Genomic DNA, 72,089 nt, shown 5'->3' with positions numbered 1-72,089 from the left:
ATGCTATGAATAAATCTTCTTCTTCTTCTTCTTCTTCTTCTTCTTCTTCTTCTTCTTCTTCTTCTTCTTCTTCTTCTTCTTCTTCTTCTTCTTCTTCTATTCTTTATGTTTAATTTATGAAAAGTTTGTATTTCATATATGTGATATCTGGGTGACTTATAGGCCCGATGGGCCGGGTGTAATTGTTTAAATTATTTATATTTGTATTGATTTGTAATGATGTATATATACATATGTCACTATAATAAAATAATTACTTATAGCTGTTGGATTGGCATTTAATTTATTGATAGACAATGATGTTGCCATTTATTTCAAGTGTAGGTGGCAAGTGAACTGAAGGTAAAAACGTCGGACAAAATTCAAGCTTGAACATTAACAAAGGGCGATAACTCTAAAAATATGAAAGCAAGAGTTACGGTTCTGTTGCACTGCACTAGCCCTTAATAAGATCCATCTAGCTACATGTATGAAGTATTAAGTTGATATCTCTTATATTCTTCCAAATATGCCCCGGACAAAACTTTGAGCATGAAAATTAACAAAGATCTATTACTGTAAAACAAGGAAAGCCAGAGTTACTGTTATTGTGCACTGCACTTGCCCTCCATGAGATCTTTCTACATATGAAGTTTCAAGTTGATAACTCTTATATTCTACAAGTTATGCCCCGGACAAAACTTTAACCATGAAAATTAACAAAGGGCAATAACTCTCAATATATGGAAGCAAGAGTAACAGTTCTTGTGCACTTCACTTGCCCTTAAAGTGATATATACATATGAAATGTCAAGTTGATACCACTAATAGTTTACGAGATATGCCCCGGACAAGTGAAAACGGGACGCGGACGCCAACAAAGGGCAATAACTTTAAAAATACGGAAGAAATGGTGACGGTTCTTGTGCACTGCACTTGCCTTTAATGAGATCTATCTAGCTATAAAGTTTCAAGTTGATACCTATTATATTCCTTAAGATATGCCACGGACAAAATTTTAAGCTTGAAAATTAGCAAAGGGCCATTTCTCTAAATCTAAGAAAGCAAGAGTTACTGTTTGTTGCGTTTTACTTGCCCTCCATGAGATCTATCTACATATGAAGTTTCTAGTTAATAACTCCAGGCGACACAAAAACAGTTAACATTTTTTAAGCTAAAACATAAACAATGTAATAAATTTTCTTACTAATATTTATATGACTAATTTAAATCTTAAACGAGCGATTGGCAAGTGTTTTGCTTTTCATAAAATCCTTTTGTCGAAACAACATTTCGCCGTAGTATTTATACTACTTACGACGACTGAATTCCGAAACTTTAATTTGATATGCAGTTTAGTACATGATAACACTTTTTCGCATGGAAAAATAGTCAAAACTACTATTTCGTGCAGGTTATAAATAGAAATGGTCTGCACCACTGGAACATCAAACCATGTTTCATTTTCAGGAACCGTTGACGATATAGAACAATGTCTAGACATATGTTTAATCCACCTAGTAGCTACTTTGGTGATTGTTCCACGCTTATTTAAGTGAAAGGCATCTGTATTGTGCAATTCCAATAATGCACTGTAGTAAAAGTTTTCTTATTATCTCATTTCGAGAAAGTAATAATCCTTGCATGTGGAAAGAGAAAATGAGTTACCTCGACCCTCTGATATTTGTTATTGGACCTTAAGTCTACAGTTGATTCGCAATATATTTATTCTTTTTGACCGTCAGTTAACGTCTGAATTACCTAAAAAGAACTGGCTCAGCATTTATAATGGGCAAATATCATTCATAGTTGTGCAAAAACCACATTAATTCAAGCAAAAGAGACGTGTTTTTTAGTGACTTAAAAATGTTCTCCGCTGATTGTCCTTGTATCGGCCAGTATTAAATTTACTTCTGCAGAAGAACATATAGCTTTTTCATTAGTATGTATTTAGAGGATAAATTAACATGCGATAAACACATATTTTGTTACATTGACATTAAACCATTATTTGTTTTACATTGAACTCCTGAATAGAAATAATGTTTTAGCATAGCGCTCCAATAAGAGATAAATTACTTTATGTGCGTTATATGTGTGGCCTTATTTCTATTTCTGGCATCATTCGTTGATCTGTGATGACCCACATTTATTTCCCAGAGTCTGTCATAAATCCAATTCATTCATTTGGCCTGCAAGAGTGACCAAATCGCGATTCTTGCCGTATGAATTTTGATTAAAAAATCAATGTCATACTCTGATTTATGAGAACTTGCCCAGTTGTCAAATATAGTAAACGGGTTCAATACAGGACGCTTTTCTTTTTAAATCACAGTTTTCCCATCACTGGAACATGATTACACCAATGGAGGAAACGTGATCGTCCTGACAATGGGTTCATGATTTGCCTCGACCCTTTAGCACCTGTTACTGGATATTAAAAGCCAATGTATGTATAAATTTGATTCGGGAAAGCGAGTCGGCGAATGACTTTCCTGTTATTTCAATATGTTCAGTATTTGTATCAGGCAAAGCACATTCTTTTTAGTTTGAAAGCCTAAGTGTATATTTTAAGAAGGACATTATTGAATGTAGAATACACTGATAGGGTATTTAGAAAATCGAAGAACATATTCCTAATTAAACGAACGCTCCTCGGAAATGATAACTATTCAATTTCTTGTGTAGATCATTGCATGATATCCTTATACATAATCATTTGAAAGGTCCACATTTCAGTCAAAAAATACATCAAAACAAATAACCTCTTGAATTAGAACATGTTAGTCATATAATATATCTGTTCCGTTCAAGTTAAACATACACAAACATGGAAAGCGATTTTTATTATTTAAGTCGAGAATCATATAAGCAAAAAGAAATAGCAATCCAGTTCCCCGATAAGTACAAGTACAATAAGCGTCATCACAAACACATGTTTTACAAACATAAAAATTGAGTGATTAAACTTACTAAATAATGTAATTATGGAAGATATTAATTACTGATTACAAGATTGCAACCGTGTATTTAGTAGCTAAATACGCAAAACTTTTAAATGGCTGGTGGTCGTTAAGGATTTACAGTGATCACCTATCGTCTCATAAGGTAAGGTTTTTTTCAAATTAAACACGGTATTCTTCATGATAACTATTGTTTTCGATATATATTCATCCTTTCCGGTAAATACAACAATTGTATCAATTGTAGTACTGCTAAATTTGGAGTGCATCTTTAAAAATGCAGATTTTGTTGATGATAACAACATACCATATTTCAACACTTAGCATATCAAAATACTTATTTTTGTATTGGAAAGTTTATATTATTTCTAAGCAGAGTGTGAATTATTCTCTCAGACAGATCAAAACATACAATTACATCAAATCACTCAATCGAAATAAATTTGAAAACTTGCTCGAAGCAAAAGCATTTTTTTCACATATCAGTTAGGCACAAAAAGGCACATAATAAGTCCACGTGCGTCATTCGCTATATGAACATGACGAAAGACCCGTTCACTATGTGACAGAGTACTCGGGAAAAACATCTTTTACAGTTCATGTCCCGAGGTGGCAATATCCCGAATGGGTTTACTAATAAAATTGTTTGTAAGACGAATGTTTATCGTCCTGCTGATTTGTATAGGCTTATCTAGAAAGTACAAATTTGTTTCAGAAAACAGTTTCTCTTGTGGGCTACAATGATACATATAATGATTGTGTTTTAGTATATAAGCTGCGTAAAACGGATTGATAAATAGATAAGAAGCCATAGAAATACTTAATTTTATGGTATTAATCACACTGTCCGGTTTAATACACACAGACTAACTTACCTAAACTTACACTGTACTTTCTTAAACACCTTTTCATCTCGTATGATTTATAGATTTTCATTTCTTTCAATTTTCATTCTGAGATAGCAGGCTACATCAAATAAAAAGATGAACTCATGCTGGGTACATTATAAAGAAAAATGATTCCTCAAGCAATATACATGGTGTATGTGCATTTTAACCCATTTTACATGTGTTAGTTCTAAAGAGTAGAGCTATTTAAGTAGTGTCCAGCATTTTTATGTGTTGTTTTGTTCTGTCCCAAAATCCGTTTTCATTTTTGGAAAGCGTTTTCTTTGTTTTCGTGTATGAATTTATTATATAATAAAAACAGTAGCCATGAAAAATAAAACTAACCGCGCAATACGCGCAATATGTACCGTGCAGCTTAAGTATGTTGGATGTTACATTTTTAGGCGAGTGACTGAATCGAATCGAAAAGAAATACGTTATCGCGTTCAAATGACCAACTGGATGTAAATAAAGATCACGTGGTCAACTATCGTAATACAGCCAAATGTTTTCGGCACATTGTTCTTGCTTCGATCTGTATGCAAGTAACAGGATAAATTTAACCCATGGACGTATTTCCTTACTTTATATCCTAGCTCAAACGATTTTTCTAAGGCATTCTTTTAGGCACTGAATGGTGATGGTTAATGCCCTATTTCAACATTCACCAACAGTATGAAATACTTCCTAAAACTCTGCTCAATGATACTTTGCTTATTCATGCAACGTTTCACATAATGAACTCGTACAGCACTAATGGAGCGTTAAAAAGCATGTCTGAACGGACACAAGACTATTTAAATGTTACCATTATGTACTGCTCTATCACGCAGGCTACACTTGTGTCATGGGTTCAAGCTTTACATCTTTCAACAAGTTCATTTGTCTTATGTATCAATAGATTTACATATATTGGGAACACAAAATATTGTCTACGAAATGAGTTAGTAATAAAAGTTAAATGGGATTTTTTGTTGTTGTTGCAATAACATTTAATTCAATATCATGTTGTATCGGTGTATAACCAAGCCAGAGGCGATGATTAAAAATAAACCATTACTCAAACAGGATAAAACAAAAAGCTACAATTACAAGTCAAACTGCTGTCTAGACAGCTGCATTTACAAATTTAACAAAACATCCGATAACAACATTTGGCTGGACGTGATCTTTGAATTCGTTATCTGTTATTTGATCAGGTAGGTCTTTTGGTTTACAATGACTGGTATATAAGTTTTTTTTTCATTACCTTATGTGTTTTATAAACACATTATTCTTGTACACGTGGAAATGAAATAGGACTTGTAGTTTTCTTTGAGCATTTTTTCAATTAAAGCTCAGATGATTTTTTAGCAAAAGTGTCGGCTATTCGCATTTCATATATGTTGGTATCGTCGGCGTCATTGGCTTATAGAAAACGTTTAGGCTGTTATAACCAAACGCCTGCTCATGGTATATTACACTATCTGCATATGTAAGGGAACGAGGTTTGTATTTGAGATTTTGAACAGTGGGCTTGTAATTATAGTTGTCATAGTATAATTTAATGAACGTTGTTTGGCATTTATTGTTTCTATATTGAGATTTGTTTTGAACTACTACAGAAGTGGATCAACAATTTCTAAAGATACTAGCTTTTTGAATATTTCCGCCTATATATCTAATCCTAAGACATGTCAATGTTTTCGAGGTATAAGGAAAAAAGGCATGGCATTACAAGTCATAACGTTTAATGAAATATACAACATGTTTCATAATTATAATTGAACAATTGTGGTTAACGGCAACGAATCATACAAATATACAACACTGCAACTTTCTTTTTTTGCTTGACGTTTATCGACGCCGGCGCACCACATCCTATATTCCTGGCAACACAAGTATATTTGTGGAAAGTCCAATCGAAGCTAGTTATGTTTTTAATAAAGAGATGCCAGCTATTATTTGATATTTAGAATGTTTCAATCCTTCCAAAACTGAGCCTTTGCGAAACTATGTTTTTCGCAAACAGAAACAACAAGCACAGCAATAAAAAAAAAACGTTTTGGGTCAAGTACCAGTAAATTAAGTAAAAACGCACAACACCTTGGAATAACACTATCGGACGATTTCAAATGAACGTTAAATATATCAGCTTCAGTGAGGAATGCATGGCAGCGGCAGAAGGAGTCCGATACATCACACACGACTTGGACCTTGATGTAGCACACTGTACTTGCGATTTATCTCAGTGTAACAACAAGTACCACTCTCCTGTACGGCGACAAGTACCACTCTCCTGTACGGCGACAAGCAACACTCTCCTGTATGGCGACAAGTACCACTCTTTGGAAGAAACAAGCCTCTCCTCACAAGAGTCCAGAATGCATTGCTTCAAACAAAAGGTTTAACGTGAAGTTATGAACGGATGTATGTTATATTACAGACTGCTGACGAATCATGTATGAAATCGCTTCTTATTAGTTGACGTTTATAAATTTCCTGCAGTTCAACATAAGTTAATTTATTAAGTACGGAAGGCCTTGAGTAATACGTTTTTATGCATGTTTCAGTTACTGAATCTTCTTTAGCATTGTTCCAACTAACCTTTACTTAATCTTTTTTGTTATTTTACCAACTTCTATGTGAATCATAACTGGTCAACTCCAAAATGGAAAGAAACTTATAGAATGACTGCAAATACTTGGATTCCGATCCAGTTAGAACCACTTTATATATTATATATGTGTACAATAGTTACATTAAGTGATTAAACATATACATGTACAAAATGTGTATAAGCTGAATCAATGTTATATTACATATCGGAATGGTTTTTAACTTGAACATTGCGGTAAGATGTGAAAATGGCCAGCTAGGAAAATAGCTAAACTGACTTCAAAAACCGCCGTGCAAACTTGCTTTCTCAAATGTGAGGTTGTTCTGGTTTACCATTTGTACTTAAAAACGTTGAACGAAGAAAAACGTTAAAAATATCCTCCACCATTCAACGTCAGCGCTGGTGTGTTATATTGCAGACATAAAGAAAGATGTTGTCTTACTAGCGAAAACAATTGAAATTAGGAAGACGGTGATAAAACCAATTTCTTTAGTTTTTGCACGATGTGTGCCTCCCATCTCCCCCCAAAAAACATAAAGGTCAAGTTTTGATTAATTTGTCTCAGATAATTTCTTGATTTGCTTTATGACAATAAATTAACAGTGCGTTGTTAAATACGAAGAACTTTAATATCACTTTCGGGTTTTGGTATTTTACCTCATCCGCCACATAATTAATTGTTTTGTTTCTTTGTGCAGAGACATAAATTTGATTTAAAACAAACCCACTCTATAATCACGTGAAATCAGAACCTTAAAGTAAACTGCAATAAGTGAAAGAGACACTCAATAGTTCAATAGAAGTTTTCGTTCTTATTTGAGCGCAAAATATACTTCAGATATCCGTTTCATGTAATATTAGTATGATGTAAATTTTAGATAGGATATAAGTAATTACCATGATTGATAGGATAAATACCTTCATATAAAACTATGTCGATCATATACTGTAATTATAAAGTAAAGTAAGAGTTCAGTCGGAATAAATGGCATGTCGATCATAGACACGGACAATATAGTACATAATAGTTTATTTTTAAATAATTGATCAAAAAGTACAAGGCAAATGTGGACTCGTCTTTTAACAGCATTCTGTACCTGGCCGTTGGTGGAAGTTTAATGTACATGAATGCACTGGAACATAAACTACACCAGAATGTAGTATTTTAGACAAAAATTAGCATAAATGTTGGATGTTTTGATACAACTTGTTTTCCTTTCTTTGGGGTAGGGCGAGGTAATGCTCAAAGTGATCAGCGTGCACATCCTCTACCGTCAAATTATTGACCTGCCTACGAAATATGTGTGGTAGAAAAAGAAACAAATACTATTTAAAACTACAGATGTTTTTCAGCCATTTATTGAAAATCACCCTGACTTCCTGTGAAACTCACGAAATTAACTGAATTAACTTAAGACTTTCATTGGTAATTATAACCTTAATCTAGTCATTGTAAAATTAGTCGAATAAAAAGGAGTATCCGGGAAACGATCGATAGAAACAGGAATGTGTGTCTACATGTTGTCGTGAAGAATCCCTAATTTGGGTCACCTCAGGTAAAACTTTTGGTAACTATGTCCAATTTTAAAAATTATTAACCCAATATCATAATTTATATTTATTCTACTTAAAGTCAACAAAACTTTGTCATAATACTTGTCTACATTAAGTCTTGAACTTTTGTGATTATGGATCATCTCTTGACAAAAAAGGTCTCGTACGTCAAAACTTATATTTTATCATATTATGAATTCATTTTATGTCATGAATTTTTCTTTTTCAGTTCTTTTTCTGCAGGATATCTTAACCACATTAAAGTACATTAGAAAATCGTTGGTCCGTTATTCCAGGGACTGGCAAAATACTTCGAGCCCCGCGAATATTGAGTCAAGCGGGAATGCTTACATAGAGTTTAAATAAATCGGTCCTTTACAATAAGTTCGAGCTAACGAGAAAGTCGAGCCAAGCGATATCGGGCCATCGGGTTGCGACTGTACAAAATATTAGAAAATTTCAAAATAAAGTCTCCATGTTTCATTACATTTTATAAATTTACATATATACAAACAAGTTCACAAACATGCACACACGTACACTTGCTTTCGCACTGGCACACACACTTGACACTAGACCCGTCAGCACCACAGTCAATAATGGAATTTTCATGATCTGTATATTTTGCTTCTCTGGTGTGTCATCTGCGGTCAACAGCTTGGTATCTGGTACTTATATTTTAGAAAAAGCTATAAGGATTTATAAGTTGTTCATTTTTTCTCACACAAAAGGAATAGTTTCTGTTGACCTTCAAAAAATTTGATCAGGTTATTTGTATGAACGATATGTCTGATAAGTATAGCTATGAGTAGTTTTACTTAAGAAATAGGTCAAATTTCTCAAATCTTAGATATGTAAAATTTCATCGTCAAATAAAAAATTAGTCTTTAATGCGGCGCTGCCGTATTGGCGTATAGTTGTTTTCTTTCCATTTTGTACTATTAAATTGTTAAATATTTGTTTTATCATAGTCTAAATAAATGTTTTCAATAACTCAGGTCCTGATGGTCAGATATACTGACTCCCTGCATTTAACCTCATCATATAGCACATGGCCTTTTGTTACTTATTAAGGGTTGAAAAACAATTGTATTGGACATAGCACGTGCTTAATCAAGCATTGCAATACTCTGTAATTTTGTGCATGGCTTTGATATTCCTTCCAAAATTCTAACCATGCGAACACTACTCATCCCGCTTGTTCCATCTAAAGATATTCTTGTTTTTCAGTGTAAAATTAAATGTTTGTTTAAAAAAACATTAGGCATTAATTGTGTCTGTGTGGTTCTCTTTAATCTATTTTTACACTGTTCATTAACATTGTCAGTACCTGGGGAATTTTTCAATTAGAATACATAATATTCTTATTCGAAAGGCTAGTCTATAATTTCAGCTTGCGTTTCAATGTGTCTAGCCCCAAGTAACGTATTGACAAAGACACAACTTCAAATAGTTCTAAACAAGCAATATTTTAAGTTGTGACGTCTTCAATGTGTTTGGCATGATTGAAATACACATGAACCATCTGAGACGTTTTCACCATGTATATATAATAACTAAATTCGTTTACTCGAAACAGGTAACAGTAAACACCATCAGTCCGAACATACAGACAGCTTTTGGAATACATACGACCAAACACCAAAAGATCATCTTCTACTAATTATATGTCAAATTTGTTTAAGTATCTATCAATGTGCCATTATCTTATTACAAATTTTAGCCGTTGTATGGGCTAACTTAGTATTCGTTTAGAGACATTTCCATCGGACTGGCATTTATGTTGATTATTAAGAATTTCTTCATGAACTGTGTTAGCATCATTTGGTATTAGGAACTATTTGGAAAAAAATTCATAATGAGTATTATAAATTCATTTTAATACTCATGTGAAAAACTACAGAAACAAGCCCAGTAGCCAAAAGTTCAAACATAAACCCCGTTTAACGCCAAAGATATAAAACAAAAATACTACTAATAATAAAAAAATACTTTTTTTTGTTGTTAAATATATCTTTCTCTTTTGGGTATCACAAAGCAAATTAAACAGTGTTACACAATGCATGTGTTTCATAATTATGTATGCGTGATTTATATACATAGTAGTTTAAATGTCCTGATTCTATCCCGATGCGACAACAAATGGGATTGGTGTCACGTTTAAGCGCATTTGTAATGGTGGGCCATAAAAAAAAAAACTGAAACGACCGAATACCTCATAGTCACTACGCCAACACTGTTTCTTCTACATTTTGTATAGCTGGGTTATTGTATCTTGTAACCTTAGCTTCAAGTGAGAAGGAAATAATGATGATAAGTTGTAAAGGAAAGCCATTCATTACAAAAGTTAAAAATGAGTGGCTCGAGTTGAAATGAGTTACGTAACTGTCGATGAATATCCGTCAAAATTAAGTAGTTCTGTTTTAAATCCTTTTTAGCAAAGTTTACCAAAAGCAAGGCACTTATGGCTGCGTGCGATCTCAAGGGCTTACGATTAATAGTTATATTGACATAAGTTTAGCAAAACAATGCAAAAAAACCTCTTCACTGATTGTTCGCCCTTTATTTAAATTTTCATGGTCGTTTTGCAGTCTTTCTTTTATATAATTCGTTTGTCATTATTATCAATATCATATAAATTGCTGATGTAAATGTACTTGGATTTTAACTCATTGGGCATAACCGTTGAATCCATAGCTTTATTTGATAACGCAAAGGCTCATGAAGTTGATTAACGAGTGTAGGCATTAACTTCTTGTAAGCATTCGAAAAATATATTTAGGACAGCTAGGTGCATATATATTACTCTTATACATTACAAAGATGAATGGTACTCTTGTTTGATCGTGGAATGTTGTATAAAAATGTGCATTAAAAATAATAATGAAAGAGGTGGTAATTCCGGGAAAAGTTGTTTAAAAACTTTGTCATTTGTTAAAACGAAAACAGTGTATCTATAATGGAAATAATCAAAGGAGGCATATGCTATAATGTTTATTAGCATATAACAACTTTCTGACGAGCCGTAAGACGTCTCGTTCGGATATTCAATACATATCCGAAAACACCGCGAAGTAATACACCTGTATTACACGGTAAACTCTTGTTTCGCCCACCTTTCCACGCGGTGACCACATTATTTATGATACAAATAATGTGATTCAGTTGCTATTTGTCCGTGTTATCTAAACATATTGTGCCTATCAGACATTAACCATGTGCGTTTAACATGGGTTTTGTTTCTTGGCATGTCCCCAAAGTAACAATTGTATAAAAGATCACACTTGTATTACACTTATCCGTACTAAGGGCACCGCGGTTACCCGTGTTCAGGCTGCCATATTATTCTTGTAGTCCGCCCTTTGATTACGAAAACAAATTCCACACGATTTTTATGGTTTTGCATCATACTTCACTTGGGCAACAGATAAATGATATGCTGCTTCTAACCTCTGATCTTCCTTACTGGACTTAATACTTATCCGCAATAGACGATTCTTTACAGCCAGGCGGCGTCTGTATTTCCTGAAACGGAACGGGTCGGCATTTCTAATGGACAAAGAGCATTCGTTAATGTCCAAAAACCCATAAATCAATCGAAAGAGAAGTTTAATGACCTTGTTATCTTAAACAAGCCTCTTTGATTGTACGTTGAAGCTGCTAGACATGAATGTATCATATAAGTAGGTTAATTTGAACAAATATTCTAAAACATCATGTTTAATGGATAATATTCTTGATGATGAATAATTTTCATCCAAACAAAATACATTTTCCGTCAATTTTTGAAATTCACATCAAACAATTGTAATGTTTCACATCTAATTCCTAAATATAAACACAATTTTAGCAGTTCATAAAAACAACAACAATATTGCTAATGTGTTATACGTCTATAACATCATCATCCTTTCACTTCCTTGCTCATCCATTACTTTCTGACATAAATCCCATTCATTCATCTGCCCAGCAAAAGTATGACACATCGCGATACTGCTCAAGTGAATCGCCTAGTATTAAGCTATGTTTGGCATGTACGGTTTTAATATATATTGTTGTCGTTACACCGATAACATTTTAAGTTGAACAGAAAAAGAAATAACAGCTCACTTGAACATGCTTAATTCGGGGTTACATGGAAACTCGACATTTGTTGTTTATATTTCCTGTTATGAAACAGTTCAGCATTTTCTGCACACTAAGGACATAGACATCAAATGCGTAGGCATCACGAGTTGCTTTTTCATTGCCCAGTAACCCCATTGTGATTGTGTTTCATCATTAAGTTGCTCCACGATGCTTGGTTTTTCAGTGCTCAGTAGCTTCATAGTGTTTGTCTAATGGCTTTGTTACCTCACGACGACTTTCATTTCATTTCGCAGTACCCCTTGGCCATTTTTCATTGTTTATTAGGTCCAAGATGGTTGTTTTGTCACTGTCCAGAAACACAGCGATGCTTGTTTTCTCATTGTCCAGTTACTTCAAGATGCTGCCCTTGTAAAATATTTGAGCGACAGACATTGACAGTAAGTTTACAATTAAGTATACACTTAAGGCTTCTTTCATGTATTTTTTTGAAAGAAAATGCCAACTCCTCCAAAATAAACAACAGCAGATCTTTTATTTGGTTGTCTGAAAACAAATCTTTCAGAAACAAATATTTGCAATTTTCACATCAAAGTTACTTTTTATACATGAAATTTATTTCGCATTAATGTGCGCAAGGTCTTCAGCCTTAATTCCTCTTATGCCATTATTTCAATTGCTAGGAATGAATATCATCTCGCAATACTGCCCATGAGAATTCAGGTCATGACATATCATCAAAGCATACACTGATAGCATTCTATAGAGGTTAACAAATGGTGGAGCCGGGCAGTTGCGTGATATATTTACCAGTTAACCATAATGGCTCGTAACGTCGTAGAGGGAAGTTTAATTAATATGCAACATCGTTATGATCGCTTTACTAACTATGTTTGTTTCCATTTAATAAACATGATCCTTTGCATTAAACTGTTCTCACTTAAATGGAATCTGTAAACAAAATACTGAATTCATTATTAAGAAGGGCAATATTTCTAACGTGTTGAATGGACCGTGACTAGGTTTATAAAAATCTACCAGCAAAATGACGCCCAAACAGAATCAGTTTAGAAAGAACTTGTGTACAATGACACGACAATGCGTGTATGTTAAAATCAAACTTGTGCAGACAAAATACGTTTCCATTCTTGTTTTAAAATGGTGTGATTTAAATGCCAAACAAAAGCGGAAATAAAGAGAAACTGACACGCACATTGATTTCTTGTGTACTTTTAGATATTTACTAGTTCTGTGTATTTTGACATTGACAAATACTTTAATGGGGCGATAGTTAACTTTGTTTAAGTTAATTTTTAATAATGTGATCATATTTTTAAATAAAACGATTGCAGCTGAAACAGATTTCTATAATCTGGTGAGAAAAACCTCATATCTAAACTATATTCATGAAACTTCAAGATCAATAAAGATTTTAAATTTAGCAACAGTGACCTTCACAACTTTATTGACTTTAATAAAGGTAATAGCAATCGACCCATTGTCGACACTATTTATATTTATTCAACATTTAGTTTAAAATGGTAACATTTAACATTGACTTTTTGTATCCATTTAGTATAAATATATTTAATAAAGACGGTCATAAGGGTTTACATTGGGTTGATATGGGGGTTTAAATGGTTTATTCGAGGTGTTTTCTGGATTTCACCTGATATTGCCGTCAAAGAACACTCTCAATCAAAACTGAGATTGCTTATGTCATACGTTCCAATGTTTTTTTTGTGTTCCTTAACGTTATTTAAGCCAACATGTATTCAGTATAGTACATATATCAGTATATACAGTTATATTTGAACTAATTGAACTTATTAAACTAATAACAGTAACCATTTGTTTCGACATCGAGCTAATGCTTTGTTTTTGTGGGTTAAATGCATTTTAACTTTAATGCAATGAACACATCATTCTGATAACACACTTCGAAATATATACAAAAATCATACAATGTTATATAACGATTTGTGATTGCAGTCCGGTTTAAAGCGAGAAAGTAAGCTGGAAAATATCGCACAATAACACTCGTGTTCTGAACACGTACATATTAATTATTTTAAATATGAAAACTTCCTACAATTGCATAATGTGAAACATAACAACAACAATTTCCCTATCAGCGTTTTTGCATACATATTATTGGATATGTAAATCGACAAAATAATGCCAATTTGTAATCACGCGCCTTTTGGGATTTATGAGACCGTTACATTGATAGTTTAACATGTACTAAAGTGTACGAGGGTTTGTTGTTTGTCTTGTAGATAATATAGATTATATATTTATAAAACATTCATATCGATCGGCGCAAAATGTATTATATCTAATAACTTTATTATCTTAATTATAGTATATAAGACTTAGAATGTACCTTCATTCACTTGATGTAAATTTCTTGAAAATACTTAGATATGACACATGCCCAAATGCCGTCATTTAAGGTCAATTAGTGCAATCATTGTTTAGTAAGTATATGTTTGTCCATCGATTCCATTATACATTTGCCAATTTCTCCTTCAATAATTAAAAACAGATATGGACAGCATGACCTATTTTAAAGGTATCCGTTCAATCAAAGGCGGTATTATGACAATATCTTCAAGTTGCTCGAAGTCATCAGAATTTTAACGACTAAGATAGAAGTCATTACGATATATTTATATTGATGATCTTGTACTAAAAATCAGATATAAAGTTCTTCAATGGTCGACGATCAAGTTGATGAACTATGGTCGCTGAGTTCAGATAGGCTTAAACATAAAGTGTTTCAAACGTTCTGAATATTACGGATCTCAAAGGTGGGGACGCTTTTTAAAATATTTACTTATTGTATTGTTGTCACTTCGGTTTCAATACTTACTGAGCGAGAGAAGTTGTCAACATTGAAAATACAATGGATACGACATTGACTTACCCAGCAGCAAAATAAAACCAACAACACGATCAACAGACTATGTTCAACATCATAATGCTACTGCCGAACAGACACTAAAGGAGAAATACGCAAAGTGAAACGAGAAAGACATCTAGCAAAAGGCCAGGCCAAGACAGTAGCAAATTAATTAAACACCTACCTTTCTAAAGGCAAACTTCTAAGGCATAACAGGCACTAAACGGAGGATATATAACATAACAGTATCAATACAATTACTGAAATATACTTATGTAATATTGATACACATGTTTTAAACTTTAGCAGAAAATTCAAGACTTATTGCTCGTTTTTACAACAATTCTGCTACAAAAAGCACTATATATGGCCAAACCCAAAGGTATAATGGTGTAGCAATTACGTCAAGACAAAACATACACATACATAAAAATAATAAACATTTTTTTCAGTTTTATTTATAGTAATATATTCATATATTAAAAGTATTAAACCTCCAATAAAAATATACGAAAATATAAGCACTAGTATTACTTTCAAGAGTTCTAGCTTTTCCTGTCTCATTCTACAGCACCATTTCACTATATTATATTGACTAAACATGGATAGAAATACATTAATTCGCAAACTTTACAATCTTAGATACAAAATGTATCCATTTCGATGCAAAGGGCATACTCATTTAAATAGTTCGAAACATAGAGAAAAAAGAAATAAAAAGGTTACGAACTTGAGCAAAACACCGGACACAAACTATATACGAGGGTCTGGAAATCGATGGTGTTGTAAGAGCTTCGAAATGACAATGTTGTCAACAGTAAGAGGGTTCAAACGTTCAAACATGTTGCCATCATTGACCATTTCATATCTGTCTTTTGGTGTCATTAAGTACAATCGTGGTCTCGGAGTAATTAACTTTTTATTTATCGTCTCAATGGTACGTTAGCCGATTTAATCTTTGCTGATTAAATACTGTATGAATGGCAAAGCCCTGGTCGGTATTATGGGCATCCGTTCAGAAAAAGAGGCATTATGGCCATATTCTCAATTTGCTGAATGGCAACGTTTTTGATAAGCGATGTTCTAGTCAACATTATTTTTCCGATACGACAGCAATCCATGTCTTCGTTATTTGAATTGCTCTTTATTAATGAGTTTGAATAAAACATCTGGCTCAAACGGTCGGTTGATTGTATTGATAAACAATGGTCGCTTAATTCATATGGACAGAAATTGCCTTTCAAAACAAAGTAAATTTCTTTCTAGAATGTCCAATATAACAGACAACATGACAAACATCATGCTTTAGTGCTGTAGCGTTTCTTAATGTATGAGGTTTGACTTTTATGCTAGCTGCTTTCAGTTCAATTTCTACATTTTAGTGATACTTGATCACCGTTCAGTGCAGTGAAGGGGCCGTAAACAGTTGCCCTGTATTTCGTGTGCTGGTCCTGTACAATTTAAAGGTACCGCTCAAAAAGATGCTAAGGAGCGTTGACAGGGATGCGTTTTAGCATAGAACAAATGCAAGACTACTTTTGGGTGTGTGCTGTTGTTCCATGTTTCTGGTTTGTGATTGTTTGTTTTTGTGTACTTTAGTATTTACTCTGAGCCATTAAACGGGGTCTAGTATAATGAAACTTTCTACTATTGAGCTTGTTTCTGTAGTTTTTTATATAAATATTGTGACTAATTAAAAATCAGCTATTGCTAATATCTCGTCATATTAGAAGAGTTTACATTGACGCCAGACCAATATTCATATCATATCATATTTTCGATGATGTTGATAAGTAGTGAACGAATTTCATTTTCCGAAAGCGGTTGTTGTTTTTTTTTAAACTGATAATTTATATTTCGATATTAAAACACGTTGTCTCTTACAATATTCTGTTTACAGTATTTTTCGCAAGAGATATGAGACGCATTAAAATAAATACTCAGTTTAAAAACAAAAACATGATAACTTATTAATTATCAATCAAACAATCAGTCAATCAATCAATCAATCAATGGAGGACCTACGTCATTTAACAAGTATAATGATACGTACAGAAATTAACAATATCCTCACCACGTGTCTAGTGACCATATATATATCAAAACAAAGTCAAACAACAATAGCCCGCGCGTTTATTTTCCAAACTTGATAGAGTAGTCACCACAACGTTCAAGCCAGAGTGATGGAATAATGTGTATAAATTATTTGAGCATATATACCAAGTGTTAAATCTTAAATTATGATCACCATCAAGCTATGCGAACGACGCCAACATGCACAATTAACACTGCCATTAAAATAGCCTAAAACAATGTATGGCAGTTTCGTAAATCCCGCCTCGTTATTCTTCAACATAAATTGATGAGTTTTGCAATTTTTATGTACTATTCTCATTAAATAGGAATTCTGAATGTCATCTTATTCAGTCAAAGGAATCACAGAGAAAATGATTTCCCCCGACTGTCTGTTCTTGCATACTGGATTATAAGACTAATCCGCAATAGATGATTATTCCCAGCCAGCCGAAGTTTGTTCTTCCTGAATGAGACGTTTCTGCATTTAACATTTATTCTTGTCGGAATTCTCACAAATCAATCGAAGGAGATGGTATTTTTAAAGGCCAGTATCAGTATTGAATCTATAATGAAAGAAGGCTAATTCAAACAGTTATTCTGCCTATGGACAATATTTATTACAAGGTATTACTGAAACACACGTTATATACGTAAATACTGTTTGTATATTCCACGCTAAACTATAACTTGTTTCGTGTTCAGTTCCGAAATGCACATAACGATTAAGCTTAAGGCTTGTTTTTTGCTATTCTGCTGCCTTTTAGGGGGGGGGGGGGGGGGCAATGACATATATCTTACAATTCAAGTGTATTTGTTACAGCACGTTTCCATACGACAAACAACGTTGATTAGTATGAACAACCATGATATTCTTATTATTTCCACATTTTTACGCAAGTATTTATTTGTACAACTAAATAAGTATCGCCAGATGGATGTAGAAATGTCTAGCTCATCCAATAACCCGTTCATGCAGAGAACAATAGCCTCGCTTACAATTACAACAGAGGACATAGTAATAAATTTGCTAACTAGCTGAAAGCAAAACAATAAGTATCGTATCTGGAGAAAGAAACTGTATATAAATAAATCCTCACTGAGCATTCGCTCCATGAATATTGCTAAAACAAACATTCTAGATTGTTTCTTTTTTAGAAACCCTCGTAATTTCTTTCAACAATTCATATCCCAAGGCGGTAATATCCTGAATGGGTTGTCCAATACAATAGTTGGTAAGATAAATGCTTTTTGTCTTGCTATTGGAATTCCAATGGGAGCCAATTATGCACCTTTACTTGCAGACCTCTTTTTATACTGCTATGAAAGTGAATATATGTTAAAATTATTTAAGTCTGGAGATCTAGCTCTTGTTGATAAATTCAATAGCACGTTAAGATATATTGATGATATTCTAAGTTTAGATAATCCTGTGTTTACAGATAACATTCATTCGATATACCCTTCACAATTGCAACTTAATATATCTAATACATCCGTTTTAAAAGCATCCTATTTAGATTTGCAACTAGAAGTAAAGGAAGATATATTGAGCTTCAATCTTTATGATAAACGTGATGATTTTAATTTTAAAATAATTAATTACCCTTCTTTAGATGTTGATGTTCCTATTTCACCATCGTATGGTGTTTTTATTGCACAGTTAATACGATTTGCTAGAATATGTACAGATGTAAAAAACATTCAACTCTCGCAGTAAACTTATGACGCAAAAACTTCTAAAACAGGGTTTCCGATATTTTGAATTAAGGAAAACTTTCTCTAAATTTGTTAATGGTCATTACAATCTCATATCAAAGTACAATAGTAGTCTTAAATCGCTCATTGCTGATAGTATTGCTCATCCCGATTTTTATGGTGATGTTTTAAAGAAAATTCGTAAAATTAAAATGTTTCCAGCTGGCAGTTGGACAGATAGACTTAATGAATTACTAGGATTTTATTTAAACCGTGGATATAAAGGCAATATTTTGAGCACTTGCCTTCTTGTATTTGACGATGAATACCTGAAACCAAAATATTGGGTTGAATATAGCATCCTTTCATAACTAAACTTTCAGTGCTTTGATTTTTATGAAGAATTTGCTAATTCATGTTATCTTTAAAACCGTTTTTGGCGGACACGTGTTGACTGACTCCGAGTGTTTTGGCTGTGACTTAAATTTCTTCAAATATTTTACGTTTTCAAATCATTTGGAAGGAGAGAATAGCATAATACTAGTCGCTTTTATTTTTAATAATGTTTTTCTTTATTTGTTCCCAGTTTTAGTACAATGATGCTTTTTACTATGAAACTCAATGATCACACAGTTTTAAACCTTCTAAGGCAGACTGTGTGTGAAGCTTTTGGTTTCTAACGATGACTGCATCGTATCTTTAAAAAGTATTTACATTAGGTGCTCTGAATTGTTTCCCTCCGTCTGCAGATAGAGTTGGGATCTCTAATCATTGAAGTACTTGGGGTTTACCATTTTGTTTTTTATTATTATTTTTTTTATTGATAAGTTTCCTCAAGTTAATGCATACTTTGATAAGATTTATCTTTAGCGTTTTATCTTTGTTAAGAATTGTTGGGATAAGAGTGAGGTTTGTGCACATAAACTGGTTTAAACCCTCCAGTAAATTTACATTTTACTGACCGTTCCAAGGCGGTACCTAACAATTCTTGATAAACATACCAATTATATAGTATTTATGCACTGTGCTGTTTGTAGAGTTGTGTGCTGTTCTATGTTTCTTGTTTGTGAATGCGTGTTCTATGTCTTTGACGTTGCCCATTGCCACTAAACCGGGTTTATGTTTAAACTTTTTGCTACTGAGCACGTTTCTGTAGCTTTTTGCATATATATCGAATAAGCTGGAAAATATATCACAATAACACTCTTGTTTTTAACATAGTAATTGTTTTTAATATAAGAACTTCCTTGCGTGATATGAAATATTTCTACAACACTTTACCTATCAGCGTTTCTTTATATACATATTAATAGATATGTAAATCATAAAAATGATGCCAATTTGTAAGCACGCGCCTGTTGGGATTTATGAGACAGTTACTTTGATAGTACTTTGTATTACTATGTACGAGTGTTTTTTTTTCCTCGTGAAGATAATATATCTTATATATTTATAATACTTTCATTCCGATCAGCGCAAAATGTCTTATATCTGTTAACTTTATTTTGTTAACTATAATTTATTAGACTAAGAATGTACCTTGTACCTCAATTCACTTGATGTAAATTTCTTGCAAAAGCTTAGATATGACAGATCCCCCATTGTCGTCAATTAAGGTCAATAAGTGCAATCGTGATCTTGTAGAAGTATATGTTAATCTATCGATTCAATTGTACCAATTTTCCAATTTCTCCTCTATTAATTAATAGCATAAATGAACGGCTTCTATATTATCTATTTTAAAGGTATCCATTCAATCAAAAGCGGTATTATGGCAATATCCTCAATTTGCTTAAAGTCATCAGAATTTCTACTACTTAAAGAGTAGTCATCTTGATATCTTACTATTGATGATCTTGTACTTAAAATCAGATAAAAAATACTTCAATGGTCGATAGATCATGTTGATTTACTATGATCGCTGAGTTCAGATTGGCTTAAATATATAAATATAAACAAAGTAGTTATTTTTTTCAGGAACATTGGGGACAATTGACAGAATGTATGTCATGCGTAAGTGTTTCAAACCCTCTGAATATTACGGATGATAAGGGGGTGCGCTTTTTAAAATACTTACGTATTCTATCGTTGTCACTTTGGTTTCAATAATTACTGACAGAGAAGTTGTCAACATTAAAAATACAATGGATACGACATTGACTTACCCAGTAGCAAAATCAAAGCAAAAACACGATAAACAGACTATGTACAATCACATTGTTACTGCCAAACAGACACTAACGGGGAGGCACGCAAAGTGAAACGACAGAAACATCAAGCAAATGCCCAGGCCAAGACAGTAACAAATCAAATAAACACCTACCTTTTTAAAGGCAAACTTCTCAGGCATAACAGGCGCTTAACGACATAATAACGTCAATAAACAGGCTGGAAGATATTTATGTAATATCGATACACATGTTTTAAACTTTAGCAGATTAATTAAAGAATTATTGCTCGTTTTTACAACCACAGTGCTTTATTTTTATAATTGTCCAATGAGATAGTAACCTATACCTAACCTATACCTTGTTTACACAAGAGCTTAACAGCAAATATCAAAATAGGGCATAAACAGATGTCAATTGAATTTCGTCTGTCAGATTGACAGTTATTTTCTGTATGACTTATTTTTTCATGCTTATGTTTTATCAAATCCTACTGTATATTACTGCGTATAACAAATTGCTGCATATATCTTTTCTTCTTAGCATGATTTTTTGCATTGGTAAAAATGCTTCACTTGAGACATTAAAATGGTAAAAATTGCATACAATTATTTTATAGAAGATATAAAGCAGCCAAGATGAGCACGCTTATTGTTAGACTTCCAGTCATCAGAAAATCATTAAAAAAAATGAATACAAAGACAAAAATCAATATAATAGCATCCACAAAAAGAGTTCAGAAACATAGACAGAAGTTAAAAAGGGATGAAGAACTACTCGAAAAGGAGAAGCTGAAAAAAGAAGCAAATCAAAAATACAAGAAGACAGTCAAGAAAGAAAGAGAAACAAGCACAGTTGTAGAATGGAAGAATAAAAGCTAAAAAGAGAGAATGGGAGAAAAAGTAGAAAAGTAGAAAACGCAAAGCCGCCAAAGCTGGAAGAGGACAGAAAAGTATAAGCTCAAAACCAAGAAGAACAAGAAAGCAGAAAAACGCAAACATTCGAAACTCTGCTCACAGAGCACGCAAGCATCTACCAGAAATACATGGAGCTTGGGCAAATACTATGAATCATTTAGTTAAGAAATGCTACACCACGAAGGCTGTCACATATTAACATCGTCACACCGAAGGATACAGGAAATGTTGAAGAAGTACTTGGGATAAACAAAACTGGCCGACAAAGAAAAGACCATGAAAAGGTTAAACGAAAGTTGGAAATTACTAGTACTAATAACACTGTAAAAGGCAAAGTTAAGTGTAACATAAACAGGTACATGGAGAAGAAGAATGTTCAGCTGAACAGAATATCAAAGTCACAAGCATATAGAGCCGCTTGAAAGGATAGAAATACAGAATTCCTGAATTCTTATTCCCGAGTAATGCCATGAGAGGGATACCTTGCCAAAACGCCTTTTGCTAAGCTCCAAATTAAAGTTATATCGGAAATTCATGAAATTACATCAAACTTTCTTATGAAATTCTCCATATTCAAAAACTTGATCCCATGAAATTATAGATGTATAAATCTAGCTTGCCATAGGGTTAGTGTTTGTATGAAAGATTACAACGTAGAGCAACAGATACTTGCACTGAACAAGGTAGCACATGGAAGTTCAAACAATGATCTGCAAACATCAATCGGAGAACGATCTGACATATCTGAAAAAAAAGAATGAATACAAAGACAAAAATCAATAAAATAGCATCCACAAAAAGAATTCAGAAACATAGACAGAAGTTAAAAAAGGATGAAGAACTACTTGAAAAGGAGAAGCTGAAAAAGAAGCAAATCAAAAATACAAGAAGACAGTCAAGAAAGAAAGAGAAACAAGCACAGTTGTAGAATGGAAGAATAAAAGCTAAAAAGAGAGAATGGGAGAAAAAGTAGAAAAGTAGAAAACGCAAAGCCGCCAAAGCTGGAAAAGGACAGAAAAGTATAAGCTCAAAACCAAGAAGAACAAGAAAGCAGAAAAACGCAAACATTCGAAACTCTGCTCAAAGAGCACGCAAGCATCTACCAGAAATACATGGAGCTTGGGCAAATACTATGAATCATTTAGTTAAGAAATGCTACACCACGAAGGCTGTCACATATTAACATCGTAACACCGGAGGATACAGGAAATGTTGAAGAAGTACTTGGGATAAACAAAGCTGGCCGACAAAGAAAAGACCATGAAAAGGTTAAACGAAAGTTGGAAATTACTAGTACTAATAACACTGTAAAAGGCAAAGTGAAGTGTAACATAAACAGGTACATGGAGAAGAAGAATGTTCAGCTGAACAGAATATCAAAGTCACAAGCATATAGAGCCGCTTGAAAGGATAGAAATACAGAATTCCTGAATTCTTATTTCCGAGTAATGCCATGAGAGGGATACCTTGCCAAAACGCCTTTTGCTAAGCTCCAAATTAAAGTTATATCGGAAATTCATGAAATTACATCAAACTTTCTTATGAAATTCTCCATATTCAAAAACTTGATCCCATGAAATTATAGATGTATAAATCTAGCTTGCCATAGGGTTAGTGTTTGTATGAAAGATTACAACGTAGAGCAACAGATACTTGCACTGAACAAGGTAGCACATGGAAGTTCGAACAATGATCTGCAAACAACAATCAGAGAACGATCTGACATATCTGAATGTCCCTATGACAAATTTCAGCCAGAAAATGTATATATATATATAGATATGTGTAACTGTTATAATTAACTGTTTTAGGAAGCGAAGTTGGAACTTAATGAGTTCATTACCTCAGACCTGCACTCCTATGTAACAACCATGAGTAAAGATGAGTCATATGCTGACCACCCATGCATCAGCAGCGTAGGTCCTTATAACCACTATATTGATTGTACATTCAAACAATCCCAACATCCAGGTTGACGGTGGTGATAAAATGTTAGCAATTGGATACATAATAGAGTTACAACATTATATCAGCCTGGAGCCAGCAGAAAGGTGAGTTTCAAGCATTTATAGACAATTATTTTTTCTCTATTCTAACGACTAAGTTTTGGTACAAAAATGACTAATTAAAATGGACATGACCAAATAAATAGTTTAATTTTGATCTCTATATTTCAGATATGCACCACAGGACTTTGTTGCTGTCAAACTGACCTCACACAACAAGGAGTATCTGTATTTGACCAAGGTAATACTAAATATGTTTTCAGAAACTGACACTTCTAACATAAGATAAGCAAGTTTATATGTTAAGTTTATTAAATATGTGCACTATTGAGCTCTATTTTCTAAATGTTATCTTGAAATTAACATGAGCTTATAGGTTGTCAAGTTAGATAAACCGGAAATAAAGTTGAGGTTCCTCCAGAAGACAGGCCGTCCGGGAGTGTATTCATGGTCAAATGATGACATTTTCTGGCAGTCAGTCATGCCATTTTAAAAACTCTAACTCCACCTTGACTGTTGCCTGGTCGTGGAATCAAAATTGATTTCCACATATCAAAGCTTGAACGTGCAGAAAACCTAATTCCAAGTGTATAAGTTTACATACATGTCAGGAGCGAAACATGTTGACATTTAATGTTTACAGACAATAGTATGGTTATATTTTGTTAATAGTACAGTTTTACTTTAACATGCAACAAATCAGTACTATAATGACCTGTTCTTTGTGAGTTAACTCAAAGTTGAAAATATGTTGTTGTTTCTTGCATCAAATTCATCCTTGTTATTCTAAAAGTGTCAAAAAGCAACAACAAAGTTTCAGAATCAAAACTGTTAAATACTCACTTCATTTCAGCATTGCAATAATAAATGAATATATTATTACACTTGTACTCTATTAAATTCACAAGATTTAGTTGTAATCTAAGTTTATGATAATAATGTGCATTATGTTAGGAGTGAAACATTTATTATTTAAACTACTATATGTTTGTATCAGTTATATAAGGTGAAATGTTCAGTCGTGTTTATGTAATACTCTGTTATATTTACTTGTTGTTTTTTTTAATCTATAAGGTGACACAATTAGATAAAAAAAAACTTTCTTTTTCATAGTAGTCATTAAAATGGGCTAAATACTGGGGAAAAATTATTTGACTGTTTTGTTGTTGTTTTTTGTTTGCTGTTGTTTTTTCTTGTTGTTGGTTTTTTGCTGTCGTTGTTGTTTGGGGGGAGGCATATTGGTTGCTCGAACATGTTTTACCATTTACTTAAGTACCTAACCTTAGAAAACTGAGCATAAAAAGACATTTGAAGATGGTAGATGGTACATGATGTTTTCTTTGTATTGTTGAGTCAGCTGAATTAACGTTCAATAAAAAATAATAAAATTTGTTATATTCTTTGCACGCAATCATTTTTGTAGACTGCAATGACGACGTATTATAATGATGCAATCACATGTTTAACCATTTTGACCATTTTTACACGTTTCCTGCCATTTTTAAAAGCAGCACACAGGTTTCTTGTAATCATCTTTATAAATGAGATATGTAAAAAGAGGGCTTTGTTTAACGGCGAAGTGATTATTTTTTTAAAACATTAAGAGCCGCAATTTTCTTCATCATGAAATTATGTCACGCATATAATTCTTTCCTATTTTGTATTTGTAATCAGCGATTGATCAACTGTTATGTTCATTCAGAACAGGTTAAGAGTGTACCTTCCTGATGGTCTAAATCATTGTTTCGTAATCAACGAACCAGTCCCTCGAGCATATCTATTTCTAGGGGAAATTATGCGTTACATTAAAGAAATTTTAACGCTTTGCGTGAGTACCTCACCCTGTTAAAAGTGTTCGAGATTTTATGGTACTAAGAGACAACTATTTTTTCAGTATCACGCAATATTGTCAAAATTGGTCTTACGTTGAAAATATTTGCTGCGGCTTTTTTATTTGTTCGCAAATTAGTCAATCACTTTTGAATAGTAAAAATGGCTTGTATTCCCCCATATTGACATTGTCCCCATTATTCATATAAAAATAGAACTGCATGATTGATGTCATTATCGGATTTGAACGCAATTGGACTGGTTACATTTCGCTGAGTATGAGGAAAATTAATTCATTCACGCAATTACTTATATATTTGAACCAACAGTTCACAATGCTTTCCAGAACTATTTGGAAAAAAATGCTTTATTTCATAACAGAAATTGTTTATTGAACGACCCGACCGTAACAGCTGACAGTCTATTATATGACGTCATCATAACGCGGGAAAATGTAATCACATCATAATAGATATGGTAAATTCCTATCAAAGGTTAAATTGAAACGCTAGTGACAACAATGCATTTATCAAATCCTAAATCAACTTTTTCAATATGTTGTTTAAAGTTATTCAAAACCTGCTAACAAAATACAAACAATAACAAGATAAACTTTGTTCACTTAATATATATTCGAGTTCATTCGCGATCCGAACATATCCGAAGTTATCCAAAAGACCGTTCATTAAAGGAATTGAAGTTAAGATGTAAATAATTTCTGGACAAGAAGCATGCAATAAAATACTGGTCCCCAGAAAACGTTTTTCTCTAAAGTACTTGGACATTTGTGTGTGAAAACGTATACTTGAGCATGATTTGTACCATTTGTCCAATATGAAGGTGCTACCGGTTATACAGAAATACACATGTTTAGACTACTTGTTTGGATGAGATCTCCAGACCAAAAATACTTCTTAACTATCGGTCGGGTTGCTTTGATGAGATAAAACTAGGCTCAAGTCTGTTTATCAAATAGATTGCTGTTTTCATGCATGCGAACATGCAATAATCTACGGGGGCACATTTGGTCGCTTAATGCAAATCCCAGGTCAAACGAGTGTTTTATTGAAGGCTAAGGGATGCCGAGACGGTATTAAAAACCATACCAAAGTTTGTGTATCACTCGGATGGCTGTTACAATGACAGCAAACATGAAACATTCGGCTAATGGGTTCATTTTTGGTCGCTAAATGCAAATGAAGTTAGTTCATTACATTGATAGACAGGATTAATACCAGGCCCAAGTATGTCTAGCATTTGGATGGCTGTGACCATATATTCAGACATGCAATAATCTTCTAACGGAGCCACGTTTTGTAGCTTAATGAGAATGAGGACTTTATACCCGGTCAAAAGAAAATTTGGATATATATATATATATATATATATATATATGCCTTATATTTACGATATTAACATTACATGACCATTCATTTGTCTGGTATGAAAAGCTTAATGGAAGCCAAGTCATATCCCTATATAATAATCGGATGCGAAAAAAAGTATATGCTTCGTAGGTTCCTGCTCAAATATACTGTGATTATTTAGTTTTATGCATATCACTTGTCTACTCCACATGCATAGTAACAACTCAAATCATTTCAATCAAACGTTGTATATCTAGAAATGGAAAATGTTTTATTAAAATACATACTGTTAAAACCAATTGCGACAGTAATAGATTGTATCTACTGATTGGTCTCTATGTATAGTTAAGAACTAGTCTCATGTCCGAATCTAAGTGCGAGACATTGACAGTTGCTCCCATAACTACATATTATGAAACTCTCCAGTATGACGTATCTTATGACGTAACTTTATTAACGGTATACGCAAGTAGTTTGTTAATGAATATTTAGTATACCAAACATTCCAGGGCCATCGATTTTTATCAGCCAATGAGATTCTAAAAATATTGTACTAGGACTGATATTTATGTTCACTCCACGCTTTCTTTTGTGTTTTCTTGTGTGTGTGTCCGCCTTTATGTGATGCGGTAGAAGATCGGGGATCCTCCAACTAGAACATTTTGACCATTGTTAAAATTATTCTCATAATGAAGACAAAGAAACTCTCATGGACAAAACAAGGAGGCCTGTGAAAACATACTCCCCCTCTTCAAATATGCTGGTGAAGAAAAAACAGAAAGCGGGAATGAACCCACTTACATTTGGCCACTTGGGAGCTGATAACAGTAGACCTGCTGTGTTAATGAAAAAAATGAAAACATCCTATTTCTAATTGATTGTCCATCATTTTTTCTGAATCAAACAATAAACATGTTACCATGTTTTCATGTAACTATTTTAATTGTTAAACTTCACTTGAGATGTCTTAAATAAACCACACCTAATGTTAGAAGAAGCTTTTAATTAAAAGGCACATTGTTGTCTTTTCAAAACTAAAAAGAACATAAAATAATGACCTTTGACTCGGCTTGGTTGTTTGTACTCCATTATTTGACCATTGTGGTGGGATGATTTACGAACTTTTGAAAAGAAACTTTAAAGTCCAAATGAATATTATTTGAAATTCCAAAATAAATTATTTTCGTTTCCTTTTATGTATGTAAGTATTAGATATAAAGATTACGTCATCGTGATTATGCAGTTACATTTATGTAAATATCATGAATAGAACGGAAATGAAATGTGTTTTACAAAGTTTACGGATCTGCATGAAGCATTATTTACTTAAAGCGTATGTTAAAAAATAGTTGAGGTATTATCATAGCCATCGTGTCTTAATCGTCATTTGCGTGTAGAAACGTTCACCTTATCATAATCCACTACCTGTTATGTATGCATATGTCATCAGTGTCTATACGCACAGGTGTATTGTTGCTGTGTTATTTATTTTTGGTAATGATTGAGTTACTCTTGAGTATATTACAAATCAAGAATACTATCTTGTCTGGAAATACATTTCCTGGACGAATATACTTTTTTAGAATTATTACACAAATAATAAATAAATAAATAAACAATGACAATTGTAACATTAATAGAGATATAAAATGTATATTAAATAGAACAGTTGTGAGGATGTTAAAAAGCAGAACGTATATATTATTCTTTGAAGGACAGGGTTGTGTAAGAAGGGTAAGTGTAAGATTGCATTCAAACCTTTAGAACTAGGGAGTATTTATTTCGAAAAATATACATCTTATCTCGTTAATTGATTTGAAAAAATATAGACCGACACGAATTACAATATGAACAGTTGATAAAGATATATATTTCCTTTAAAATCGTGAAGTCGAGATTACTAAGATGACGTTATGTGTTATATTATATTCATATAACATTATCTGTCTGTTTATCTCAATTACGGAGACAAATACAATAAGTGTACTTCAAAATTTTCTATGCACAACTTACTTCGTCATATGTTAATGATTCAGTCATTTACAACTTATATATGTTTATCTTATAGAACAACCTATAACCTTCGACATTGGGTCGTCGTGTATAACTAGTGTTAACATAAGATGTCGTACTGGTAAAAGCGAGTTCGATTGGAAAGGTTGTGAAAGCACTCATTTGCAAGCCTTTTTAGCCTGTATATTTACAACACCCCTAAGAAACGTTATTTTAAAGTTTGGCCTCTTTTATCTATTCAACAATCCAAGACTTAAAGAAATACATAACGGAACGTTGTGAAATTATATTGGACTCTTTGAATTGCTGTCGAGGGCTTGAGGTTATTTACGAAATCCATCAAACGGAGCCTAATACGTCTTTGCCACATTGTTTTTTTTTTCTTTGAGGACGAACTGAATTTAAGAACAAAACCATTATATGATCATTCAGTGAAAGAAATATCATTTAGTGGATTTCAATACGTCCATGTTGTTACGACAAACATATGTATTTTGATATAAAATACATTCAACTGCAGTACAAGTTGTCGGTTTTAATTAATTTAAGTCGCTTCGAAATTATTTTAAGCCTTAAAAAGAATAGGCTTGCCAAAATACATGTTTCAGGGAAAGAAACAAATTGTTTTAAAGAAAGATGTTTGCTTTCAAAATTAATCAAAATGTCACAAACAGACTTTTCAGAGTTTATTGAACAAATGGCAAGTTTGCCTTCTGCCATTTACAAACTTTCTACATATGGCCAAGATCCAAAGGTATGATGATGATGAAGGAATTACGTTATCACATAACGTACACATACATAAAGATAGTAAACATTTGTTTCGGTTTTATATATAGAAAGAAACATCCAATTAAAATATAAGAAAATATAAGCACCAGTATTACTTTCAAAAGTCAATAAACTTCTAGCTTTTCCTGCCTTATTTCACAGCACTATATTATATTGGCTAAACATGAATAGAAATGGCTATAAAAAACATTAATCCGCAAACTTTACAATCTTAAATACCAAATGTATCCTTTTCAATGCAAAGACAATAAAAAACATACTCATATAAATAGTTCGAAACATAGAGAAAAAAGAAATAAAAAGGTTACGAACTTGAGCAAAACACCGGACAAAAACTATATACGAGGGTCTCGAAATCCATGGCAATGTAAGAGCTTCGAAATGATAATGTTGTCAACAATAAGAGAGTTCAAACGTTCAACCCTGTTGCCATCATTGACCATTTCATATCCGTCTTTTGCTGTCATTAAGTACAATCGTGATCTCGGAGTAATTAACTTTTTATTTATCGACTCAATGGTACGTTAGCCAATTTCTTTTTTGCTGATTAAATACGCTATGAATGGCAAGGACCTGGTCGGTATTATGGGCATCCGTTCAACAAAAGAGGCATTATGGCCATATACTTAATTTGCTTACAGGCAACGTTTGTGATAAGCGATGTTCCAGTCAACAGTAATTTTTCCGATACGACAGCAATCCATGTCTTCGTTATTTGAAGTTTTCTTTATTAATGAGTTTGAATAAACCATCTGACGCAAACGTTCGGTTGGTTGTATTGATAAACAATGTTCGCTTAATTCATATGGACAGAAATTGCCTTTCAAAACAAAGTAGGTTTCTTTCTAGAATTTCCAATGTAACAGACAAACATCGAGCTTTAGTGCTGTTACATTTCTTAATTTACAAGGTTTGATTTTTTTGCTAGCTTTTTTTAGTTTAATTTCTACATTTTAGTGATACATGTTCACCGTTCAGTGCAGTGAAGGGCCGTAAACAGTTGACCTTTTTTTCGTGTGCTGGTCTTGTACAATTTAAAAGTACCGCTCAAACAGATGCTGGTGAGCGTTTACAGGGATGCATCAACGTTGTTACATGTTTCTAGTTTGTGAGTGTTTGTTTTTTTTGTACGTTAACCCTGCGCCATTAAACCTGGTTTATATTGAAACTTTCGACTACTGAGTTTGTTTCTGTAGTAATTGATAAAAATATTGTGTCTAATTAAAAATCAGCTATTGCTCTAATCTTTTCAAATTAGAAGAGTATACATTGACGCCGGACCCATACTCATATCAAAAATGTTTTTGATGATGTTAATAAGTAGTGAAGGATTTTCATTTTCCAAAAGCGTTTTTTTATTTTGAAACCGATAATTTGTATATAAATTTCGATATTAAAACACGTTGCCTCTTACCACACTCTGTTTATAGCAGTTTTCGCAACGGATTGATATGCGACTAATTAAAATACTGAATTAAAAAACATAAACATGACCAATTATTCATTATCAATCAATCAATCAATCAATCAATTGAGAACCCAGGTCATCTTACAAGTATAATGATACGCGCAGCCATTGACAACATCCTCACCACGCGTCTAGTGGCCTTATGTATATCAAAACAAGGTCAAACAACAATAGCCCGAGCGTTTATTTTTCGAACTTGAACACGAGTAGTCACCACAGCATTTCAGCCAGAGTGATGGAAGTATGTTTATAAATTATTTTATCACATATACCAAGTGTTACATCTTAAATTATGATCACCATCAAGCTATGTGAACGACGCCAACACGCACAATGTATACACTGCCATTACAATAGTCCAAAACTATGTATGGACGTGTCTGATATCCAGCCCTATGCGTATGTAAATTGGTAATTCTTCAACATGAATTGATGAATTTTGCAATTTTGATGTACTATTCTCATTAAATATTAATTCTGAATGTCATCTTATTCAGTCAAAGGGATTACAGAGAAAATGATTTCCCCCGACTGTCTGTTCTTGCATTGCATACTGGATCATACGACTAATCCTCAATACATGATTATTCCCAGCCAGCCGAAGTCCGTACTTCCTGAATGAGACGTTTCTGCATTTATATGGGCTGAGAATATTCATTCTTGTCGGAATTCACACAAATCAATCGATGGAGATGGTATGTTTTAAAGGCCAGTATAAGTATTTAATTTATAATTAAAGAAGCTTGTTCGAACAGTTCTTCTGCCTATGGACAAGATTTATTACAAGGTATTACTTAAACATACGTTATATACGTAACAACTGTTTGTATATTCCACACTAAACTATAACTTGTTTCGTGTTCAGTTCCGAAATGCACGTAACGATTAAGCTTAAAGTTTGTTTATTGCTATTCTGCTGCATTTGTAAGGGGGGGGGGGCGAATATCATACAATTCAAGTGTATTTGTTACAGCACGTTTCCAATAATATGGTACTCAGTACTTGACAAACTATAACGTTACGACATGAATATGAGTAAGGACCATTGTGTTTGCAATTCAACCAATAAGTCAACATTTTTACGCAAGTATTGGTACAACTAAATAAATATCGTCAGATGGATGTTGAAATGTCAAGTCCATCCAATAACCCGTTCAGGCAGAGAACAATAGCCTCGCTGACAATTACAACAGAGAACAAAGTTATAAATTTCCTAACTAGCTGAAAGCAAAACAATTGGTATCGTATCTCAATGGAGAAAGAAACTGTACATAAATAAGTCCTCACTGAGCATTCGCTCCATGAATATTGCGAAAAAAAATCATTCTAGATTGTTTCTTATTAAGAAACCCTCGTAATTTCTTTCAACAATTCATATCCCAAGGCGGTAATATCCTGAATGGGTTTTCCAATTGAATAGTTGGTAAGATAAATGCTTTTTGTCTTGCTGCTGTTTATTAGCTTATGGAGGCAGTACAAATTTGTATCAGAGCTAATAACATTGATGTATAAAAATAAGGTTTACTATATATCAGCTATGGTAAACGAAGATCCTTTGATTTAAATATAGGACCCTATTGCTACATAATAAGCCGTAGAAATACAATATTGTTTTGAATCATAATATGTTTTGCTATTGAGTGTTTACGTGCAATGACATTTCTAAAATCGCCTTATTATTTTCATCATTCATTTTTTGTCCTTTGCGATTTCCAAATTCATTTTGAATTATTCTATAAATAAATAATGTCATTATATAACCTCACGACCCCTAACTATATGCGAAGAAGCCTGTACGGATATGGTATGTGACTCCTGTACGGATATTGTATGTAGCCCGTGTACGGACATGGTTTGTAGCCCGTGTGTAGATATGGTATGTAGCCCGTGTACGGATATGGTTTGTAGCCCGTGTGTGGATATGGTATGTAGCCCGTGTACGGATATGGTATGTAACTCCTGTACGGATATTGTATGTAGCCCTTGTACGGATTATAAGAATCTTCCATGGCCGAGAGTGTAACCCGACCCGAGCGTAGGGTGTTTTGCGGAAACGAGGTTTACCGAGTTTCGCAAAACACCCTGCGCGAGGGTCGGGATGAACCTATCTTACACGAGCGGCTATGGTAGATGCCTTTTCTCCCACCTCAGTTAAACAAAATTAAGTAAAGATGTATTATTTTGCTTGAACTCTTTTGTGCTTAGTGAAAATAATTGCATATGGATATGCATTATTTCTTGAAAGGTGCGTAAAAACTGTTTTCTGGTGATATTTGAAGCGAGAAATAATTAACTAGCGTTTTAAATATTGCCACAAGACAAGGTTTCCATGGTGCGCTTCAAACAGACGCTACAGACGACAGTTTTCAACATAGGAGGTAATTGCAATGTGGTGACCATTAAAAGAAGTTCCATACGGGCATTTTATCTTCGCCCGTGGGCAAGATAAGAATTTCTAGCATGGTTAAATTAATGGATCTATTTATCTGAGGTGGGAGAAATGGTATGTAACTCCTGTTCGGATATGGTATGTAGCCCGTGTACGGATATGGTATGTAGCCCGTGTACGTAGGTGGTATGTAGCCCGTGTACGGACATGGTTTGTAGCCTGTGTAGCCCGTGAACGGATATGGTATGTAGCCCGTGTAAAGATATGGTATGTAGCCCTAATACGAACATGGTTTGTAGCCCGTGTACGGATATGGTATGTAGCCCATGTACGGAAATGATATGTAGCCCGAGTACGGATATTGTATGTAGCCCGTGTACGGAAATGATATGTAGCCCGAGTACGGATATGATGTATAGCCCGTGAACGGACATGTTTTATAGCACGTGTACGGATATAGTATGTAGCCCGTGTACGGATATGGTATGTAGGCCGTTTATGGACATGGTGTGTAGCCCGTGTACGGATATAGTATGTAGCCCGTGTACGGACATGGTTTGTAGCCTGTGCAGCCCGTGTACGGATATGGTATGTAGCCCATCTAGATATGTTGTGTAGCCCTTATACGGATATGACTTGTAGCCCGTGTACGGATATAGTATGTAACCCGTGTACGTATATGGTGTGTAGGCCGTTTATGGATATGGTGTGTAGCCCTTATACGGATATGGTGTGTAGCCCGTGTACGGATATGGTATGAAGCCCGTGTACGGACATGGTTTGTAGACCGTGTACGGATATGGAATGTAGCCCGTGTACGAATATGGTATATAGCCTGTGTACGCATATGGTATATAGCCTGTGTACGTGTCGACGTAGCCCAGTCGGCATATATTTTTAATTAGGATCCGTTTGTGTAGAGTAACCACTGTAACAAATCAAAATATCCTAGATATTTTATTATAACAATAATGTGACTGGTCACTATAAAATCAGGAAGGCAAGTGCCGATTCACAAATGCACAATACAAATACAAACATGTAGATATTTATACAAACGAGATTCAGGCTATATACTTATATAGTATAATACTCATGTAAAGATATAATTACATCAGATGTTAATTGTTACTAAGATATATTTTAACACATATTATATGCTTTTTAAATACCAAAAATGAACTAACCTGTAACAAATCAAAATATCCTAGATATTTTATTATAACAATAATGTGACTGGTCACTATAAAATCAGGAAGGCAAGTGCAAAGATTAACACACTCGACACCTGATGACCAATCACGCGTGACAGGTTAGTACGAACAATGGTAGAATAAAATGTAGAGTAAAATAATGATCACCGGACACCTAGGGCGGAGTTTAGTTGGATCAAGGTAAGGACAAAAGTAGAAATATAGGAAATAAGAATAATACGAATATCGCGGATGTAATAAATACAAAGACTCCTGACTTAATGCAAATTTAATATATTTTATTAATTTATTCAATACAATCAACACACGTCCTGTGACATACTCCCCCTGCTTAATAAAAAAGCTCCTGACTTTTCCGTTATACAGCCTGAAATATATAAAATACAGAAAACATTCAAATTTAAAAGAGTAGTAAGCTGTTGTGATCTGGGAACCAGTCACATTATTCATTTATGATAACCAGTCTAATAGAAGCTGATGTAGGGAACCAGCTAGCAGGAAACAGACAGACTTTGACTGACCACGACTGAGACCTGACGGACTTATTACTTCTTGACGATCATCTTATATCCATCATCATCCGATACATAGATTCGACGCTAGTGCTCATCTTTATCAGGTATGTTCGTATGGATATTAGTTATTATGTCGGGATCACAATAATGGCGCTGCGACTTAAACTGGTACATTTTACCTGCGTTTAAATTGTTGCCAAAAAGTCTCAATTTTGTGGTTGGCAGCCATCTTGAAAATTTGTGTTTCAAGATTTTCAAATCATTATATTGTAATTATTTCTCAATGACATGTTGAGAATACATTGGATGTATGTTATATTTATGAATTGCAATTGATTTGGACCAACTTTTGATATTTTGGTCCGTTATTTCAGGATTTAATATTCTGAATCTGATACTTTCACTTTCACTTTGAAATTTATCGGAACAGGCTTCCGTTTTATTTTCAATTGTAATATTGCAATAACTGTTCAGTGTAATGCTGAGATTACATTGAATCATTGAATTGTGTATAACATGCAATTGAAATAGACCAATTATTGGCCTTTTTGTATCATAATTTGGAATTTGAAATTTTGAAATTAGCCGGGAGATTTTCCGTTGAATATTTCTATTTCATCTATTTTGTTTGCACTAAAAATTGTTTACTGACATATTTTTTATGCATGTCTTGTAGAATTAGTGCGTATTTCATGCATATTACATTCCGACGTTAACCGGAAGTGACGTTTCATTGACCGGAAGTGGCGTGTTCATCGCCATAAGTTGGGGAATATTCAGCTCTCCTATACCTGAGGGCGCCAGTTGCTGACTTTTGACGGTGAAGTAAGTCAGTTAAACTAAACATCACATCCAAATTGTTGGATATTGGATGTCTGACAAATTAGAAATAATTGTCGGTGAATACTACTATGTTAAAGAATCCAACTATTGGATATAATAATTTTCACTAAATACTTCTGTGTCAAAACAACGACAACAAGTGTCTGATATAATAATCGTCACTTATTAACTAGGGTGTACTACCCTGTGTCAAAGATCCAACTATTGGATATATAACAATTGTCACTTAATTCTAATGTGTAAAAACAACAAGTGTCTGATATAATAATTGTCTATATAAGTTTCCGAAGTGTTTGGAAAAGCTATACTAAATTATTGATAATTTTGTGATATAAATATAGATTAAATATTGAATTACCAAGAACTTGGTATATGTATTCTGTAGACAAATAATGCAAGCTGGGGAGAAAGAGTTTTACAGAGTGCTAGTTATTTATACCAATTATTTGGTAATATTCATAATGGATGAATATAATGAATTGACAGTTTAACCATAAAAGAATTTTTTTCAAAAGAAGTGGATTGTTCCTAAGTTCTTAGGAAACACGTAGGTATTTTGAAATTGTGATTTTATAACGATAATAAATATAAGTAGTCAAACTGAATTAGGTTGTATTCTTTGAGAAAATAAAATCATAAAAAGGGTGTTAACTTATGCAATCATTAATTATTTAACATATTAATGAAAACTAATAAAGGTACTATATCTGCTTCTGGGAATAAGAATTTATTCCAAGAAATTGGATTTTCACCTTAAAAACAGCATTTGATTTATGTTTGCTATCCGTTACAAGCGTATCTATAATAAAGATTCCAAGTAATTTGGAAAGTAATGAGATGAAATGAAAATAGCCAAAGGTTTAAATACAACTAAGAATTTTAGGATAAGGGTTAATTTGGTGAAAAGGGGGTGATGTTTAGGGTTGTATTAAATTAAAGAACTATGAATGAAGCAAGTGAAAAAGTAAGGGAGGCACAAAAGTTCAAAGCCACAAAGTTCTAATAATTAAACTGTAGGAAACGCATCAAGGGACTCATGGCATATTCAGTTCCTCTTGTTGGTACATTACCACTAGTGTATCCATCAATGCAACCAACATGTGCGTACCAATCCCATCTACCATTTCAACCACCCAATCCATATCCAATGGGTTCATTTCCGACTATGATGCCGCCTTGGATGTATCCATATCCCATGAATCCATACATGATGCACCCACAAATGCAACAAGGCCTGGGAATGAATGGCATGTGCCCAGGTTACATGGGTTATCATTGATGATTTGGTTAGTTCTGGGGCTAGAGGAAGTGACTCCCAAATAACAAAGGGTAATATCTGGGAAAGAGGGTCCCAATGTGATGGGGTAGATTAGGAGCTGGTGAAAGTAAATTCCGACTTTCGGAGAGAAATGGCCTGGACACAAAGTCCACGGGAGACAATCTATCACATCAGTTTAGGTACAAGGAAATAACCCAAGACCAAACATGTGATGAACGTGCCATAAGAGAGAGGCCAGCTACTGTGGCACAAGTAATGGACAAATTGACTTGCTTGTGCCGAGGGTCTAAACCCATAAAGAAGGTGTCAGCAGAGAAAAGCGTAGCTGCGGTCGCTCAAATGTCCCAAAGTAAGATGCTTGAAATCTCAAACATATCCAGACATATTGGACTAGATTATTTGAACTGGGAGAGAGTAAAATCAAAGGTACTGATGTTACGCTCAATTCCAGCAAGTAAGCGATGTTTTCAATATGCACGAATGGGGCATTTCCAATCAGATTGTCCTGAACATCATCAGGTTAGGGTTAAAATAAAGTTGCAAGGAAAGCTTATGGCGTGAAAGCTAGAAAGAGTAGTTGGTAGTAGTTTTTATCTCGAGTGCAATATCGATATTTCATGAATACAACACAACAGTTCAGTTCAATGTTTTTATCAACAGTATATGTTTTAATAACAATCTCCAACAAATAAACACATACAGTATACCAATTCAAGAGAAACACTATCAACAGTACATGTTTTCTCAACACTAAATGCCCAACAAATAAAGGCATATACACCACTTCTAGAGCAACACTTTATTCAAAACATTCTGCCATAATAAATGTCTAAATTAATAAAAAGGGGGAGAACTGTAAAGAATAACATTAAACAAATCAAAGCACTGAAAGCACTTATAATAAGTTCAAGATTACCAAGCATGATATAAGGAATCATGATAAATTATTATACAGAAAGTTTATTATAAATGAACTTATATAACTAGAATATATATTGCTGAAGACGCTATTGATAACGCTATATGCTTAAAAGCGAAGTGTTTTGAGTTGCAATTAGTTGTTCAGAAATATTCAAAATAAAAACCTGAATATGTTTAATAGTTATATGACTTCATCACAAACAGAGATTAAATGTAGGATACACTGTGATGAATGTAAGGATATGTTTTTATGAACGATGTGTGAATGATAGAGGAGAGGAGTGGGTGACTTTGAGTATGTATGATTGTACGGCTTGCGAGAAGGAGAATAAGGGCATCTCAGGATAATGGAATTTGATTTAACTTTACAGGATGACAGATTCCGAGTCTTTGGAAGGGAGCCCAAAAAGGTCATGGAAAGAAACAGAACGGATAATTCCAATTAATCCCGATGATATTGTACGGGAAATGGAAACCTTATGTTCTCGCAAAGTACAGATGCCATCTGCCAAATTATTGATCTTTCAATTAGGTTTGGTCAAGGACCAAGAAAAGATTAATAGGATTGTTACAGAACAATGCCAAATTGCACAGGGTCGTGGGAATTTTAGGTTCATCCGTGAGGCCAAAAGTTATGCAGATAATATTCTAACGACCGAATGTTTAAAATCATTGGAATCAATTTGGGGAAAGAGTAACCAACCTATTAAAAAGGGAAACTCCTGTTTATCAACAGACACTGGTAATGACGTTTTTTCTAGTAGGGATATTCGCTTTTTGGGAAATACTGTTAAAAGTGAACCGGTGGACTCTTTCAGTGTTGACTCTAATGTTACCTCAGATGAAGTTATCCCAAATCTTTTGGGTGATGAAGATGATATGGCACATGACTCACTATTGAATTTAGAACCCAAAGACTTGGGTGGAAATCATACAACTGAATCAATTTCAAATGACTCACTTTTGGATTTAGAACCCAAAGACCTGGGTGGAATACATACAACTGAATCAAATTTAGATTTGGAACCCAATCTGTTGGGCGGTGACGAAAGAGTGGAAACTGAAATTAATACATCTGTTCCCATTTTGGATCTGGAACCCCAATTTTTGGGTGAAGAGGAGATAGTGGAAACTGAAATTAAAGACTCTATTGACATCTCTTCTAGTCAAATTAATGAGACAATACTACCTGTGAAATTAGAATCCAATATATTGGATGAAGCTATGGAGGTTGACATGAATAACAATATAAACTCAAACTCAAATGTAATAGTAATCTCAGATGATGAAACCAGTCAAGATCCACAACTTCTAAGAGATAGGACATTAAGACAGAGAGGACCCAATACTTCAGTTCCAAACAAAGGGTCAAAGGTGCGTATCAATGACCAATCGTGTCCACTGTCTTGTGGGGCTTTCAGAAATCTTCGTCAACACGTTGAGTATCATCATCTTCCAAAACAATTTCATCAAAAGAACATGAACAATTCCCAAATGCATAATTTTAGGCTTGAAAGTTTGTTTTGGCTCGCGGAGAAAATTGTTAGCAAACGTAGTATTGTCAAACTCTATCATTATTGTCAAAAAACAATTTGGATTTCCAGGAATGTTCCTATTACAGATGAAGTGAAGGATTGGTTGGAATTATGGAAAGAACTTGAAAATTGGGATTGTCCCAAACATTTCCAGTTTAACCCAATTAATTCTTGGGCACTGGTTGGACATTGGAGGATCCTTTTAGAACTTATCCAAACTCTGTCAGTTGAAGATAGGCATCAATTTCGTAGATACATGCCAGACACTCTGGAAGTTACTCTAACTGAAGGAAAAAGAACAGTGCATTCTACAAACACAGACGACGCTGCAGTCCAACTTTCTACTCGTTCGTCTACAGTACAACCAATTTCTATAAACACTTCAACGGCACCGGTTCAACAAGTCAGTTCAGTGCCAACAAATTCTGAAGCCATGGACAACAATTTTTCTGTTCAACAAGAGATTCCAGTGCCAACCAAACCTAAAGCCATGGATAGTCATTTCCATTTAGACCGCTCACTATTCAAACTAAATTTAAACAAGTTCAGCTCTACCCAAGATTTGATAAATGTGTCTGTGGGTTCAATTCCAAGAAATGAAGTGGAAGTAGTAGGTGGAATAGCCAATTTTTGCGATCCCAAACACTTTTTGGGAGATTATACACATCTTGGGCATGGTTTTTCAGCCTCGGTAGGAATACATCCACGGAACGTTTCATCCATTGACAGTTTACCGTCAATTCTTTGTAAGTTAGATCAACAATTAAAACTTGCCAATGTTGTGGCTTTGGGTGAAGTAGGATTGGATCATACGGAACCAGAGGAGAAGTGGGAGAACCAAGAGAAGGTGTTGGTAGAAGTTTTAAGTTTGGTCTCAATCCGGACTCCCGTGATTCTACATATAAGAGATCAAAGGGACAAAGAACCTGGAGAATTATACCGAAGATGTTTGAATCTCATCAAAACTAGTGGGAACACTGCCAGAAATCAACCTTTTCATTTACATTGCTTTACTGGTACAACTGAGACCATGAGAAGTTGGCTGTCTGAATTTCCCAATACTTATTTTGGGTTTACTGGAATGGTCTGGTTCTTTGACAATTATCAGCAAGCAGCACTGCAGAAAGTACCACAGAATCGGTTATTAATTGAAACGGATTCTCCATATCTGAAAATGTCAAAAGCTGCAAGTATGAACAATCCCAAATTCATTGGGGATGTAGCTGCTGAAATAGCCAAATGTCGGAACTCGACCGTAAAAGACATATGTAGCATGACTATGGAAAATACCAGACGTTTATACAAATTATAAACGACAAGGAGATTGGAAGACAAATAAGCCATAACTCAGATTCGTTAAATAACATTCAATTTCTTTGTACTATAACCCAATGGTTGGGTCAAACTTTTATATTTTATTTGCATATAGCTCAATATGTGTATAGGCAGTTATGCATGGTAATTAGTAATCAATATTATGTGATAACCCAATGGCTGGGTAATTTTCAAGTGAGTAATACTCAGTTGACATTCATTTATTTATATATATGTAGATATTTGTAAATATCAAACATTTTAGTTAATGGGGTATCATCCAATGGTTGGGTGTTTTTAAGTGATCTTTTTAATGAGAATTTGGGAAGTTTTCACAAATAATAATTTCCCAATTGGTTGGGTATATTTTAGCTTTGTCAAATTCACATAAGGCTTATTTACTATTTTCATATATCTAGATAGATAATGAAACATCTTAAAAAATAGAAGGGGGAGGTGTGTTGTGATCTGGGAACCAGTCACATTATTCATTTATGATAACCAGTCTAATAGAAGCTGATGTAGGGAACCAGCTAGCAGGAAACAGACAGACTTTGACTGACCACGACTGAGACCTGACGGACTTATTACTTCTTGACGATCATCTTATATCCATCATCATCCGATACATAGATTCGACGCTAGTGCTCATCTTTATCAGGTATGTTCGTATGGATATTAGTTATTATGTCGGGATCACAATAATGGCGCTGCGACTTAAACTGGTACATTTTACCTGCGTTTAAATTGTTGCCAAAAAGTCTCAATTTTGTGGTTGGCAGCCATCTTGAAAATTTGTGTTTCAAGATTTTCAAATCATTATATTGTAATTATTTCTCAATGACATGTTGAGAATACATTGGATGTATGTTATATTTATGAATTGCAATTGATTTGGACCAACTTTTGATATTTTGGTCCGTTATTTCAGGATTTAATATTCTGAATCTGATACTTTCACTTTCACTTTGAAATTTATCGGAACAGGCTTCCGTTTTATTTTCAATTGTAATATTGCAATAACTGTTCAGTGTAATGCTGAGATTACATTGAATCATTGAATTGTGTATAACATGCAATTGAAATAGACCAATTATTGGCCTTTTTGTATCATAATTTGGAATTTGAAATTTTGAAATTAGCCGGGAGATTTTCCGTTGAATATTTCTATTTCATCTATTTTGTTTGCACTAAAAATTGTTTACTGACATATTTTTTATGCATGTCTTGTAGAATTAGTGCGTATTTCATGCATATTACATTCCGACGTTAACCGGAAGTGACGTTTCATTGACCGGAAGTGGCGTGTTCATCGCCATAAGTTGGGGAATATTCAGCTCTCCTATACCTGAGGGCGCCAGTTGCTGACTTTTGACGGTGAAGTAAGTCAGTTAAACTAAACATCACATCCAAATTGTTGGATATTGGATGTCTGACAAATTAGAAATAATTGTCGGTGAATACTACTATGTTAAAGAATCCAACTATTGGATATAATAATTTTCACTAAATACTTCTGTGTCAAAACAACGACAACAAGTGTCTGATATAATAATCGTCACTTATTAACTAGGGTGTACTATCCTGTGTCAAAGATCCAACTATTGGATATATAACAATTGTCACTTAATTCTAATGTGTAAAAACAACAAGTGTCGGATATAATAATTGTCTATATAAGTTTCCAAAGTGTTTGGAAAAGCTATACTAAATTATTGATAATTTTGTGATATAAATATAGATTAAATATTGAATTACCAAGAACTTGGTATATGTATTCTGTAGACAAATAATGCAAGCTGGGGAGAAAGAGTTTTACAGACTGCTAGTTATTTATACCAATTATTTGGTAATATTCATAATGGATGAATATAATGAATTGACAGTTTAACCATAAAAGAAATTTTTTCAAAAGAAGTGGATTGTTCCTAAGTTCTTAGGAAACACGTAGGTATTTTGAAATTGTGATTTTATAACGATAATAAATATAAGTAGTCAAACTGAATTAGGTTGTATTCTTTGAGAAAATAAAATCATAAAAAGGGTGTTAACTTATGCAATCATTAATTATTTAACATATTAATGAAAACTAATAAAGGTACTATATCTGCTTCTGGGAATAAGAATTTATTCCAAGAAATTGGATTTTCACCTTAAAAACAGCATTTGATTTAAGTTTGCTATCCGTTACAAGCGTATCTATAATAAAGATTCCAAGTAATTTGGAAAGTAATGAGATGAAATGAAAATAGCCAAAGGTTTAAATACAACTAAGAATTTTAGGATAAGGGTTAATTTGGTGAAAAGGGGGAGATGTTTAGGGTTGTATTAAATTAAAGAACTATGAATGAAGCAAGTGAAAAAGTAAGGGAGGCACAAAAGTTCAAAGCCACAAAGTTCTAATAATTAAACTGTAGGAAACGCATCAAGGGACTCATGGCATATTCAGTTCCTCTTGTTGGTACATTACCACTAGTGTATCCATCAATGCAACCAACATGTGCGTACCAATCCCATCTACCATTTCAACCACCCAATCCATATCTAATGGGTTCATTTCCGACTATGATGCCGCCTTGGATGTATCCATATCCCATGAATCCATACATGATGCACCCACAAATGCAACAAGGCCTGGGAATGAATGGCATGTGCCCAGGTTACATGGGTTATCATTGATGATTTGGTTAGTTCTGGGGCTAGAGGAAGTGACTCCCAAATAACAAAGGGTAATATCTGGGAAAGAGGGTCCCAATGTGATGAATTGGGTAGATTAGGAGCTGGTGAAAGTAAATTCCGACTTTCGGAGAGAAATGGCCTGGACACAAAGTCCACGGGAGACAATCTATCACATCAGTTTAGGTACAAGGAAATAACCCAAGACCAAACATGTGATGAACGTGCCATAAGAGAGAGGCCAGCTACTGTGGCACAAGTAATGGACAAATTGACTTGCTTGTGCCGAGGGTCTAAACCCATAAAGAAGGTGTCAGCAGAGAAAAGCGTAGCTGCGGTCGCTCAAATGTCCCAAAGTAAGATGCTTGAAATCTCAAACATATCCAGACATATTGGACTAGATTATTTGAACTGGGAGAGAGTAAAATCAAAGGTACTGATGTTACGCTCAATTCCAGCAAGTAAGCGATGTTTTCAATATGCACGAATGGGGCATTTCCAATCAGATTGTCCTGAACATCATCAGGTTAGGGTTAAAATAAAGTTGCAAGGAAAGCTTATGGCGTGAAAGCTAGAAAGAGTAGTTGGTAGTAGTTTTTATCTCGAGTGCAATATCGATATTTCATGAATACAACACAACAGTTCAGTTCAATGTTTTATCAACAGTATATGTTTTAATAACAATCTCCAACAAATAAACACATACAGTATACCAATTCAAGAGAAACACTATCAACAGTACATGTTTTCTCAACACTAAAAGCCCAACAAATAAAGGCATATACACCACTTCTAGAGCAACACTTTATTCAAAACATTCTCCCATAATAAATGTCTAAATTAATAAAAAGGGGGAGAACTGTAAAGAATAATATTAAACAAATCAAAGCACTGAAAGCACTTATAATAAGTTCAAGATTACCAAGCATGATATAAGGAATCATGATAAATTATTATACAGAAAGTTTATTATAAATGAACTTATATAACTAGAATATATATTGCTGAAGACGCTATTGATAACGCTATATGCTTAAAAGCGAAGTGTTTTGAGTTGCAATTAGTTGTTCAGAAATATTCAAAATAAAAACCTGAAGATGTTTAATAGTTATATGACTTCATCACAAACAGAGATTAAATGTAGGATACACTGTGATGAATGTAAGGATATGTTTTTATGAACGATGTGTGAATGATAGAGGAGAGGAGTGGGTGACTTTGAGTATGTATGATTGTACGGCTTGCGAGAAGGAGAATAAGGGCATCTCAGGATAATGGAATTTGATTTAACTTTACAGGATGACAGATTCCGAGTCTTTGGAAGGGAGCCCAAAAAGGTCATGGAAAGAAACAGAACGGATAATTCCAATTAATCCCGATGATATTGTACGGGAAATGGAAACCTTATGTTCTCGCAAAGTACAGATGCCATCTGCCAAATTATTGATCTTTCAATTAGGTTTGGTCAAGGACCAAGAAAAGATTAATAGGATTGTTACAGAACAATGCCAAATTGCACAGGGTCGAGGGAATTTTAAGTTCATCCGTGAGGCCAAAAGTTATGCAGATAATATTCTAACGACAGAATGTTTAAAATCATGCGTATCAATGACCAATCGTGTCCACTGTCTTGTGGGGCTTTCAGAAATCTTCGTCAACACGTTGAGTATCATCATCTTCCAAAACAATTTCATCAAAAGAACATGAACAATTCCCAAATGCATAATTTTAGGCTTGAAAGTTTGTTTTGGCTCGCGGAGAAAATTGTTAGCAAACGTAGTATTGTCAAACTCTATCATTATTGTCAAAAAACAATTTGGATTTCCAGGAATGTTCCTATTACAGATGAAGTGAAGGAGTGGTTGGAATTATGGAAAGAACTTGAAAATTGGGATTGTCCCAAACATTTCCAGTTTAACCCAATTAATTCTTGGGCACTGGTTGGACATTGGAGGATCCTTTTAGAACTTATCCAAACTCTGTCAGTTGAAGATAGGCATCAATTTCGTAGAAACATGCCAGACACTCTGGAAGTTACTCTAACTGAAGGAAAAAGAACAGTGCATTCTACAAACACAGACGACGCTGCAGTCCAACTTTCTACTCGTTCGTCTACAGTACAACCAATTTCTATAAACACTTCAACGGCACCGGTTCAACAAGTCAGTTCAGTGCCAACAAATTCTGAAGCCATGGACAACAATTTTTCTGTTCAACAAGAGATTCCAGTGCCAACCAAACCTAAAGCCATGGATAGTCATTTCCATTTAGACCGCTCACTGTTCAAACTAAATTTAAACAAGTTCAGCTCTACCCAAGATTTGATAAATGTGTCTGTGGGTTCAATTCCAAGAAATGAAGTGGAAGTAGTAGGTGGAATAGCCAATTTTTGCGATCCCAAACACTTTTTGGGAGATTATACACATCTTGGGCATGGTTTTTCAGCCTCGGTAGGAATACATCCACGGAACGTTTCATCCATTGACAGTTTACCGTCAATTCTTTGTAAGTTAGATCAACAATTAAAACTTGCCAATGTTGTGGCTTTGGGTGAAGTAGGATTGGATCATACGGAACCAGAGGAGAAGTGGGAGAACCAAGAGAAGGTGTTGGTAGAAGTTTTAAGTTTGGTCTCAATCCGGACTCCCGTGATTCTACATATAAGAGATCAAAGGGACAAAGAACCTGGAGAATTATACCGAAGATGTTTGAATCTCATCAAAACTAGTGGGAACACTGCCAGAAATCAACCTTTTCATTTACATTGCTTTACTGGTACAACTGAGACCATGAGAAGTTGGCTGTCTGAATTTCCCAATACTTATTTTGGGTTTACTGGAATGGTCTGGTTCTTTGACAATTATCAGCAAGCAGCACTGCAGAAAGTACCACAGAATCGGTTATTAATTGAAACGGATTCTCCATATCTGAAAATGTCAAAAGCTGCAAGTATGAACAATCCCAAATTCATTGGGGATGTAGCTGCTGAAATAGCCAAATGTCGGATATGGTATGTAGGCCGTTTATGGACATGGTGTGTAGCCCGTGTACGGATATAGTATGTAGCCCGTGTACGGACATGGTTTGTAGCCTGTGCAGCCCGTGTACGGATATGGTATGTAGCCCATCTAGATATGTTGTGTAGCCCTTATACGGATATGACTTGTAGCCCGTGTACGGATATAGTATGTAACCCGTGTACGTATATGGTGTGTAGGCCGTTTATGGATATGGTGTGTAGCCCTTATACGGATATGGTGTGTAGCCCGTGTACGGATATGGTATGAAGCCCGTGTACGGACATGGTTTGTAGACCGTGTACGGATATGGAATGTAGCCCGTGTACGAATATGGTATATAGCCTGTGTACGCATATGGTATATAGCCTGTGTACGTGTCGACGTAGCCCAGTCGGCATATATTTTTAATTAGGATCCGTTTGTGTAGAGTAACCACTGTAACAAATCAAAATATCCTAGATATTTTATTATAACAATAATGTGACTGGTCACTATAAAATCAGGAAGGCAAGTGCCGATTCACAAATGCACAATACAAATACAAACATGTAGATATTTATACAAACGAGATTCAGGCTATATACTTATATAGTATAATACTCATGTAAAGATATAATTACATCAGATGTTAATTGTTACTAAGATATATTTTAACACATATTATATGCTTTTTAAATACCAAAAATGAACTAACCTGTAACAAATCAAAATATCCTAGATATTTTATTATAACAATAATGTGACTGGTCACTATAAAATCAGGAAGGCAAGTGCAAAGATTAACACACTCGACACCTGATGACCAATCACGCGTGACAGGTTAGTACGAACAATGGTAGAATAAAATGTAGAGTAAAATAATGATCACCGGACACCTAGGGCGGAGTTTAGTTGGATCAAGGTAAGGACAAAAGTAGAAATATAGGAAATAAGAATAATACGAATATCGCGGATGTAATAAATACAAAGACTCCTGACTTAATGCAAATTTAATATATTTTATTAATTTATTCAATACAATCAACACACGTCCTGTGACATACTCCCCCTGCTTAATAAAAAAGCTCCTGACTTTTCCGTTATACAGCCTGAAATATATAAAATACAGAAAACATGCAAATTTAAAAGAGTAGTAAGCACACAAATAAATCAATATGTGCACGCTGGCTAGGCTACCGCTCAATAATATGCACATTACCAGAGGTAAGCGTATCTACATCTAGAAGGTTAAGTATTAAACTAAACTAGAGTAATTGGGGAACTCAACAACTAGAGCAATCTCTACTACATACAGATCATACGGTAAATATGGACCTGTACGAAATACAACTTATAACTGCCCAAGGTAAGTATAAATATCTACTCATGCAGATCTAAGGACGATCAACGGACAACTACCAAAGGTGAGTATCAACTACAGGTAAGTACTCTTCATACCATACTTAATACATCAGGTAAGTATTACAAAAGGTAAGTACCTTGTATCAAAACCTACCAAACTTGAAAATCATACATTTCCACAAATAACATTGGCAACGTATAACATATGTCAACATTAGCAATTTACACGTATCACGCATACCTGTTATCATACACACCTTCTGCTAAAATAGTGAAGTTCATTAAAATCTGTACTCCACTTAACACCACTCAAAGGTCACATATCACACTATCCAATCACCTGTAGTCATCCAGGTCGGCTTCTTCCGTATCCTCTTCGGTCTTGGGGTGATACCAATATCCTGTGGATGTTCTCTGGCAGGGGTAGCAAATCTAGGTACGGAATCCTCATCGTTGTCGTCATCATCATCCTGTACACCGCCATTATTATCATCTTCCCGTTCATCCACACAAACACTGACATCTGATGCCTCATTGTCATCCGCACTAACATCATCTACAAGAGCATCCCTGTCAGTGGTAGACATGAACGGAAGGAGTAGATCACGATGCAGAGTCCTAGAATTCTTATACCGTGCTCCTTCGCGTTTCACCTCATATACAGGTATGTCATCAATGGGCTTGTCGATGACAATATATGGATGTGGCTCCCATCTATCTGCTAACTTCTGTTTTCCCCTGATGGGCACGTTGCGGACTAGAACACGGTCTCCTGGCAGTAACACAGAACTGCGGGCACGGCTATCGTAGGTGGCCTTGTTCGCTGCTACCTCCCGGGCCTTGGCGTAGGCGAACTGGAGACGGTCTCGCAGCTTACCAAGGTACTCCGAATGTGTGCTCGACGACAAACTGTCAGTGGGGAGCCCAAGAAAAGCGTCAATAGCGAGCCTGGGAGCCTCCCAAACATCAGAAAATACGGAGAAAACCCTGTGCTTTCATGGTGCGTGGCATTATAGGCGTGCACCAGACCCGATACATGAGACTTCCATTCAAGCTTCTGACACTCTTGAAGGGTCCCGAGCATCTTTAGTAGCGTCTGGTTAAACCGCTCGACCATTCCATTACTCATGGGGTGGTAGGGCGTAGTGCGTGTCTTTTCCACACCTGCCAGGGCACACAACCCTTGATGAGCGCAGATTCAAAATTCCTTCCCTGGTCACTGTGGATTCTTGCGGGAAAACCATAGTGCACGATGAAATTGTCAAACAATATCCTGGCGGTGGTCTTCGCAGTCTGGTTGCGTGTGGGGTAAGCTTGAGCATACCGGCTGAAATGGTCTGTCAATACAAGGACGTTCTCAAAGCCTCCCTTGGACCGCTCCAATGACAAATAGTCGATGCAGATAATGTCCATCGGAGCTGTAGAGGTGATTGGGCACATCTCTGCCACAGATGCGCGGGGCTTCCGGCGAATACAACGTCCACAGTTCCTGACAGCATCAGCGACAAAACTGTCCATCCCAGGCCAGTAGAATCGCTCCTTGAAGAGTGCAACCGTCCGGTCGCGTCCTTGATGACCAAGGTCATCGTGAAGCGCCTTGAATATCTCGGTACGGAGGTTCTCTGGCAACAGCAACTGGAGGCGTTCTTCTGTATGGAATCTGGACTTCCGATACAGGACACCCTGAAGCACAATAAAGTGGTTCCACTCCCTCAGATATGTAGTCATATGTCGGTCCATCGGCTTAGCCGGTCGGGTTCCGCGTGATATATGGTCTGCAATCTGTGATAGGGTCGAGTCCTGGGCTTGTGCCTTGTGCCAATCCGTAGAGGATAGATTATGGGCACTGAGTATATCATCCGGAATATCCACATGATGACTGGGTGGTGTCAATTCCGGATTGCGTACCGTCTCTGACAGGGGTACTGTCTCTGCTGTCGCAGCATGACTGACGGCGTGAATGACATCGGTCGGAATATTCCTACTGAGGCCATCAGCATCCTGGTTATTCGCTCCCTTCCGGTAAGAGATCGTAAAATCATAGTTGGACAGCGCAGCGAGCCATCGATGTCCAGTGGCATCCAGCTTTGCAGTTGTGTTTACGTACGTGAGCGGATTGTTATCCGTCACAACCTCAAATCTCCCGCCATAAAGATAGTCGTGAAACTTTTCAGTGACCGACCACTTTAAGGCAAGGAATTCGAGTTTGTGTGCTGGATAACTGCGCTCGCTCTGCTTTAAACTTCTGCTGGCGTATGCTATGGGCCGCTCCTTCCCATCATGACGCTTGTACAATACGGCACCAAGACCAAGTGACGAGGCATCAGTATGCACCGAAAACGGCTTGCTGTAATCCGCGTAGGCCAACACTGGAGGGTTTGTAAGCTGTGCCTTCAACTCCTCAAATGCCTTCTGCTGTGATTCTGACCATTGGAATGGTACTTTCTTGATCTTTCTATGGGTCTTAGAACACGTCTTCCTGTTGGTCGGTTGACCAATCAAAAGATCATTAAGAGGCCGTGCTATAGTCGAAAATCCACGAATAAAGCGCCTATAATAGCCGGCGAAACCAAGGAACTGCCGTACTTCCTTTGTGGACTTAGGCGTGGGCCAGTTCTTGACGGCTTCCGTCTTCTTCGGATCAGCCTTGATCCCCTCGGCTGATACAACGTGACCGAGGTACGTAGTCTCCTCTTTGAAGAACTCGCACTTGCTAGGCTTGATCTTCAGGTTATAGTCGGCAAGGCGTTGGAAAATGGCATTGAGTCTATCAAGGTGGCTATCGATGTCCTGACTGAAGATGATGATATCGTCCAGATAGATTAGGCAGTCTTTCAAGTTGAGGTCTCCCATGCAGCGTTCCATAAGGCGTTGGAACGTCGCTGGCGCATTACAGAGGTCGAAAGGCATACGGTTCGCCTCATAGAATCCTAGACCCCAGACTTGAAAAGCTGTCTTCTCTTTATCATCTTCTTCAAGTTCCACTTGCCAGTAACCTGACTTGAGGTCAAGTTTAGAAAAATACTTCGCTCCCGACAACATATGTAGCGTGTCTTCGACGCGTGGAAGTGCGTAGGCATACTTCTTGGTGCGGTAGTTGAGTTTCCGGAAGTCGATGCAAAATCGGACCTGCATTATCGAAGTTCTCTGTTACAGCAGATTCTATCTCTGATGTTTTTCGTACCAAACCTGTAACAGTTCTCACTTCCATCGGCTGTAATAAAAAATCTTTGTTAGCCTTAACTACTCCGACACTAGAACAACACGACATTTCAAAGGCCATGCTCCATTCATCAGGAATGTCGTCTACATTCTCGCATTTACACCACTCGGCACATTCACGAATAACATTCATGCCAACTATTGCAGGTACTTTTCAGTTATACTCAGTGCTTTTAACAATGAGCAGAGGTATTGTTAATGGTGGCATATCAGTGTTAGGTAAACTAACGATGGCATCAATATAACCACTATATGGTATCTGTTGACCATTTGCTCCTGTAACGTTCAATTCAAACTCATCTAGGCCTTTCAATTTAGGCTTTTCATTCATTGACAAATAAACCTCTTCTGATAGTGTACTTATCATAGACCCCGTGTCTATCAACGCTTTAACTATCTGCCCTTCTATTTCAACAAAGTTCTCATTCGACTTCCCTACTAATCTCTCATTTAAGTTATTCTTTGAATTTCTGATGGGGCTATCTACTTTTTCGCTTCCATCGTGCCCCCCGATGAAAGCTTCTTCTCTTTCAAAGACTTCTCATTCTGCTCTGGTCCTTTTTTTTCCCTGTTCTGCTCTTCTTTCCCATCGTCACTTCTACTTCTGAATCCTCTATTTCCACCTCTGTACCCTCCTCTAAAGAGTCTTCTGTAGTTACTGTTGTAATTATTTCCTCTATAACTAGTACTTTGCCCTATAACCTTTTCATTTCTATCTCCATGGATTTCAATCTTTCTAAGAGTTCTTTCATTCCACTTTCATCCCTTATCTGATTTAAAGATGCACTACGCGTATTCTCTTCTCTGACTTCACTATTCTCTTCCTCTTCTTCTGACCTAGCCTTTCTCCTTAGACATTCAAATGAGTCTTTACTTTCATATGCCACTCTAGTGGTCATTCGTAACTTTTCAGATCTCAATCCTCTCCAAAATCTTTCCTTCAACTTCTTATCTCGTTTCTCTTCATAAATTTCACCCTTTTCAACAGCCTGTTGAAACAATGTTTGTACTCTTACTCCCCAAGACGAACACGATTCTCCTTCCTTTTGCTTTGCTGAATAAAATTACGTTACTACTCGATCACCTGTTTTCACATTACCATATACTTCTTTCAACTTATTCACTATCGTTTCAGCACTAGCAGAGGGTTTAAGAGTCAAGAGAACTGGTCTTACATCTCCTTGCAATGAGTTTCTAATTGCTTGTACTACAGCATGATCTGGATAAGCATTACTTTCTACAATACTACAAACATCCACTTTCCACTGCTCAAAATGCTTTCCGTCAAAGTTAGGTATCTTTGGTGAACCAACTTTATACATAACGCTTTCAGCTTTCACTTTCTGTTCACCACCTTTCAATCTTTCCTCTTTCTTTTTGGGTCGATCATTAATTTCAGTTTTTTTGTTATCAGCTTTATCCATAAGCAACTGTTCTTTCTCTTTCAATAATATTAATATATGATTCAATTCCTCTTCATGTTCTCTCCTCATTTCTAAATCTCTTTCAATTCTCTCATTTTCATTCCTTCTTTTATTCAGTTCCAACTCTTGTTGCACTAATATTTTGATTCTTTCTACTAACTCATGTTCCGCTTTTCTCTTCATTTCCATTTCATAGTTCAATCTCTGTCTATTTTCCATCATGAATCGCTGCTTTATATCCTCCTCCATTTGTAACTGTTTCAGTTTCAAACTTTCACGCTCATATCTACTAGATTGACTTTTAATTTTCTCTTGGTCCAATCTTAAACTTCTAATTTCAGTCTTTAAATCACGAGGACTTTCGTTTTGAACACTTTTGTGCTTTACATCTTTCATCACATCATACCTCATATCAAAAGCTTTATAGCTACCTTTCAGTTTTGTCTCACTCAAATCGTCAAAGTGACTGAGACGTTTAGCTTTTTCAATTTCTCCCCTCTCCCCGATGGAATTGGCCCTAATTCCATATCTACTCATAGGCTCAGTTGCAAGCTTCTGATCAAGCAAATCATCATCGTATCTAAGCTCTCGCAAAGTTTGCTCTAACCTTTCATAGTGATCATCAAGATATTTTAAGTTACTTTTATTTGAGCTTTCACTCTGGTTTTTGAATCCACACTTCTTTCCATGGCCCGTATCTCCATTGAAGTACTCTCGTGAAAATATTCATCAATCGTGTTCAAATCTGAGATGTCACTTAATCTATCCATTTCAATAGCATGTGCACCATGATCATATGCACCAACATAGCTTTTACTTTCACTAAAACGTCTCCTTACATCACTTTCGATATTCATTCTGTCAGGCTCAGCACTTAACTCTGTATCCCTCACTATGTTCGGACGAATCAATCTCTTTTCACGTTCACTTAACCCTTCAACCATGATTCACAATTTACACAACACTAAATACACTTCAAACACAACTTTATTTCGCTGGTAATGTGTCTGTAAAATGTTAAGTTCATTAAAACACTATTCGGTCACTTAAATTCCACATAAATCCATTTGAATCACAGCACTGGTCACAAAACACACAATAAAGATAATCACATACACGCAAATCAATCAATAATAATACACACAAAGCATATCAATATTGCACAACACATTAATCAAAGTACACAGTGCAAATTCACATAAACTAATATTTGAGACAAATTAATGACTATATTAGAAACAAGGGAAGAAACTCACTATTATTGGCTCTCATGATAATTTCACGTTATCTGTAGAGTTATCGTTCCTACCCACACCATAGCAACTAGTACATCATAGCACTAGTATTACTTAGAAGCTATCATTACATTTATACATACAGATATCTGCAGATTATCTAACTACCAACTTTTTAATTTTCAACCGGTCTCTGGCCAGGGTCGAACTCATGAACTCAGGCTTCATAATGCACAATGTTTCAACGTAATTGAACTTATATTATTAGAAAGAAAACGTACAATATTGCGATATAAGTATTTTGCATATTACAGAGATATAGCTCTCGCATCAATTAGCTCATTCTCAAACAATTTAATACGGATATGGTATGTAACTCCTGTTCGGATATGGTATGTAGCCCGTGTACGGACATGGTATGTAGCCCTTGTACGGACATGGTATGTAGCCCGTGTACGGACATGGTTTGTATCCCTTGTACGGATATGGTTTGTAGCCCTTGTACGGATATGGTATGTAGCCCGTGTACGGATATGGTTTGTAGCCCGTGTACGGATATGGTTTGTAGCCCGTGTACGGATATGGTATGTAGCCCGTGTACGGATATGGTTTTTAGCCCTTGTACAGACATGGTTTGTAGCCCGTGTACGGATATGGTATGTAGCCCTTGTACGGATATGGTATGTAGCCCGTGTACGGATATGGTATGTAGCCCGTGTACGGACATGGTTTGTATCCCTTGTACGGATATGGTTTGTAGCCCTTGTACGGATATGGTATGTAGCCCTTGTACGGATATGGTATGTAGCCCGTGTACGGACATGGTATGTAGCCCGTGTACGGATATGGTTTGTAGCCCGTGTACGGATATGGTTTGTAGCCCGTGTACGGATATGGTCTGTAGCCCGTGTACGGATATGGTTTTCAGCCCTTGTACGGACATGGTTTGTAGCCCGTGTACGGATATGGTATGTAGCCCTTGTACGGATATGGTATGTAGCCCGTGTACGGATATGGTATGTAGCCCGTGTACGGACATGGTTTGTAGCCCTTGTACGGATATGGTATGAAGCCCGTGTACGGATATGGTATGTAGCCCTTGTACGGATATGGTATGAAGCCCGTGTACGGATATGGTATGTAGCCCTTGTACGGACATGGTTTGTAGCCCGTGTACGGATATGGTATGTAGCCCTTGTACGGATATGGTATGTAGCCCGTGTACGGATATGGTATGTAGCCCGTGTACGGACATGGTTTGTAGCCCTTGTACGGATATGGTATGAAGCCCGTGTACGGATATGGTATGTAGCCCGTGTACGGACATGGTTTGTAGCCCGTGTACGGATATGGTATGTAGCCCGTGTACGGATATGGTATGTAGCCCGTGTACGGACATGGTTTGTAGCCCTTGTACGGATATGGTATGTAGCCCTTGTACGGATATGGTATGTAGCCCGTGTACGGATATGGTATGTAGCCCGTGTACGGATATGGTATGTAGCCCGTGTACGGATATGGTATGTAGCCCGTGTACGGACATGGTTTGTAGCCCTTGTACGGATATGGTATGAAGCCCTTGTACGGATATGGTATGTATCCCGTGTACGGATATGGTATGTAGCCCGTGTACGGATATGGTATGTAGCCCGTGTACGGATATGGTATGTATCCCTTGTACGGATATGGTATGTAGCCCTTGTACGGACATGGTTTGTAGCCCGTGTGTGGATATGTTATGTAGCCCGTGTACGGATATTGTTTGTAGCCTGAGTACGGATATGGTATGTAGCCCGAGTACGGACATAGTTTGTAGCCCGAGTACGGCTATGGTATGTAGCCCGAGTACGGATATGGTATGTAACTCTTGTTCGGATATGGTATGTAGCCCGTGTACGGATATGGTATGTAACTCTTGTTCGGACATGGTTTGTAGCCTTTGCACGGATATGGTATGTAGCCCGTGTACGGATATGGTATGTAGCCCGTGTACGGACATGGTATGTAGCCCTTGTACGGACATGGTATGTAGCCCGTGTGTGGATATGGTATGTAGCCCTTGTACGGATATTGTATGTAACTCTTGTTCGGATATGTTATGTAGCCCGAGTACGGATATGGTATGTAGCCCGAGTACGGATATGGTATGTAACTCCTGTTCGGATATGGTATGTAGCCCGTGTACGGATATGGTATGTAGCCCGTGTACGGATATGGTATGTAGCACGTGTACGGATATGGTATGTAACTCTTGTTCGGATATGGTATGTAGCCCTAGTACGGATATGTTATGTAGCCCGTGTACGGATATAGTATGTAGCCCGTGTACGGATATGGTATGTAGCCCGTGTACGGATATGGTATGTAGCCCGTGTACGGATATGGTATGTAGCACGTGTACGGATATGGTATGTAACTCTTGTTCGGATATGGTATGTAACCCTAGTACGGATATGTTATGTAGCCCGTGTACGGATATAGTATGTAGCCCGTGTACGGATATGGTATGTAGCCCCTGCACGGATATGGTATGTAGCCCGTGTCCGGATATGAATGTAGCCCGTGTACGGATGTGGTATGTAGCCCGTGTACGGATATGGTATGTAGCCCGAGTACGGATATGGTATGTAACTCTTGTTCGGATATGGTATGTAGCCCGTGTACGGATATGGTATGTAGCCCGTGTACGGATATGGTTTGTAGCCCGTGTACGGATATGGTCTGTAGCCCGTGTACGGACATGGTTTTTAGCCCGTGTGTGGATATGGTTTTTAGCCCATGTAAGGACATGGTATGTAGCCCGTGTACGGATATTGTATGTAGCCCTAGTACGGACATGGTTTGTAGCCCTTGTACGGACATGGTATGTAGCCCGTGTGTGGATATGTTATGTAGCCCGTGTACGGATATTGTATGTAGCCCGAGTACGGATATGGTATGTAACTCTTGTTCGGATATGGTATGTAGCCCGTGTACGGATATGGTATGTAGCCCGTGTACGGATATGGTATGTAGCCCGTGTACGGACATGGTATGTAGCCCTTGTACGGACATGGTATGTAGCCCGTGTGTGGATATGTTATGTAGCCCGTGTACGGATATTGCATGTAACTCTTGTTCGGATACGGTATGTAGCCCGTGTACGGATATGGTATGTAGCCAGTGTACGGATATGGTATGTAGCCCGTGTACGGATATGGTATGTAGCCCGTATACGGATATGGTTTGTAGCCCGAGTACGGACATGGTATGTAACTCTTGTTCGGATATGGTATGTAGCCCGTGTACGGATATGGTATTTAGCCCGTGTACGGATATGGTATGTAGCCCGTGTACGGATATGGTATTAGCCCGTGTACGGATATGGTATGTAGCCCGTGTATGGATATGGTATGTAGCCCGTGTACGGATATGGTATGTAGCCCGTGTACGGATATGGTATGTAGCCCGTGTACGGATATGGTATGTAGCCCGTGTACGGACATGGTATGTAGCCCGTGTACGGACATGGTATGTAGCCCGAGTACGGACATGGTATGTAGCCCGAGTACGGACATAGTATGTAGCCCTAGTACGGATATGGTATGAAGCCCTAGTACGGATATGGTATGTATCTCTTGTTCGGATATGGTATGTAGCCCTAATACGGATATGTTATGTAGCCCGTGTACGGATATGGTATGTAGCCCGTGTACGTATATGGTATGTAGCCCGTGTACGGATATGGTATGTAGCCCGTGTACGGATATGGTATGTAGCCCGTGTACGGATATGGTATGTAGCCCGTGTACGGATATGGTATGTAGCCCTAGTACGGATATGGTATGTAGCCCGTGTACGGAAATGGTTTGTAGCCCGTGTGTGGATATGGTATGTAGCCCTTGTACGGACATGGTATGTAGCCCTAGTACGGATATGGTATGTAGCCCGTGTACGGACATGGTTTGTAGCCCGTGTGTGGATATGGTATGTAGCTCTAGTACGGACATGGTATGTAACCCTAGTACGGACATGGTATGTAACCCGAGTACGGACATGGTATGTAACTCCTGTTCGGATATGGTATGTAGCCCGTGTACGGATATGGTATGTAACTCCTGTTCGGATATGGTATGTAGCCCGTGTACGGATATGGTATGTTGCCCGTGTACGGATATGGTATGTAGCCCGTGTACGGACATGGTATGTAACTCCTGTTCGGATATGGTATGTAGCCCGTGTACGGATATGGTATGTAGCCCGTGTACGGATATGGTATGTAGCCCGAGTATGGATATTTTATGTAGCCCGTGTACGGACATGGTTTATAGCCCGTGTACGAATATGGTATGTAGCCCGTGTACGGATATGGTATGTAGCCCGTGAACGGATATGGTATGTAGCACGTGAACGGACATGGTTTTTAGACCGTGTACGGATATGGTATGTAGCCCGTGTACGGACATGGTTTGTAGCCCATGTACGGATATGTTATATAGCCCGTGTACGGATATAATATAGTTTTTTAATCAGTTATTTAAAGAATCGAACATTATGGTTAGGAATCTTTCACGTAGTTAAACTGTGATAGTAGATATGATAAATGAATCATAAACAGATATTGGTGTTTATTGTAAGCTTTTCTGTGGTTTATAGAGATGAACAGGGATTTCACTACTCCACTCGTGAATTATATCATAGCAGTTCACTCAGTAAAAAATAGACGAATTTACCCTGAAACAAGAGATATCCTCTATTAACTCTTGTGTTTTGCAGTTTGTTTTTCATTTCTGTTCATTTTCTGTTTTGAAGTGCCATTGAACAGAATTATATCGTCCATTTAGCTCATTTGGAACACCTCGGCCATTTTCCATTGAAAATACCTTGGATGTATATGGACGGTTTACAATGTCAGAAATCTTTACAACTAACTACGCTGCAAGTAGATCGATTAAATCTTGAGATGGTCAGACGTATTTTCTCGCGGTCATGAAAATAAACATAATTTCGAGTTTGTAGTCGAGCTAAGGACTTAAAAATGGTGATAATTAATCTGTGAAGTTACTTGAAGTGTATATGTTTGAAAATTGTGAATTTGAGGACTTACAAATGGATTATTTTGGACATTTGGTGTTTTCTATGTACGTACTATCAATTTGTATACTGCATAACTTTAAAAGGGACACATACGTATTGTTAATTTTATAAATGAATACACATGGAGCACTGTACGTCTACGCCCACGCCTGTTGGCTCAGGGCCGGCCTCCAAACGTAACCTTTCACTTTCTCCATCGGAAATGGACCTGCCAACAGACAATAAAAAGTCAAGGCCTCATGAGTCTTTTGACATTTCGAGCATTCCAGAAAACTCCACTGACACTACTGCTGACGTCAGTCCTTCCATAAAGCTTTCTCAGCATGACATTACTGTCATATCAAATCATCTAAAGGCTCTTTTTCTTGTTGAAAATCAGAGTTCTATTACAACTGCAGTCGAATCTGCGGTTGATTCCTTTATTCCAAAGGTAGTAAGCAAAATCAATCAAAATCTTATCAAGGAGCTTGATACCATAAAGTCGGAAAACAACTTTCTGAAAGTACGGGTATCAGAACTCGAGTCAAGAGTCGACCACTCCGAGCAATATAGCAGGAGAAACAGCCTTCGTATATCGGGCATAAAGGAGGCCGCTGGGGAAGTCACCGACGATATAGTCATATCTATGGTGTCGGATTTGGGAGGCTCAATCTCCTTGGATGAGATCGACAGGTCGCATAGGGTCGGAAAACGATATGTACCTGGGTCATCACAGGGGTCTGATCGGTCTGCTCGTACGATTAGACCACGTGACATCATAGTAAAATTCACGTCTTACCGCTCGCGCCAGAAACTGTTTAATATTCGAGCCAATGCAAAGGGAAGGAACTATATAACAAGGTCTTAAATAATGAGGATCTATCTAGAGCGCGAAGCAACGTGTTCTTTAAAGCTAGACTCCTCGCACGCAAAGGTCAAATTCAAAGTGCATGGACGTCTGATGGCACTATTTTGCTTCGTGACAACGACATGAACGTCCACAGAGTCACGAAAGCGAAAGATCTTCTTAAGTCTGAGAACTCGACAGTGCTTCGCCCAATACCCCAAAAACAGTCGTATGCGTCTGTTCTTTCGGCGGGCTCCCAGTGACTAACCATCTCTAGTGTTACGTTTTATTTTATCTGAAGTATATTAGATACATTGCATTAAATTTACCATGTACTTTTATATCGATAAACACTAATAACGGTACTTACTGTTAAACAGTAAGGCTTTCATAGGTCATGAACTAGCACAGGTGTGTAAATCGAGGATTTATTTATTTAAACCACTTGGTCAGTAAAAGCACCTAAGTACATAAAATCGTGCTAAACCACTTAACGGTAACATGACCCGTTATAATTTATTGAAACAGTATTTGTACTGAACAAACTAACTTGATCATTGTAGTATCTTTACAATTTAGCATGCTTTTACTTAAATATCTTCAATCCATAGTTTATAGTTTTGAATACCCCATCATCTGTTGTATTATTATTAATGATGTGCATATAACCTACATCATATATATTCCGACTTCTTGCTTCAATTTTGTTTTGGAAACAGTATATTTACAAATTGATTTAACACACATGTAGTATATTAAATTAATTCCGTATATATTTAAATGTTTGCTTTTCTGGTCTATATCGCTTCTTACCAAAACATCTAGTGTACTATAACATTAAAATATGTGCCTTTAACTTCATGCATAATTTTAGTTCACTGTATGATTTAATTTATTGAAACAGTATTGTAACGTACCAAATTAATTGTATCATTGTTAACCTTTGATCAAGTTAGTATATAACATATACTAATATTATTTGGATGCACATCATTGCTTCTAATCTGTTGGTTGGTATGTACCTATTCAAGGTCAATGGTTGACTGAGTCGCATCTAACAATTTATTGTTGTGGGCGCATATGTATAGTTACAACACTTAATCATTACTTTGTCGTAGCTATTAAGTGTTTAGAGCCTATTTAATACATATATATATATATATATACATATGTAACTACTTTGTACTATAACTAATTATGAACCAATCACTCACTGCATATACAATCCCTTTGTTTTTGAATGTGATGAAGTTGAAAGTAGCACTCACTTCTTTCTGCATTGTCCCTTGTATACGGATATTCGACAAACCTTAATTCGTGATATGTCTAGAATCACACGTGTTGACATTGATATCATTCTCAACGGTGATCCCACCCTTAACAACGAGAGCAACTCAAAAATCTTTAGTTTTGTTCATAACTTCTTACAAAACTCGAAACGCTTCTGATTATGCTTTATTCCCAGACTTGACCCTTTCTACCAAACGGTACAGGTACCCAACTATCATCAATCTAACTATCATCAAACTTACATATATTCTCGCTCTGTATACTTTTGTTTTCATCCATGCTCTCTTTTCTTCTTTTTGTTACCAAAATCATCATTTTTTTACACTATTTCAAAAGCTTTCTTTCGTTCTCTTAAGATAATATTCTGCATGTTTTCATTAACAACATATATACATGTAATTAAAATTGTCTAACCTTCTCATTACTCTGCATAACGTGTAACCTAATTCTCACGGAGAGAAACTTTCACCGGGGATGAGCAAAAAAAGTCACGTGACCACAAATGCAAACGCCAGTAGTATTTTGGCTCGATTGATCGTCAATCAAGGTAAGTTTCTTATCGATATTTTTGTTATACGCGAGAGTTCGTTCAAATGACATAGCGCAAAAAAGAATGCATTGTTTTGTCTTTCGATCGGTGTATTGGTCACCTTTCATGTCTGCATAGTTTCCGAGAACACTTCGATACAAATTGTGTCCATAAATGCAAACGCACGTAGGTAGTGTAAAAATGTCACATATTTTGATAAATTGCCACATTTAATTCAAATGTTTGTTTTTCTGTTGTTCAATAATTGTTTTTAATTGCTTTACGAATACTTTGTGCGATGCAATATGTACAAAAATGCATTTTCTGAAGTATTTCAAATTTGGCAAACGTACGTAGTCTACCTAAAATGGCAAATGCACGTAGGCATCTTATAATAAGGAGCAAACGAATATTTCGTTAGCCTTTAATTGAAGATATTTATCCGCTTTAATATTAAATATCCATCATAATGAAAGTTATATAAATTTATGATACGTAACAAACATTGACACGATATTATGCGGGAGTGTTGCGGGAAATATGAGTTCTCGAACAAACTCTCATCCGGCCATACTGGTGGTATACAGACTTATCTAACTTAACAATGCTTGTTAAATGTTTATTTCGAACATTTAGAACAGCTGTTGTAATGTCACATTTCAGGAACCACACGTTTGATACAAAGAGTCGGAGTACAGTACAGTACGGGACTGTTTTGATAAACAGAAATGCATTACAAAAGGGTGTGTGCTGGGAGCGGGCCAGACGTAACGATTCTAAGATGCTTGTAACAGATCGCATGGGGATAAACATTTAATTTGAACATAATTTAAACATCTTTAATGAACCTTTTATTTAACCATTCTTCATGTTGTGATTATAATACTGTCATGATAATTGTTAATGACAGATATTGTGATAATGATAACCATAAAATGAATTGCGATGATACAATGACAATGTATGCTCTACCCGGAACAATGTTTATATCACTGAAAATACTCTTTAAACTGTATGTATAAGTGCTGTTTTACAGAAATAAAGACATTATGATGGAAATATTCTTCATTTATTCTATAACTGTATATCTTAGATTAGTTTTATACATTGAATAAAATGATTGACAATAAAAGCGATCACAGATAATCAGTTAAAATCAAAGATAAGTAATCAAATAACATAACGATTAATTAATAAACAATACTTTTGTTATGATCTGCCTGAGATTCTACTTTCTTCCACATCAGGGAAGTTGACCTAAAAATTTGGCAAGGGCCAAGATAAAACAAGTACCCGTATGGAATTCATTTTTTTAATCGTCATCACACAATTACCTCCCTTGTAGACGACTGTCGTCTGTAGCATCATGGAAACATTGTCTCGTGGCAATTTTAAAAATCAAAATTGATTATTTCTCGCTTCAAATGGAGCAATAGAAAAGTTTTCGCGCTCCATTCAAGAAATAACGCTGTCCTCTTTTAAGAACTATAAATATTTAATCATAACATAAACATAATCCGAATCACTGCACGCATATCCATAACAACCACGAATTATTACAAATCTATACGCGCATTATAGTCTCTACGCACAAAAGATTTCCAGGTTTTTCGCCGCTCGTGTAAGATAGGTTCATCCCACCCCTCTCGCAGGGTGTTTTGCGGAAACACGGTAAACCCCGCTTCCGCAATACACTCTATGTTCGGGTTGGGATGGCACTCTCGGCCATGAAAGATACTTATTATCTAAAATTTGATGTTTTATTTGGTGTGTTTCATAACTTTTGCTTGCACAATCTACTTCTATGCCGATAACATTTCCCACATTCAGCGCACTGGTATGATTTCTCGCCAGTATGGCCGTCCATATGAGCCTTCAGGTCTATTTCTCCTCCATTGAAATCCCACACATGTCGCACGTATAACATGTCGTGCCATCTTCTCCTCGCCAATGCCTGTTCAGGTACGTATGTGTGGTGACCTCCTGCATGCATTTCTGGCACAGAAACTGCTTATTGGATCCATGTGTGGTGCACCTGTATAAATACATGTATGCCTTTAAAGGTATGCAATTAAAATACTTTAATTGCAATATTTTGGTAACCTTTAATAAAAACGCCTGAGCTTGTGACTGGTAGATAATTGCTTAATTATAGAATAATATAGAATAAAACAAGAATAATATAAGCATTTTTTAATACTAGAATACACTTACATATGGCGCGTCAAGTTCTCCGTTGTGTATAACTGTTTCTAACAGCGTGTAAATGCTTTTACACCGTCATTGCGGCGCTCATGCAATTTCAGCCCCCATGTCGTTTTCAACGCATTCCCACAAACGTGGCAAACAAATGACATTACTGAAACAGACACTGTCATTCATTAATTAAGCGCCACTTGATTTACTTCGCAAAATATATTACACAAATTGTAGTTTGTTAAAAGAATATCATATGTAAAAGCATTTTCATAAAAATACGTCTCGCGCAAACAAACGCTTATTAAAATTTTAAAAGATGGCTTATCTAGCTAAGTAAAACGACATAAAGCGTTTCACTTTCCCTTATGCATATGACCGTAAGCATTATGATCATAATTATAATTAAATATAAATTCAAACATCTTACAGCAATAGTTATGGATATAAAAAGAATAAAAAGTTTTAAAAGCTTTCGACATATACGATAACTCATTTTTATTATTATATAAGATGCCTACGTGCGTTTATCATTTTTGGTAGACTACGTGCGTTTGCCTTATGAAAATGCCAACGTGCGTTTGCCAAATTTAAATTCTTCAGAAAATGCATTTGTTTGTACAAATTGCATCGCACAGAATATTCATAAAACAAATAAAAACCATTATTGAACAACTGAAAGTCAAAACAATTGAAAAAATGTGGCAATTTATCTTAATATTTGACATTTTAACACTACCTACGTGCGTTTGCATTCATGGACACAATTTGTATCGAAGTGTTCTCGAAAACTATGCAGACATGAATGGTGACCAATACACCGATCGAAAGACAAAACAATGCATTCTTTTTTGCGCTATGTCATTTGAACGAACTCTCGCGTATAACAAAAATATCGATAAGAAACTTACCTTGATTGACGATCAAACGAGCCAAAATACTACTGGCGTTTGCATTTGTGGTCACGTGACTTTTTTGCTCATCCCCGGTGAACTTTATAAGCTATGCTTTCGTTTCAATCCGATTTAATATATTAATGCAAATACTTAAATTATATTTAACGTGTATTATATGTATATATAGATATATAGATATGTTGAATAAAATATGCTTAAACCAAGTAGATCGCGGGGTAATTCTAATTTAGCAGTTAAACTTATTGATTTTACTTAATTTATGCAAAAATTTTCTTCATTGGCAATATATTTAAACAAAGATATACAATATGCATGTTAAAACACCACACTAAATTTAAGTTATTATTTGAAAAAATAGGAACTACTTCTACTGATGTACAGGCACACATCCGAGGTTGTTTTCGATGGAAAATGGTCAAGGGGTTCCGAATGCTATTAAGCTACGTGGCAAGATCCTACTTAAGTCGCATATTTAAGTGAACCAACCCAGAGTGTCGTTACTTTGACTGGTTCTCTTTATCAAATTGTGGACAACCCGCAAACGTAAATATTAATACAGACACCAGTGATCTCCCTTTATCGAACAGTTTTACACAAATTCCTCATGTATTCAAATTACAGCCCTTAAGACGTGTACTTCAAAATATTGAAACTAAAAGGAAAAGGAGTTTGTTTTGAAGAACATGAAGTGAAATTATAAAAGAAGACTGTTTGTCAGAAGCAAACAAATGATAAAATCTATCTAGTAAAACTGAGCAACTGAGTATTATCTTGAGATTGTGTTTTTAAATGCAATGCAATTAATCATTAGTAGTCTCAGACCGACCGATTTCAGAAAACAGATCAATTCAATAAAGATTTATCCAATTTAAACATGAAAGTTTTGAAATAAAACATTGGGTTCTTCTTATACATCCTTGGATTAAACATTTAAAAATGTGACAGTATGCAAATAACTGAATATATTTATTTTTATTTACCATTTAAATCATTCAGAATTAAATACAGCAGTCGAACTTAATCATACGTTTGGAAAATCTTACAATAACTCAAAGTGAAAAGTTTTATTAAGCAAAAGTGATAGAGCGGTTGGCAAGATTTTATCAATGGTCGTGCCGGAGAAAAATCCGGTGGATTTAATTGTAATGACAAGTTATTAATTTCGTGATGTAAAGTAAAACTCGCATATATTTCTAACGTTTCACGATGATTTATCTGAAATTTTAGTTCTGTAAGATTTCAACAATGGATTTAATGGTTCGTGTTAATTAACTCTCATGTTTCGAGTTTTAGAGCATACGTTTATATTGAAGATTGGACTTAATCGATTAGACAATAAAGGGAAAGGAACGCCTGTTTACCTTGATTCAATTGTTTTAACAGACAAATTGTTATTGCAAATACCTCAATCGTGAAGCACCTCTCTATTGAATTGAAGTCATTGTCAAAAGATTGTTCGTAATTGAAAGTTGATTCACTGCTAATATTTTGACTCAAAATGCCGGAAACTTGGCATGTTTTAGTGATTCCGTTACTAAGTTGATGGCTATAAGCTACTGTCAGAGTAACTGACATTATTGCGTATAACTAATTTTAACAATTAAACAAAGGATTTAAATAAGGATGTCTTCTAGTGCTTAAATTATTCAATTGAAACATAAACGTTGAAATGGCGGAAAACGAACCGGAAGTTACTCTCATGAAGCCGGATGCTGCCTTACAGAAGTACAGCCTAGAGCTACTGACATGTGTCGATGAAATGAAGTAGGTTGTCTTGAAACCTTGTTCTGTATAGTTGTGTTTGTATTTACTTTACCGGTTTATTAGATTGGTCAATATGTGATAATATCGAAAGTCCGAGTTGGGCCAATTTGATGTGTAATACAATGTGTAATACCGTGACAAACGTAAAAGAAAGTAAAATAAATATTGACGACAAACCAGAGACATACAAGGCCACAAAACAACATATAGATACTTCTAATGCATCCAAATTTATAAAAAAAACTAAAGAAGTTACCGCCTTGGAACGGTAGCTTCATACAAAACAGATCAAAACAGGGCAAACTTTGTTGAAGATGTTTTACGTACTAGGCACTGATTATTGTCAATATTATTAACAATTGATACATCAATAGTTGATTTAACAGTTTTTATTTTAAGTTAAATATGAAATATACAAACAATAAGCATTAACAATCATCTCCTGTGATTATGCTTTACAACAGCAGTTTAGAAAGGAGTAATTGTCTCACTTCTGTAATTCTCTCATATTGCTTTTATATGATTACATACCCGGACCCCGATCCCCTCCCCTTAACTCGTCCAAGTCTACTTTTTATGTCAATGTCGGAGAAACAAAGAAATAAAATACGCTATAAAATTCATCATTTCTGAATTTTTAAAAAAATATCCTGGAAGTTCAAAACATCTGCAAACATTTTAAAACATTTCGTTCTTATGGCGAGTGGCACATGTCAAAAGGGTTGCGCCCTCATATTTACACCCCCTCTTATTTTAACTCTTGCATCCGCCACTGGTATTGAGATGTTTAACATTACAATGCTTTGATCATACACTCCTTTATATATAGTCATATTCTCAGGTACCGTCGTGATGTGCTCCATAAGCAGGTTCTCCGGGAAGGCCAGGAGAAAGAACGGCTCCAGGTGGACCTCCGCCGCCTCACTGACCAGCTCGTGACCCTGAATGAGGCCATCTGTGATCATGTGATCGCCAGAAACCAGATCAACCAAGCCATTTTAGGTCAGTAGCAACTTAAGTTTAAACATATTTATTTATGGAAACAGTCATAGCAACATTATATTGATCATTTTTAATTATGTGTGTACCACGAATGGACATAAATAACAAAGAACAATTTTCGTTCACATAACTATGTCCGGTGTAGTCATCTCGATATAAGAGTTCAGGTGAAGATAATTGCAAAAGTATTAGAAAGTACATTGTATGTAATGTCCGACTTTAAACAAGAGGTAAATTGTAGAGGCAGACCAATCTATATAGTATCCGACATTAAACACGTGGTTCTGTACAGAAGCAGACCATTGTATATAATGTCCGACATTACAAACGAGGTCCGGTGTAGAAGCAGACCATGGTATATACTGTTTGACATTACACACGAGGTCCAGTGTAGAAGCAGACCATTGTATATCATGTCCGACATTACACACGAGGTCCAGTGTAGAAGCAGACCATTTTATATAATGTCCGACATTACACACGAGGTTCGGTACAGAATCAGACCATTGTATATAATGTCCGACAATAAACAGAGGGTCCAGTAAAGCAGACCTTTGTATTTTATGTCCGACATTACACACGAGGTTCAGTACAGAAGTAGACCATTGTATTCAGTGTCCGACATTACACACGAGGTTCAGTAAAGAAGCATTCTATTGTATATAATGTCCGACATTACACACGAGGTTCAGTACAGGAGCAGACCATTGCTTACAATGTCCGACATTACACACGAGATCTAGTGTAGAAGTAGACCATTGTTTACAATGTCCGACATTACACACGAGATCTAGTGTAGAAGTAGACCATTGTTTACAATGTCCGACATTACAAACGAGGTCTAGTGTAGAAGTAGACCATTGTTAACAATGTCCGACATTACACACGAGGTCTAGTGTAGAAGAAGGCCATTGTTTACAATGTCTGACATTACAAACGAGGTCTAGTGTAGAAATAGACCATTGTCTATAGTGTCCGACATTACACACGAGGTCTAGTGTAAAAGTAGACCATTGTTTACAATGTCTGACATTACATACGAGGTCTAGTGTAGCAGTAGACCATTGTTTACAATGTCTTACATTACACACGAGGTCTAGTGTAGAAGTAGACCATTGTGTACAATGTCTGACATTACACATGAGGTCAAGTGTAGAAGTAGACCATTGTTTATAGTGTCCGACATTACACACGAGGTCTAGTGTAGAAGTAGACCATTGTTTACAATGTCTGACGTTACATACGAGGTCTAGTGTAGCAGTAGACCATTGTTTACAATGTCTGACATTACACACGAGGTCTAGTGTAGAAGTAGACCATTGTTTACAATGTCTGACATTACATACGAGGTCTAGTGTAGAAGAAGACCATTGTTTACAATGTCCGACATTACACACGAGGTCAAGTGTAGAAGTAGACCATTGTTTACAATGTCCGACATTACATACGAGGTCTAGTGTGGAAGCAGACCATTGTTTACAATGTCTGACATTACATACGAGGTCTAGTGTAGAAGAAGACCATTGTTTACAATGTCCGACATTACACACGAGGTCAAGTGTAGAAGTAGACCATTGTTTACAATGTCCGACATTACATACGAGGTCTAGTGTGGAGGCAGACCATTGTTAGCAATGTCTGAAATTACATATGAGGTCTATTACACACGAGGTATAGTGTAGAAGTAGACCATTTTTTACAATGTCCGACATTGCACATGAGGTCTACTGTGGAAGCAGACCATTGTATATAAAGTCTCACATCAAACACATTTATTATGATTTCAACATTAAACACGAGGTCCGATGAAGAAGCAGACCATTTTTTTTGCTTATGTCCGTTCTATATTTATGCTGGTTTAAAAAAAAACATTTAAGACGTTTCATAGCTCGTTTGGTGATGAGGAAGTGTTGAACAATAAATAACATCAATGTAATCATTTTTGAAAAAATACTTTTTCACTTATCATTATATCGTCTTGTTAACTGCATAATTATAAACGTAAATAAGATGTGTTACTTTTAGAGACTGAAGCAGCGTTCAGAAGCATGGCAACAGGAAGTGAAAATCTGCTCCACTTCCTGAAAAAAGTGACTGCTCAAATAGGACCGCTCCTCAAGGAACCAGAGAGCACAGATAGTGAGGAAACCGACCGAGGAAAGCGAAAATCTGGCCGGAAATCGGAAACACCTCGTAGATGACGTCACCATAGATGCGAAATCTGGTTCACTTAAGAAACATGATTGTTTCATATCCATTTTTGACATTAGAGAGTTGATGCGTGATTTGAATTGACGAATATATTTGAATTCAGTATAACCAGTTTGTTGTCGGCGATTTAATGAGTTTTTTATCCAAGAAATAGGACGTTTTTACGGTGTATTGCCTGTTTTCGTCACTCCTTTTCTTCTCTCTTATGTTTTTTGTACAATCAACAAAAGAACGTGTAAATAAACATTAGGTTAATGACATAATTGTTTGTATTTGTTCCCTTACAAAGCTTAATTCAAAATATGAAAGGTTGATTTTTGGTAAAAAGAACTCGTCATCACTAAAAGTAATGTCACTTTATCTATATTTATTTATCTTTATCTGTTATTATCTGTTACTAAGTAAAACATATTCCCTCTCGTTTCCTCACCAGTATTTATTTAAGATTAATTGACTTTCAAATTCAAATTAACGTTGCAATATTATGAACGTATTTTTATAATGTGATTTTTTCCTTCGCAGTATTTTAAATCGCATAACACCATACGTCCCCTTTCGTAAACCCTGTGCATTATATCCATTAACATGCCATGTCAAAAAGTAGATCTGACAATACCTGAATTTAATTTGCGGAACTAAAAAATGTAGACCCGTGGCCCACAGCTTAAACATTAAAACACTTGCGCTGAAGATCATCTGAGAAATAGCTTCAATAGTGTTTAATTGACTTGAAATGTAACAAATTCTAGCATTAATCATACAGCTTCAACACTGAACGAAAGCCCAACAAGATCGAGGCCACTAGAGCTCCATCACTTAACGGTGGTGCAAAAAAATGAGCTGTAGACACTTCCGTGGTGCAGCGGTGCCCTGTGTTTACTTCTACAGACGTGAATGTTATTTATGTTTTATTTTTTCATCATTTTATGAAACAGACACGTCATTTCGAAAATCGGAGAATGTGGTACCATGTAAGAACAGGCTGACTACGTTTTCGTTTCAATATTGTGCGAATTGTGGTGCCAGGATCTTTTCTCCCGAATCCAACTTGTGAATATTTTGAGATCTGCTAGTATTTCAAGTACACTTCGTTGCTTACACACAAGGTTAGGACATTCTGGCACATGCATGATTGTTATGAAAAGAACTTACGCCGGAACAAAACAAAAGTAATAAGCACTCCTTAAAAAAGAAAATATGCACTTATTAAAAGTGGTGGCACTGTCGAGTAGTTGTGGCGCGGTTGATTAGTGGTGGCACTGTCGATTAGTGGTGACGCGGTCAAGTAGTGGTGGCGCTGTCGAGAAGTGGTGGCGCTGTTGAGTAGTGGTGGCTTGGTCGAGTAGTAGTAGCGCTGTCAAGAAGTGGTGGCGTAGTCGAGTAGTGGCGGCGCGGTCGAGAAGTGGCGGCGCGGTCGAGTAGTGGTGGCGCGAGTAGGGGCGGCGAAAGTATTGGTGGCACTGTCGATTAGTGGTGGCGCGGTCGAGTAGTGGTGGCGTTGTCGAGAAGTGGCGGCGCGGTCGAGTAGTGGTGGCGCGGTCGAGTAGTAGTGGCGCTGTCGAAAAGTGGTGGCGCAGTCGAGTAGTGGTGGCGCGGTCGAGTAGTGATGGCGCTGTCGAGTAGTGGTGGCGCTATCGAGTAGTGATACGAGTACGTTTTGCGCCCGAAAAAACATAATAGTTGACTTGTTATACATATATATTTGCTAGAATAGTGTTCATTGGAGTTGTATATTTAAGTGAAAGTCATGCACCGGTTTATGCCCGTGGCATTTGTTGCATGCCTCCTCCAAAACCATTAATATATATTTTTCTGAAACGGCTACCTATCCTATAATTAATAAGCGTCAAATATAAACATTGAGAAAAACTTATTAAGAATGAGCTTTAAACTTTCAAAAACATATCAATGCTTTATATTTTGAAAAATGATAATATATAAAGCAAATTGTAAAAGTATTTAATATATATACTCATAGCATTTAAGTTAAACATGATCTCACACTGTTTCGAGGTTAATTTGTTCAACCCAGAACTACGATTCAT

The 72,089-nt window shown here is 35.9% G+C and overlaps 3 protein-coding genes and 3 long non-coding RNA genes across 7 annotated transcripts in view; 4 read left to right on the top strand and 2 right to left on the bottom strand.

Annotated features, from left to right (window-relative positions):
- Nucleotides 1–11, bottom strand: part of LOC128211161 (uncharacterized) — a 5,480-nt gene extending 5,469 nt beyond the window's left edge. For both annotated transcript variants that reach the window (XR_008257226.1, XR_008257227.1), the window contains exon 1: nucleotides 1–11. This exon is cut by the window's left edge and continues 521 nt beyond it. This is a non-coding gene — a long non-coding RNA (uncharacterized LOC128211161).
- Nucleotides 12–35,342: 35,331 nt separating this feature from the next.
- On the top strand, nucleotides 35,343–39,092 carry LOC128212388 (uncharacterized). The gene is made up of 3 exons (XR_008257443.1): nucleotides 35,343–35,527; nucleotides 36,100–36,248; nucleotides 38,838–39,092. It is a non-coding gene; the product is annotated as an uncharacterized LOC128212388 (long non-coding RNA).
- Nucleotides 39,093–41,712: 2,620 nt separating this feature from the next.
- On the top strand, nucleotides 41,713–45,492 carry LOC128212381 (uncharacterized). The gene is made up of 3 exons (XR_008257441.1): nucleotides 41,713–41,976; nucleotides 42,549–42,697; nucleotides 45,290–45,492. It is a non-coding gene; the product is annotated as an uncharacterized LOC128212381 (long non-coding RNA).
- A 514-nt stretch (nucleotides 45,493–46,006) lies between these two features.
- Nucleotides 46,007–47,050, top strand: LOC128210866 (uncharacterized metal-dependent hydrolase BU355-like). Its single transcript, XM_052915220.1, has one exon. It carries the CDS (start codon nucleotides 46,007–46,009, stop codon nucleotides 47,048–47,050), a length of 1,044 nt encoding a protein of 347 aa, XP_052771180.1.
- An 8,107-nt stretch (nucleotides 47,051–55,157) lies between these two features.
- Nucleotides 55,158–56,975, bottom strand: LOC128210865 (small proline-rich protein 3-like). Its single transcript, XM_052915218.1, has 2 exons — nucleotides 56,922–56,975; nucleotides 55,158–56,060 (listed from the first exon to the last, which is right to left on the bottom strand). Exons 1-2 carry the CDS (start codon nucleotides 56,973–56,975, stop codon nucleotides 55,158–55,160), a joined length of 957 nt encoding a protein of 318 aa, XP_052771178.1.
- Nucleotides 56,976–66,220: 9,245 nt separating this feature from the next.
- On the top strand, nucleotides 66,221–70,301 carry LOC128210333 (microtubule nucleation factor SSNA1-like). The gene is made up of 3 exons (XM_052914615.1): nucleotides 66,221–66,831; nucleotides 67,673–67,833; nucleotides 69,859–70,301. The coding sequence occupies exons 1-3, from the start codon at nucleotides 66,737–66,739 to the stop codon at nucleotides 70,032–70,034; spliced, it is 432 nt and encodes a 143-aa protein (XP_052770575.1). The 5' UTR covers nucleotides 66,221–66,736; the 3' UTR covers nucleotides 70,035–70,301.
- Nucleotides 70,302–72,089: the final 1,788 nt, after the last annotated feature.

This window comes from Mya arenaria, chromosome 12 (assembly GCF_026914265.1).
Source record: "Mya arenaria isolate MELC-2E11 chromosome 12, ASM2691426v1".
NCBI lineage: Eukaryota > Metazoa > Mollusca > Bivalvia > Myida > Myidae > Mya > Mya arenaria.
The sequence above is the reverse complement of the archived record's forward strand: the minus strand, read 5'-3'. Positions and strand labels throughout refer to the sequence as shown.

Excerpts from the sequence above, each read along its gene's own strand:
- LOC128210866 (XM_052915220.1), top strand. The coding sequence starts at position 46,007 with ATGCCAGACACTCTGGAAGTTACTCTAACTGAAGGAAAAAGAACAGTG.
- LOC128210865 (XM_052915218.1), bottom strand. The coding sequence starts at position 56,975 with ATGTCCGTACACGGGCTACAGACCATATCCGTACACGGGCTACAAACC. Across the intron at positions 56,061-56,921 it reads ACGGGCTACAAACCATATCC|CCGTACTCGGGCTACAAACT; the intron begins GTACACGGGCTA and ends TACATACCATAG.
- LOC128210333 (XM_052914615.1), top strand. The coding sequence starts at position 66,737 with ATGGCGGAAAACGAACCGGAAGTTACTCTCATGAAGCCGGATGCTGCC. Across the intron at positions 66,832-67,672 it reads ACATGTGTCGATGAAATGAA|GTACCGTCGTGATGTGCTCC; the intron begins GTAGGTTGTCTT and ends TCATATTCTCAG. Across the intron at positions 67,834-69,858 it reads GATCAACCAAGCCATTTTAG|AGACTGAAGCAGCGTTCAGA; the intron begins GTCAGTAGCAAC and ends TGTTACTTTTAG.